Raw genomic sequence first — 68662 nt, 5'->3', positions numbered from 1 at the left:
TGTCTTAATGCTATTTCAATCCTATCAATTGCCCGACTGTAATTTGTTCACCCAACACTTGTTATTGGAGAGTTACCACTAGTGTAGATAGTCGGGAACCCCGGTCCATCTTTCATCATCATATACTCGTTCTACATGTCATTGGAAGTAGTATCAACTATCTTCTCGGTGCCATTACTCCTGTGTTACTATTCACTCGCTGCGTGTTACTCGTTACTACTGTCTCTCATATCATCTAGCTACTTTCACATCACCCCCGTTGCTAGTGCTTTTCCAGTGTGCACTGAATTGACAACTCAGTTGTTAAGGCTTATAAGTATTCTTTACCTCCCCTTGTGTCGAATCAATAAATTTGGGTTTTACTTCCCTCGAAGACTGTTGCGATCCCCTATACTTGTGGGTCATCATGTTGTCACATTGCAAGCTTTCAACATTGATCTTAATTATATTTAGTTGATATCATGTACTTTTGTCTGTGGATGCCTAACATTGAGTGAAATAATTGTGGAAACTTGGTAAGTTTGAGGAGTGAGCATAAATGGTTAGAGATACGCCTGGGAGGCTAACCCAAGCCATGTGAGATGCGTGGTGGAAATTTACTTACACGCAATAGTGGACCCTCAGTGATGTACTTTACAATAAAAAGCTATACACTTGGTAAATAAAAGGAGTGTTGAGATTGTTCATTTTGTTTGTTTGTCTTGTTATGTTGACATGGGCTTTTTCCATGTCCTGGGACAAGAGGTACCCCAGTTGACGCTCTTGATGACACTATTATTACTTGCAATGACTTGAACTTGCTTTGTGGTCCGAGTTGAGTAGCCAGTTGGAGAGGTATTTGTTTTCACGGGGCATGAGGCATTCAACCTGTACTTTTTGTCAAGCACATTACTTTTCAACTTAACCATTCAATATGCTATGATAGGGGTAATGAGAGATCCACACCAATGAATACCACATTGCAAACATTAACTTAAGTTGAAGCATTTGGAAACTAGATGAAACTTATTCATGTTTTACCTCTACTTATTTATCTTTCCAAAGTGTCCACCTTTTATATTCAGATTTCTATAAGAATACTCTATGCCCATTATAGGATGTCTTTTACTTTTAATTATGCATTCATTTGGTCCGTATTACTTTTCTTCTATGTCACACTTTGTGAATTATCATTGAACATCCTTAGATTGAATATTTGATATCACTTCATAAACTATCTTGTATATTGCTACTCCTTTGAGATTGAATCATTTGACTTTATGTAGCGATAGTACTCATATTTTATATCCATTTATTGTATTAAAATGCAAAGTTCATGTTAGTTTTATCACCTTCATACTCGAGAACAAGTATAGGTTAAGCTTGGGGATATTGATGCATGTAAAATGCATACATGAACTTTGCATTACATTACTTATATTTCAATCATATTTGCAACATATAAGGGTTATATCATTGTTTTATATTGATTTTGGGGATATTTCACAATTTCCCTATTTTTGGAATTAACCCTGCACTGTCAGAAAACCCCTTTTTCTATATTTTGATGTTTTAGGGACTCAAACGACGTCCAAATCACCTGAGATTTTACGAGGATCAGTTTTTGGAAGGAAAAGGGAGTACGAGCCAAGGAAGCGCAAGAAAGGAAGTCTGAGGACCAAAAGGGGTAGGCCCACGTGGCCAGATTCCTTGGTCGCGTGGGGTGCCCCATCCTGGCCTTCGAGCCTCCGATGCCGTCCGTTGTCATCTCCGTGCCTCCGTCTTGACTAAAAGACGTTTATAAAAATACTCCCCCGATGCCTTTCGGAAGGGAGCGCCACAAAAACACAGAAAACACAAAAACAGAGACCTGGAGCTGCAGACTGGAGTGGGAAAACTCCGGCGGGGTGCTGCCGGTGTGGTCTCCACCTCCTCCAATGACTCCACAATCGTCACCATGATGAAGAGGGAGTAGTTCACCCCTGGACTATGTGTTTGTGGAAGTAACTTATGTATCTCTCCTCTCTTTGAGCTTCACTAATTAGCACCGTATGAGCTGTTGAACATGATTACGGTCATCTATGCAATACATTTGTGGTGGATCTTTTTATGAGTTAATATATGTTTGAGATTGAAATAGTTCTGTTTCAGTTATGAAAATAGATGCATATTATGGACCCCGTTCTTGTTTACTTGTTCTGATCAAACTTGTGTATGAGGGCGTGTGATGGGGAACGTATGCATTAAATGGAGTAACGGGGGGTGGCTAGTGCGGTGAAAGTGACAGAAATTCCGCGATCCACTCGATTGTTTACCTTACTTTGTTACCTCACTAGGGATAAAGAGAATTAATACCATGCTACCGGGATGTGGGGTGACCTTGCCACTTCTCCATGACTAGATCTAGCATGTTCTTATTTTAACTTCATGTCATAGAACTTAATGCTATACTCTGATTTATCTTAATTACTAGGGTGTTATGATTTAGTTTGCATCTTGGTGGAGTATAAGAGAGATTAATACACAAAAGATCTCTATGTTAGGACGTGATACCCATATAACTAGTAACTTGTCATGAAACCTTTATGTTGCAATCATATATGTCATTCTAGTGTTTCATTGTCTACCACTTTATAAAAGAGAGAGTGCATTTGTGAAACTATGAATCCATGTCCATTTTTAATCATAAGAAACACCTTTCCAACACTTTATACACACTTTTTGTTTTCAGCCATTTAAAAATCCGAAAATACAAAAACACTTTTATTTCTTGCATTCAGAATATAAACCCAAAAATATCAGTCATTATTGTATCCACCATCCTTGCATATTTATTTACCATCATTTGCATATCAAGTTGTTTTCTGGAGCTGTGCAAGTAGAGAGATCCATCCCACTAGTTCCACACACCACACTGTTTTCTAGCACCGTTGCATTACCATATATATCATTGCATATTTATTTCTTGTTTGCATTTATTATATTTTCACATCTTTGCTCACACCTTGTGCTTGACAACCACTTGGTGAGGTTGAGGGCACAAAACATTTTGCTTTGTTTTGCAGGTCTCATAAGAGAAGGATAAGGAGATAAACCCTTAACACACAGTTTCCCGAGAGTTCGATATTACCCTCGAGTCACCCTCGTGGGGAAAACACGTCTTCCACATATACAAACTCTGCACTTGGAGCTCAACCTAAGTGTATACACTCTACGCCCATCAGTGCCGCATACAGATAGGTGGTGACCGACATAACCAGCCAACATCACCCCTGCAGTGCAACCAGCGCCATACACCGGAGCCGAGCTGCCACAACGCTCCCTGACCATCGCATGCATGGGCCGCATGTCCCAAGGCTGGCCCAGATCATGCCCACAAGAGTTTGGATTTAGCATGTGCACATGGGCGCCGCCAACACGATGCACCACTTACCCTTCTATTGTTGCTACACAACATTGCAAGCCCGCCTCACCGCGACATCTCTCTCTTTGGGAGCTTGTGTCCACATTACCCTGGTCCATCATCACCGTGTGATCCTCCACCATGCTGCCTCTCCGCACGAAGAGGAGACGAGGGAGTTTGCCTTCCATGCCATGTGCCCTTGCCGGCTGGGTGCCTCCACCACCGTTAGCAGCAAAGCCCAAGGGAGCTCTAGATCTAACCCTTTTTTTCTAGGGTTGGGGTTCCCTTCAGAGCCTCCCGCGTAAGCGACCGGAGAGGGAGAGGGGTAGTCTATTCTCCATGTTTTTAGGTGTGTGAGACTAGCTAGCCTAGCTGCTAGATTATGCCTCTGCCTCACACGAGTGTTGCTAGTTGGTCGGTCCATTAACTGCACAAAAAATATTATTGCTATTGTTCCACTCATAAACTACACATGATATCTGATGGGAGAAAATAAATTAAAATCACCAACTGAATGAAAGAACCCTACAGCAAGAGAAAAGAACATTGTAACATAAATACAATATGTTTTTTAACACAATTACAACAGGTTATACATGCTCCTTGCCAAAGTTCTGCAACAAAAGGCATCGCTGCAAGTTGTAGCATTACATCAAAAGGTCACAACCGAGAGAGTAAAAGCAAAATAGCCATATGTTTCTACCAAAATTTATGCACTTTTACAAAAAGGAAGTTGCACTTATGCAACATTGCAACAAAAACATCACAAAAAATTATAAAAATGATCGAAACAAAATAGTTTTACGTATGTAGCATAATTTCTCTACTTTTCCAATAAAATGCATGTAACATTTCAACAAAAATCTCACAACAAATACCGAAAACGATGAAAGCAGAATTCATTTATGTTTGTACCATAATGTTTTGTGTTTTTACAACACATAAAAATCACGCATGTAGAATTGCAGTAGAAGCTCACAACAAAACTACGAAAAACTACCAAAGCAAAAAATGATGTATATTTGTAGCATTTATTTTGTACTTCTACAATAAATAAAAAACATGATTGTAGGTTTGCAGGAAAAGCTCAGAAGAGAAGTACCAAAAACTATTGAAGAAAAATCATGATATGTTTGTAGGATATATATTTTGTATCCTTACAACAAAAAAGAGCATGTATGCAACTACCAAAGTAAAATCATTGTATGCATAAGACTTGTAGTATCGTCGCGGACCCCTTGAAGCGTCAGTGCAGATTTCCACCATCTGGTTTTGACAGGCGACGCCAACTTGCGGGAAGCAGCGCACCACCTTGCGGCGAACGATGACCATGGGAGGACAATGGAAAATAAATAAAAATGCATAATAACATAAAGAGTAGCTATGTGTGGACATATCAAAGATCAACCCTACATGCACATTGCCACGACATGGAGAAACTGTAGCAACATGTGACCATGACAGAGATTTATAGTAGCCCTTTGCCTCACACGTCACCTCCTAGGTAGAAATTTCAACATTTTGTAATCCACTATCACGAGGAAATGGATCAGACAGAATACTACAAATACATACCGCTAGACCTCAAATCAGCTACAACCGTAGCTGTAAGCGGTTATTTGTGCTACTGCATCGATCAACTATGAAGTGACGGTCTTCTTGTCCATCAACAATCATCTGCTTTGGTGGAAACCAGAGCTGCAAGCTGGCTCCAATACTATAATGGCATGGTTGCAATCAGTAGGGGTATTCAGTGAGCCGACGACGTTGCTAGCCAGGTTTCAAAGAATGAGGCGAATGTAGATGCAACGTCAGCATGTTGTGCTAGTGGAGAACATTCGCGGCGCGCTGTGACGGGGGCATACGGGTTGCGTTGGGTTGGTGGGGATATGCAAGAGGAGAGAAACCAGCTCGGGGATGCATAAGAAGGAGTGTAGTCTATTTCTGCGGGGAAGTAACCGCAACGATGTAATTGAGCGGTCCACAAAAACTTAATGAGACTGCTACCAAGATGGGGCGCGCGTTCTCATCCCTCGGAGGACGTTCACCGTAGCAAAAAAGAATTGAATATCGTAACATGAATACACCATGTTATACGAGCCTTGCGGAAGCTTTGCAACAAAATGCACCATTGCAAGTTGTAGCATTGCAATAGATGGTCACAACGAAGAACATGAGATTAGAAGAAAAATATTTGTATGTTTGTACCAAATATTATGTACTTTTACAATAATGAAAGCATTACAGCAAAATCTGACAACAAATTCCGAAAATGACCAAAACAAAATATTTGCATGTTTAGCATAATTTATGTACTTCCCTAATAGAAAACATGTACGTAGAATTACATCAAAAAGTTCACGACAAATACCAAAAACGATCTATTTTTGCAATTTTACAACAAATAAAAAGCATGTATGTAGCAACCTAGTAAAATCTCACTACAAAAATACGGAAAACAATTCGAGCAAATTTATTGTTCTTCTACAATAAATAAAAAGCAATGCTCACAAAAATACTCATAACTACCGAAGCAAAATTGTTTTTTAATCATATATTCTTATTTTTACAACAATAAAAGGCACGCGACATTGCAGTAAAATGCTCATAGAAAAAAATGCCAAAAAACCAAACATTTAAAAATCAAATTAATGGCAGACTAACCCTCCCTCGGTGTCGCACCCAGGAGACACCACCTACCTCCCCCCTCACCTTGCCCCTGTCGCCGCCGCTGCCGCCGGCCCTTGCCACGATGGCGGACCTTTCTGCCCTTTGCTCTGGTGGCACAAGCGGATGCTTGAGGCGGCTGGATCATCGTCGGCCGGCCCATCAGCGCAAGGATGTTGGTGTGGCAGCCCGGATGACGGTGGAGCACCCCCTGCTCTACGGCTGCATCGGAGGAGGACCGACGTGCGTCGGTTGCCCGTGGGCTTCCACCCAGATCTGACTGGCCCGCCGATGGCGCGAACATGCGGCTACGCGCGGCCAGCCTGTGGCCGCGAGAGGTTTCCTCTCCTCCGGATCTGGTCACCTCTAGCGTGGATCCGTCGTGTTGGCCTCCGTCTGGTGGAGGTGGGGGTTCGGTGATGGCGAGGTGTGGTACTCGTGCGTGCATGGAGGCCAGGGTGGCGGTCCTAGGTGTTGTTGCATTGTTGTAGTCGGGCGGTGCCCTGACCAGTGTGTGGCCAGCATGTGATGGTTGTGCTACATCTCCGGCTGTGTGGATTCCGGCAGTCGGAGAAGAAAGTTGCCAGTACGGAGGTCCCAAGGCGACGATCATGACAGAGCACCACAACTTGAGGCGTTCTGGTGGGAAGCGGATGGACGCCAGGGCAGCGGCCCCGGGATGGTGGGGCTAGGTTGGAAGCACCACGGTGTGAGGTGCCATGGTGGGTTCCTACGGCGGCGGCAAGCTGCTGGGCAAGTTTGGCTGCTACGACTTGGCGGCCAAGCTTCATCGACTCCGGTATGGTGAAGTCTACGTGAAAGCACTGCACAAACCTCAGCCGATGCCGTTGATGTCGGCGTCCTTGGACATCGCTCACCTCGTTGGAGGCATCGTCGAGGAGCTCCTTCACCTCCCATGTTGCTTCGAGCCTCGTACTCTCCGGAAGAAATCATAAGCTTTGACTCTTGCTGAAGCGGGCGTCGGTGGCGTCATCATCGCTTCCTCCTTAGGGGCGTCGCCTTTGGAGGTCCGATACTCCGCTAGTATGTGTTGGCCTCCTTTGTTTCGCAGCTTCGTTCGTTGGCAAGGCGTGTGCGCGGTCTCGAGACCGGTGTGGACGTCGGAGCAGCGACTCCGAATATCTCGTGTTTTGAGTGTCGCGCCTTCTTGCTTGGGCTGAAGTGGCGTTGGCTCGTGTGGTGCACGGCCTCGTGAACGGTGTGTGGCGTTTGGGTTGTATTGGTTTTCGCCAGTTTCCTCAAAACTGGACGTGTGAGTTCTAGGCATTCCCTTAACATGTCCCTCCTTGGTTTTCGACCAATTTCCCTCTTCTTAATGAAAATGAAAAGCTCCTGCGAGTTGCTTCAAAAAAAAACCCAAAAACTATTGAAGCAAAATCATCGTACGCATCTGCCTAGTAGCATCCTGGTGAACCCTTGAAGCTTCAACGCATACTTCCACCATCCATCCTTGAGAGGCGACGCCAACATGCGGCAGGCCAGGCACCGAGGTAGCCGTGGGAAGACAATGTAAAACACATCAAAGAAAACATAACAACATGAGTAGCAATGAGTGGACATAGCAAAGATGAACCCTAAATCACATTGTCACGACATGGAGCAACCGTAGCAACATGTGACCATGAGGCACTAGAGAGATACTTTATTAGGCCTTTGCCTGACACGTCACCTCATAGGCAGAAAAGCTGGGAATAATAAAGCAACAAAAACTCCACTACGTGAGGAAATGGAGCAGGCGGGCCAGATGCTGTCTAGTGAGCGCGCGGGGGGTAGAGCCGTAGAGCTGCGCGCGCGAGTCGACTGGAAGCGTTTTCCTATAAATATAGCATCCCTGCACTTGCAAGTTGCACATGTTCTGCAGTAGCAGCGAGGAGGCCGGTGAGTGCGTGCGCGAGTGCATCAATCTTCGCCGACCATGGTCTCGTCTTCAGATGTTCTTCCCAAGGTCTGGGAGTACTTATTCACTTGGTGATTCGGACACTGCTGTTGCTTTGCTTGTACTTGCAGTATCAGAACTGATCAAACCATATCATTTCGCTCTTTTCTGATCATCAGGTGGTCGAGGGCGAGAACGAGGCCGCGCCCCGCCGCGCCAAGTGGTGGTACGTGACGTTCCACAATGTCACCGCCATGGTCGGCGCCGGCGTGCTCAGCTTGCCGTACGCCATGGCTCACCTCGGATGGTAATCAGCCCGCCCTACGCCATGACTGTCGATCAGAGTAGTATGTGTATGCTCAGCAGCGTTTCTTGTGCTGCATGTGTCCAGGGGTCCGGGGATCGTGGCGCTGCTGCTGGCGTGGGTGATCACGCTGTACACGCTGCGGCTCCTGATCGAGATGCACGAGTGCGTCCCCGGCGTGCGGTTTGACCGGTACCGCGACCTGGGCGTGCACGCCCTTGGCCCGCGGCTGGGCATCTGGGTGGTCGTCCCGCAGCAGCTCATCGTGCAGGTGGGCTGCGACGTGGTGTACATGGTCACCGGCGGCAACTGCCTGCAGAAGTTCGCGCAGATCGTGAGCCCGAACTCCACGCCGCTGCACCAGTCCTACTGGATCTGCATCTTCGGGTCCTCCCAGTTCCTGCTCTCCCAGCTCCGGGACCTCAACTCCATCACCGCCATCTCCCTCGCTGCCGCCGTCATGTCGCTCAGCTACTCCACCATCTCCTGGGCGGCGTGCCTCGCCAAGGGCCCCGTAGCCGGGGTGAGCTACGCGTACAGCACGGCCGGCACGACGGCGGACGCGGCGTTCCGGGTGTGCGGCGCGCTCGGGCAGGTGGCGTTCGCGTTCGCGGGCCACGGCGTGGTGCTGGAGATCCAGGCCACCATCCCGTCCACGCCCACCAAGCCGTCCAAGATGCCCATGTGGAAGGGCACCGTCGCCGCGTACATGGTCACCGCCGCGTGTTACTTCCCCGTGGCGTTCATCGGGTACTGGGCGTTCGGGCAGGGCGTCAGCGACAACGTGCTCGTGGCGCTGGAGCGACCGCCCTGGCTCGTCGCGGCGGCCAACATGATGGTTGTCGTCCATGTCCTCGGGAGCTATCAGGTAGGACTTTTCTTTCGATAAAGACAACATAGTGGCACGCGCATCTATTCATGCATGGATAAAATGGCTACACATGGCCATATAAAAACAAAATAGAAGTGATCACCACAGAACCATCACGATAATCATCATCGTAAAGAAGCCATCCATTTCTGAGAAAGAAAGGCCTCTATAGTGGCCACCGAATCTTTCGGCCCCAACAATGTACTTTAGCAGGTTGTTAAGATGCACTAAGCCCCGGCATCATGGTACGCTGACTGAAGCACCGAGCCACCGCTGAACACTCGGAACTGACCGACGTACCTCTTGGCAGGTGTACGCCATGCCGATATTCGAGAGCATGGAAACGATTCTGACCACCAAGTTCAGGGTTCCTCGAGGGGTGCTCCTTCGCCTGGTGGCTCGATCCACCTACGTCGGTAAGAATCAACCGCACACCTCCTTCACATAATCGATCATATGAATCTGTTCATGGATCAATCGAGATCATGCCTTTGCAGCGCTCACCCTGTTCGTCGCCGTGACCTTCCCGTTCTTCGGCGACCTCCTCGGCTTCTTCGGCGGCTTCGGCTTCACCCCCACCTCCTTCTTCGTAAGCCCACATCGATTTCACCTTTCCATGTGACGTAAGCATGCCACCGTTCCAAAAGCTCATCGATTCTTACCCCTGCAGCTCCCCTGCATCCTGTGGCTCAAGATCAAGAAGCCTCGGAGGTTCAGCGCCTCGTGGTTCGCCAACTGGGTACACACAAACTCACAAAGTTCAGCTTCCGATCAGATAAATTTTGTTGCCAATCGTATAGGTTCTATTTTGCTGCAGGGGTGCATCGTCGTTGGCGTGCTGCTCATGCTTGTGTCCACCATCGGCGGGCTAAGGAGCATCATCCAGGACGCCTCCACGTTCAAGTTCTACTCTTGAACGCCTAATCTTATCTTACGGCTGTAGCTTCATGTAAGATCGTTCGGTGTCAACTAATGGTGTGGTAGCCTCTTACCTGGCTTTGGTTTAGAGGGTGACCTGCTTCTGCAGAGTGTCAAAACTAGTGTCGTCACACGCTGACATGATCAGTGTGTGTGTGTATGTACCAGTAGCATTGCCTAGTGACAGGGCCATAGTAAAGTTTCTCCATACGGTGTTGTAACTTGCAACACAGAAGAATAACGAGTATGCTATGATTCAAGTCTGTTGAACTTGTCTAAACAATGCAGCTAGGCAGAAGCTGTGGCCGGCATTTGGAGTATTAAAACCATCTTACCTGTTTGTGACAGATCTGTGCATATAGAGAATGATTGTGCTGCAGTTATCGGTGCTCTAAAAGCTCAGATGCATGACAAGTCTGCTATATCCGGCTTGATTCGTGAAATGAAGGAGCTGCTTAGTTTTTCACAAGGTTTTGTAGTCGCAAAGGTAGATCGTGCAAACAATTCAGTTGCACACGAGTTAGCTAAGCTAGGGCGCTCTGAAAATGAGCATGTGTTCTCTGTTTCAGCTCCACCGTGTGTGGTTGGTCTGATCAATAGAGATTGTAACTCTGTGCGTGATTCTATTCGATATAAGCTGAAGTTTCAAAAAAAATCATTACTAGGAAGAATGGCGCGGCGTGTATTGCAGAATTACTTCAATATTTGGATTGCTGCTGAACTGACGGTGTTGAAGCATGGTTGAATGAAGGTAAAAATTGGTATTGTGACGACATGGTTCAAAATTATTTTATGTCCATGTTCTTGAAGGTGACAAGGAGATGATAAAAAAGAGGGTAGTATGAAATAAAAAGAATCACTAGGTGGTCATGAGACGATGGAAAAGGGATGGTAGTATGAAAGTAGAGTAACTAAATTTTGCCGGTGCCCCGAGTAAAAGAGGCAGTGGTCGGTGAAGAAAGCATATTTTTCTGAGGGTACCGTAGAAGAATATAGTACTATTTTCCCAGGGTAAAAGAGGCGACATGTGGTCCATAAGTAAATATTATTTTCCTCAAGTAAAAGAGGGGACGAATAGCGGAGTGTAGGGCGATCGTGAACAATTGCGAAAAAATAATTGTTAAAGAATTGATGGTGACAAATTACCGTAGAAGAAATTTCATCGAATAAAAGGGGCGAGAAATAGTGTAGCATTTTGTTTCTCAAAGTCACCATAGAAGAACTGTCGAGATACTGCGAAAAAGGCGGTTACCGCTAAAGAGATGCCGTCGATAAATTACTGCAAGTGAATATCCGTCCAAGGAATACTCCTAGGAAATAACCATCGAAAAAATGCGTGCCGGAGAAGACTTAATGACGGATATTTACCGCCAAAGAATTACTATGAAAGTTTAAGATTTGTGTCGACAAATTACTAATAATGGGTAAGTATCGCAAGAGAATTCAAAGTCAAAAATTCATATAAAATTACAACAATTTACCGGTGAAAAGAAAAACTATTACAAAGAAATTAAGTAATTTTTTTTTATAATGGGCGCTTTATTACTCATAAAAAACAATTACACCCGACCTCTGCATAGCTAAGATGCACACAGCCGTTCAAAAAGTCTCAAAAGTCTGGAGCGCTAAAAAAGGTGAATTACATATCAGATATGAGCAAATGTAAAACGCCTAAGGTGAAGGCGGAGGTCCAATCCGTAGATTATGCTGCCACCCATGTAGGGAAAAAATATCCCCCGCCGTGTCCTTCAACCGTGTACAGACCTCCGTAAACAGGTCGTGGTTCTCAACCTTCTGCAAGAGAGAATAATTCTTGTCATTGAAAACTTTATCATTTCTACACGGCCATAGCAACCATATAATGACAAGCGCCCCCAACCTAATAAACGTTCTAAATCTGTGATTGACCCCATGAAGCCAATTACCGAAGATGTTGGCCACACTAGTAGGGGAATATAGATCAGAAGCTATTTGGATGCATGACCATATAGATCTGGCAAAGCGATATTGGAAGAACAAGTGTTTAATTGTCTCATTGTGTTGACAAAAAAACACACTGCGTACTCTCATGCCAATTGTGTTTCACAAGATTATCTTTGGTTAGGATTACTCCTCGACGCAAATACCAGCCAAAAATCTAAATTTTGAGCGGTATCTTCATCTTCCAAATCTTCTTGTTTTTATCAACTGGTATTTCCGATTGGATAATGGCATTGTACAATGAACTTACAGAGAATTTTTCATTGGATTGTAAGTTCCAACGAAATTCATCCTGCCCTTCAGACAACTGGATGGATTCCAAACGCAACAGTAAGACATTCCATGCAAGAAGTCTCGGACCGATTAAATCTCGTCTAAACGTCACTGTCGGAGGTGAGGTTGCCATTACTAATGCAATGGTATCACTTTTGCGACGAACAATGCTGTATAACACTGGATATTGTTCAGAGAGAGGCCTATTCCCTAGCCATGTATCCTCCCAGAACCGTATCTGCGATCCATCCTTAATAATGAAAGTACCATATCTGAAGAAAAATTTCTTCGTTGCCATTAGGCCAGCCCAAAAATGCGAGTATCCCGGTCTCCATAGGATCTGGGATAACGCTTTGTCATTGATGTACTTTTTTCTAACCATGGTCTGCCATACGCTTTCTTCGGTTAGTAGCTTAAAAAGTCAGTTACATAATAAGGCTGAGTTCTTGACCTCAAGGTCGTGAACTCCTAGCCCACCCTTATTTAAAAATCTCGATCTATAAAAATCGAGCTTGTGTAATACACCTTTTGGCAAAATGAAGAAGGATATCATATACAGCACCATGTTGGTGAGTAATGAATTAATGAGAACCAATCTTCCTCTAAGGGATAGCATTTTACCTTTCCAACTACTAAGGCTCTTCTGAAGTCTTTCCTCGACTAGTTTCCACTCAGCCATCGTTAATCTCCGATAATAAATCGGGATGCCTAGATAGTTGATAGGAAACTGGCCTTGCTCACAGCCAAACAGTTCCGAATATTTGGCGACTGAGCCCTGAGCATTGCCGAAACAAAACAATTCACTTTTATGGAAGTTTATTTTGAGTCCCGATAAATGCTCAAAAGCAGCCAAAATCAGCTTCAAATTTTAACCTTTATCGAGATCATGTTCCATAAATAAAATTGTATCGTCGGCGTATTGAAGGATTGATAAACCACCATCTACAAGATGTGGGATCACTCCTTCAATTTGACAGTCAGATTTAGCTCATTCGATCAATATAGCAAGCATATCCGCCACAATGTTAAATAAAAATGGTGATAGAGGGCCGCATTGGCGTAAACCTTTTCGTGTCTGGAAGAAGCGTCCCGTATCAACATTGACACGAATCGCTACACTTCCTCCATACAAAAAATTATCGATCAACGCTCTCCACTCCGGTGAAAAACCTTTCATCATGTCTGATGAAGAAAATACCAGCTGACTTTACCATAAGCTTTCTCGAAATCAAGTTTTAAGATTACCCCATTCATCTTTTTGGATGCAGTTCATGAACCGCCTCATGCAGAACCACAACCCCATCTAGGATATTGTGTCTTTGCATGAAAGCGGTTTGCCACGGCCTTACCACATGATCAGCAACTATATTCAGTCTAATGGTGACCACATGATCAACCACTGTATTTTATGGAAAAGAAAAATCACAGTGAAGAAACTACCGGTGGGAAAGTAACTATAACCCATTGGAAAAATTATAGTCAAGAAAATACCGATGATAAAGAAAAAATACTATGAAGAAATTACTGATGGAAAAATTACTGTAAACATGTGAAAAATTACAGTAAAAAAGTATCATATATATTTATACTGCAACACAGTTTACTATTCATGGCACATGAACAGTAACGATAGCGCTGTGGTTGACGCAAATGTGTTCAACTTTTACATACACCAGGGGGATTTGAGCATAGTGGCGGGGAATATCAGCTTGCAAAATAGAAAACCCTAGCCGCCACTACCCCTATAACATAGTGGCGGGGCAAGGATTTGAGCAACCTCTGCAACTTTTCCGGAAACAACCCCAAGCCAAAGAATCAAAATATATGGCTCGGTTACACAATTACTATAGAATTTGAACTCAGGGTTAAGTAATCCTGAAAATTTTAATAAAACGTCACAAGAACTTTTGTATAATCTCTTCATCTTATACTTCTATGGCACCAAATTGATAAGAAAACGATCAAGTTAAGCTTCCAAGGAAGGAGGATTAATTGGAGAAGACAATTCATGGACATGCTCGAGGGGATATGGGTATGGATATGCGGAAGTGTCGCGGTATCGATGACAAGTACACCATAGAGGATACCTCACGGCAACTGGGAGAGGGGGGAGGGGGGAGGGGCTTGAGACATGGTGCTGAACTAATTAGCAGGTCCCTAGCTGAAATAATATCATCGAACCAATAACAACAAGCTTCTCTCATAAATAGTGGCACATGCTAATTAGTTCTGACGGGCCACTCTATACGAGAGAAGCTTGCTTTGCCAGCATCCTGCGCCTAATGGATAGGGACACCATGGTATCTAAAAGAAAGGAATCCAACTTCACAACCCAAAAACTGCTAATACTAGTTCTCTATTTCCATAGCTTTTCTAGATTCACTCTCTTGTGAAATAAAAATTTCAGCTCAGATAGTTGGTCAAAGATACAAATAATCAATTTCGTTTTTCACAGCTTTCTCTAGGTCATTTTCATGAAAATAATAGTATCATCCGTGTATTAAAGTAGCGATACCCCTACCTCAACAATATGAGGAAGTTTTGGCTTCGAAAATTTTGGCGCAACACATCGCCAAACTATGAGAGGGGCATGGAAATTGCAGCAACCTTCAATGTTCCTTTTTGGATAAAGATGATACTCAGTGTATCCAGCCTTTTGAACTTAATATCAAGATATAGTCAAAACGCCTCTGGGTCGCTCGTGGGGCGACTCCGGGGCGATCGACACCCAAAAAACCCTAATGTCGGGCATCCCTGGTCGCTACCGTGGGCGTCGGTGGTGGTACAGGTTCCCTGGCCATCGAAGACGGTGGGGAAAGAATGACGCACCCCTATTCCCACTCTACACGTGAAGAAGTGGAATCAGCCTCGTTAGAAAGTCTAAGGAGGCTGACATGAAGAAGATAGACTACTTTGGTGCTTGAAGCTCCGTAGCCGGACCACCTTTATCCGAAGCCCGACCAGCAACTAGACGCTACTAGCTCACTCCGGGCATAAATCCCGATACCCGAATCCCGAACCCGAAATTCCCGATCCCGAACCCGTATATCCCGAACCCGAAAATCCCGAACACATATTCGGGAATGTGTTTCGAAAACCCGAATTTGTTTCAGGAAATTCGGGCCTATACTCTCGGCACCCGAATAGCCCGAGTATCCCGAAACAACAAAGCCCAGCCCATCAAAAAAAGCCCAAACATCATGCACTAGCGTTGCGAGACGGAGGACTAGAGGCTGGAGGTAACCCTAAACTACGCACGCGCGCCAGTCTCCAGTCTCCACTCACTCTGCGTGTTTCATAGCTCAGCCCACCTAGCTAGTACTCCTGTATGTTTCGTCTCTGTACGTACATCTAGCTAGATCAGATTGAAACCATCCGGGACCTGTACAAATGATGATGTATTATTGTTGCTGTTAAAATGCAGAAATTCTTCCAATTATTGTATGTCGGGCTATTCAGGAATTTCCCGATCCCGAACCCGAATTGTCGGGTACCCGAATTGTCGGGAGGCAAATATTATGCTCCATTTTCGGGTGTCACTTTGTACATCCCGAAATAATTTTTTCCCGAATTTCCCGTCCCGATCCCGAACGCCCAGAGTGACTACTAGCCATCACCTGCCGCCAAACCCACTGGAAGCACTTGAGCTAGGCCAACATATCGAGGGCGACAATGACCACCACGCCCGCGAGCACTACAATAAGCAGCGCTGCGGCGGAGATACGGGCAATGGACGAGTCGGCCGATGCTGTCGACGCATCAGCCATGGCAGCTGCAAACTAGGCGCAACAGTCGTGGCCTTTCGGCCTAGATCAGACCCAGATGGACACCGCCAACCGCACTGTCCAGGCGCCACGCCCCCATGCTGCACTGCTGCCACGGCTCACCGCTCCTCCAGAGCCTGCCACGCCGGATCGAACGGCATGCCAACCCCTACGCGACCCGTTGATTCCACGTCTTCACGTGTAGAGTGGGAATAGGGGTGCGTCATTCTTCCCCCACCGTCTTTGATGGCCAGGGCACCTCTACCACCACCGACACCCACGGCAGCGGCCAGGGATGCCCGACATTAGGGTTTTTTGGGGGTAGGTGTCGATCGCCCCGGAGTCGCCCCACGAGCGGACCAGAGGCATTTTGACTATTTCTTGATATTAAGTTGGAAAGGCTGGATACACTCAGTATCATCTTTATCTAAAAAAAGAACGTTGAAGGTTGCTGCAATTTCCATGCCCCTCTCATAGTTTGGCGATGTGTTGCGCCATAATTAATTTTCAAAGCCAAAATTTCCTCATATTGTTGAAGGAGGGGTATCGCTATTTTAATATGCGGATGTACTATTATTTTCATGGAAATGACCTAGAGAAAGCTGTGAAAAACGAAATTGATTATTTGTATCTTTGATCAACTATGTGAGCTGAAATTTTATTTCACACGAGTGAAATTTTCTACTCTGGAAAGGCTATGGAAATAGAGAACTAGTATTAGCAGTTTTTGGGTTGTGAAGTTGGATTCCTTTCTTTTAAATACCATGGTGTCCCTATCCATCGGGAAAGAATGAATCTAGTATCGACAGAATGGTATCTATCTTCTTAATATTCGTTTTCCGGGGGGAATGAGCCAACCCAAACAACAGTGCCTACTAGCTTGTCATGAACGCAGGATGCTGGCAAAGCAAGCTTCTCTTGTACAGAGTGGAACGTCAGAACTAATTAGCACGTGGAAATAGAGAACTAGTATTATCAGTTTTTGGGTTGTGAAGTTGGATTCCTTTCTTTTAGATACCATGGTGTCCCTATCCATTAGACGCAGGATACTGGCAAAGCAAAGCTTCTCTCGTACAGAGTAGCACGTCAGGACTAATTAGCATGTGCCAGAGAAGCTTGCTGTTATTGGTTCGATGATGTTATTTTAGCTAGGGACCTGCTAATTACTTCAGCACTAAACATGTTTTGGTTCAATGATGTTAATTCAGCTGCATCTTAAACATTGAATTTGGAAGGGTGTTGTCCGGAAATAAGTGAGATACTTGGTTATATTTAGTGTAACAACTTATGATGATCAATTTAATATAGAACTTAGATGTTTTTGTTTAGAAACTAAACAATTTGAGATCTTCCACAGAGAAGTCTATCTATGTGGATTTCATAAATGGGTTAATCATGTTTTTCCTCGAAAGAAGATTTTACCCTTGTTTATAAACAAAGCCACAACGACCAAACATATGCAAGGTGAACATGGGACCTTCTACAAAGCAGATCAAAGATAAACATAAAAACATGTACAAAGAGAACCAAAACTTGCCACCGAAGACACCGGAACGAGACTAAGGGGTATTAGAACTCCATGACAACGTCCCAAAGAGGGTAATGACGTAGCACGTCGTCATCATTAAGACTGAGACGGGTTTTCATCCGGAGCCCTAACACAGAGAAGGTACCTAGAACACCCCCAAAGAGGGTCATGGCACCCGCAGACATCGCCACCTTTGGCATCAAAACGTTGAGATTTCGCCCAAAAAAACCTTGGCACCACGCCCGGTATTTTGGTCGCCCACCATCCCTCAGCCTGGCCTCCAAAACATGATCTAGGAGATGACCATGCCGAAGCCCCGTAAAAACCAGGACCCCCCACCGCCCAGTCCTCGCCATCCACATGCCCAAAGAGACAATCACCACCGACACATCGCTTGTTCTAGATATGCTTGCGCAGTCTACCACCCGTGGCCGTTGCTCGACATACACGAGCTCGAGAGAAGGGAGGAAAGCGAAAGACATCTCACGACGAGACCGGCGGATCAGACGAGGTAAGATAGAAAGAGACTCGCGTGAATACCATAAGTGCAGTAGGCAAGCGATATTGCGGCGCCCGCATGACGCACTCGGCATCAACTAACAACTAGATCTAGGCTCGTAGGCCTGGATCCGGCCTCCGGCCACATCGCAACCAATAGGAGGAGATCTACCATCCTTCACTACGAGGGTGTTTGCAGAACGGATGTGGCAACAAAGCCTGATAGGCTCAGCTCGGGTTGGACTAGGCCGCCGTCGCCATTCAGATGCAAGATCATGCCGCCCTACCATGCCATCCCAGCCCAACACCGGCGTCATGGCCATGCCACACCTCGGATAGGGGGTGTGAGATGGCTCCCATAGGATTCCAGGAGGGCCAAGACCATACCTAGCGGCTGAAGCCCACCAAGCCTAGATCGAGCCTGAATGGGTCCAGATATGGGTCACACCTTCTAGACAAAGCAAGCCATGCCGCCTTCCCTGGACCGCCTTCGCAACCCTGCCTCGCCGCCTGGTCTCCGTTGATGTGCCTTACCTCTACCTCCAGTATGAGGTCGCACATGTGAGCACTATCGCCGTCCAAAGCTCCTCCTGAGCAGGGTTGGCAGCGCGCGGGCAGAGGAGAGTCCGTCGGCACTATGCATGCTTTGCTCGGCGGCGCACAAAGGCGTCGGAGGGGAGAAGTGGAGGTGCTAGGCTAGGGGGGGTAGCTAGAGGTGCCGCCTCGGCCGCCCGTATGGGGACGAGACGGAGTTGGTTATTTTTATAGTGGAGTTTTTTTACAAATACATTTGGAATCTGTAAGTTCACTAAAGATTAAGATCTTTATGTGAATTTTTATAAATAAAGTGATTCTCATAGAAGATGACCTCCCTAAGTGAAATTGAAATGGTTGTAAGAATGTCCATTATGTGATTCTGATGTACCTATCAACCATCTCTTTTTCGACTATCCCTTTGCTCATCTTATTTGGACAATTGTATAATGTACTTTTAACATAGTGCCTCCCACCAATGTCACAAATATGTTTATAAATCAGTTAAATAGGGTAGACAAACAATATAAAGCACAAACTTAGGTAGACATTTGTGCTTTAACTTATGATATATTGAATTTTCAGAACGACATTGCTTTTAACAAGAGCACTGATGCTGTGTCTTTTATAGGTTATCCATATAGCTACACATTAAATACATGATTTGTTCTATTTTCTACCGAAGGCGCATCGAACACAGTGGCCGAGCTGCATGTATCCAAGGGGTGCAGTAGAAGAAAATTTAACCTTACAATCTTCTCCAAAAATAGTGTGTGCACGCCTGTAATACATGATTTGTGCATACCGGTGAGTCAAATCAGCCCATATTACTAGGGTGTTCACTCTAAGTTCTTATTTGGTACTAGAATGTTGTAGGGATTCGTTAGGATAATACTCTATATTATTGGGTGAAATCTATGTTGTTACCCAATTTCCACAAAATTTTATCCCAATTCACTAGGTAAATGTAGAGTATTGGAGATTGAGAAAAATACACTAAAATTGAGAAAAAAAGGGGGATTAACGGGGATTAAATTTTCTCATACTCTAGCACCAAAGATGTATTCAAAAATAAGTGGAGATTTAAATTTTGGTAAGGATTAACCCATTAATCCCTACTAAAACTCTAGTGCCAAACACAACTTAATTGAGCTTGGTTTAGCTCCGCTACTGATCGAACACATATGACCTGTAAATGCAGCTGAGTGTCTGACGTCTTTCTAAGAGATTAGATGATGGTTGATCTTTAACCCTTGTAAAGTTTGAATTTGAAACTCTGAGGCTTGGCCTTTTCGAAAAAAGAACTTTCTATTGTCGCTGCAGTATGGCGCGCCAGAAATGCCACGTATACACGGGCTCGTTGCAGACAACTCCCTCCGTGCGCCACCGCGTCGCGCCCGTCCGAAAGCCCTTATCTCCGCCCCGCCCTGACCCCACCTCAGTTCGCCGGCGGCCATGGCGGCTCTCCCTCTCTTCCTCTGCAGTGCCGCCTCCTCCCACCGCGTCCGGCTTCTCGCCCCTCCCGTTCTCCCCTATCGCGCGGCGGCGCGGCCGACGTTCTCGCCCGTCAGGTTCTCCCCGTTCGCCGTCCACTCGCTGCGGCGAGCAGGGGCCAGGGCGGCCCCTCCGCCGTGCGCGGCCAAGCGTGGCGGCGGGGGAGGCGTATCATCGAGTGACGGGGAGGGCACGCGCGTGCTGCTTCAGGCGGCGCTCTGGGGCGCCGAGGCCGCCTACATTATCTGGCTCTTCCTCCTCCCGTACGCGCCGGTCCGTACCGAACACAAATCTTTTCTCTTCTTTGCATGCCGCTAGCTCAATGCAAGGGGATTTTTGTTACACTTTGTTCTATGAAAGACTAGTTATCGTTAGTGCATCATCCCGATCTGCTTAGCCTGTAGCGTAAGTGTTTACCAGTCATGCCATTAGCCAATCGTCGATTCATTACCATCGTGATGCAGGGCGACCCGGTATGGGCTATCTCGCAAGCCACGATCACTGACCTTGTCGGCCTGTCGCTCAACTTCTTCTTCATCCTGCCATTGATCAACTCTGGTACGCCTGGATTTCAAAATTTTGGAATGTGCATCAATTTGAAACTCACAACATTACGGTCATGATTATGTTGGTGAGTTTGCTGGGCAGTGCAGCTGGAGTTCACCTGCTCGAATCCCCCGTCCTTCATCCAGTAAGAAGCCGTCCATACTTCTATCACGATGCTATCAGTGTGTGTACTGTTTCCCTAATTCGGCCGTGCTTGCTTTAGATGGCTGAAGGATTGTTCAATTTTGTGATTGCCTGGACACTGCTATTTGCGCCACTTCTCTTCACGGATGCTAGAAGGGACCGGTACAAGGGATCGCTTGACGTCTTGTGGGGCTGTCAGATGTTCCTCACAAATAGTATGATCTACCTTGACCCAAATGTAAAAACGGCAGAACTGTTCGTTCTATCTAACATCTGTTTTCCTTGCACATGTAGCTTTCCTGATTCCCTACATGGCCATCCGGCTCAACGATCCTGAGAAGGACCGGCCTCCGCCGCAGGCATCAAAATTGGCCTCAGTTATGGTGAGAGGTGCATCAGTTGTAGGCATAACCGGCGGCCTGGTCTGCATTTTGTCCATTGTTTGGGCTTTCTTCGGCCGTGCAGATGCTGACTTTGGAGGCATTTCGGACCGGTGGCGGTATGCGCAGGAGTATGTCTTGACGGAGCGGCTTGCTTATGCGTTTCTCTGGGACATATTGCTGTACTCGATATTCCAGCCATGGTTGATTGGAGGCAATCTTCAGAACGTGAAACCAAAAGCTACAGAGTTTGTGAATGTTGCCAGGTTTATCCCAGTTGTTGGTATTGTTGCCTACCTCTTGTGCTTAGAAGATAAAAAGGATTAGGTGATTCGCTGGTGTGCTGTCTTTTGTTTTTGTAGGGATCATATGGATTATGTAATTACTGACTGGTATACATTTGAAAGAATGGTGCGCTTGTGGTATCCTGCATTTGTTGCCCAGAATTTCGTTTTGTCAATAAGTTCTTGTTGGAACGAGAATTCAGTTATCAGATTGCAATGGAAAAGAACTTATTCAGACAGACATCCTGATGGACATGTTACCCTTTCAATGCTATATTCTTTTGCTGTTACAGATGCTAAGGAAAACATTCCTGATAGAACAGCTAAATTTCTCTTGTGCTTAGATGAGGAAAAAGGGTTAGGCGATTAGCTGGCTGCGCTATATTGTTTTTTCCTTCTGTTTTTTTTATTATATGGATGCTGTTACTACTGACTGGTATACATTTGAAAGAAATGTGCGCATGGCCGTATCCTGCAGTTGTAGCCCAGATATTTCTTTTGTAAAGAGTTCTTGTTGGAACGAGAATTCAGTTGCCAAAATGCAGTGGAAAAGAACTTATTCAGACGGACATCCTGATGGACATGTTACTCCTTCAACCGCTACATTCTTTTTCTGTTACAGATGCCAGGAAAAACATGATAGAACACCTAAATTTCTCTACGACATAACTCTAATCTGCAGCAGTCCAGAAGAGCTCTTCAGAAAGCTAGAGCTGACGCCAGGGCGATGAAACCAAGTGCGACAGAAAGGGCACCAGCTATCAGCTTGGATCCGCTGCTGTATCCCGATGCCAGGTTGGTAGTACTCGGTGAGACAGTCGTCAGTGGTGGCGTCGGTGGCACCGGCCTCGGCGTCGATGGAACAGTGGAGTTCACGCTCGGGTGTGGCGTGCTCACCGGCGGCGTCGATGCTGGTCCAGTTGGAAGAAGCCCTTCAGGATAGTTAATTCAGAGAGGGAGTTTAGTGAGTAGCAGATTCCCGACAGAAGAAAAGAATTTTGCTACAAAGAGAATGGTTACCTGCGCAGGCGGCGGCGGTGGTCGGGAGGTCGAGGCGGCAGAGGAGAGGCAGCTCCACGACGCGGGACATGTTCACGTTGACGGGGGGCCTCTCGGGGCCGGACTGGTTGAGTGCCTGGCAGAGGCAGAGCGGCTCGTCGTGCACCATGCTCCCTAGGTTGGCGCAGCACGTGTCGGCCGGCGCGGCGGAAGCGCCGTCGAGGAAGGAGAGGCAGGGGAGGAGGCGGAAGAGCTCCGTGGTGCAGCTGGACGTCGACGGCCCGGTCGTCTGTGGCACCGGCGCGGGGTGAGCGCCGGGGATGGAAGCCAGCAGCAGCAGCGCGACACAGAAAGCTGTAACGGAAGCCGCCATTGTTGCCATCCTAGTATACTAAACTTCTTTCTGCAAATTTGCTTGTTGATCTGATCGAGCTATTGGCTACTATGGGTTTTATAGCATCGGAGGAATTAATGGGGATGCATGGCAATGGCGTGCTTCATGAGGAAGTGGTTTCTGTGATTGAAGAGGAACGTTGCATGTCTTATGGTTCGCTGCTTGCTAGATAATGCGTGAAGAGCCGCGTGAGGATGGGTAGTTTTGTGTGAATTCGAGCGTTGGGATTGCGTTGGGGAAGTGGTTGCATGAGAATGGTGCTTTGTACTACCTTGTTGTAGGTAGGGGTTTAATGTGAAGTGGGATTGACTCTTACCGGCCACATGAAACTGCGGACCAGAATGTCCTAGTCAAATATAACCCATCAGGAATTTAACCAAGTTTTAATCTCATACCAAAAAATAGTGAATAAATGTCCTGTTCAGGTTTTCTTATTAATAGAACTATGTTATTACCATTAAATGATGTCCAACCATGGAGAAAAAGGGAACATATCATCATCACAATTTTGGCAACATAAAAAAAATGATGAAATGTGGCATAAAATAAAACTACACAGAGTTTGAACTTTGGATCTTATGGCATTATGTGCATGAAACGTAAAAATAGTAATAAACATTGTTCTCATGGCATCCATCAGCAGAAAAATTATGGGCCACTCGTTTTACTTGAAGGGGATAAAAACAATGCCTGTTTTTAGTTTGTTGGGCTAGAGAGCACATCTTTCGTTCATATGTTTTGCAAGCATGGATAGACATTGTATATTGGAGGTAACAACAACTTTTTGTTTGACAATGTGCTCTTATTTGTTTTATTGGGAGTTATTCATTGTTTACCTTGTTGAAGTTACGATTGCGATTCGCAAAAAAAGAAGTTAAGATTGCAGACTAACACAATCAAGTTGCTATTGTGATCATGATTTGACAAGTAACTATCAAAGCTATTTTGTAAAACTCTATTTTGGCCGAACTCTTATTTAAAGCCTTTTTATTTAGCAAAAGACCCGAAATCCTAATTTTCATATAAAAGACAAATGCTTTTAAACTAAGTATTAACAAAACTATGTGGACCTGTAAGATGTTATCTCCACTCAATTTCTCAAAATAATTTTTTTTGCAAGTATTCCAAAATAAAAACCTTGTTTCAAACATCTTTTGAAAACAACAAGAAGGAATATTATCCAAGGTTTAAAATAGCGTGCTAAATGAAATAGCGTCGATCTCCTTTAAACGCTATGGACGCTATATCGTGCTAATTGCGTGCTATATTTCAAATAGCGTTTTGAAAAAATATTAAATATAGTCAAAAAAATAAAGGATTTCGCTAAAAAGGTTGGATATTTAGTCAAAAAATGACTGAATCATACATACATAGCCACATACAACAAATAGATCTTGGATTTTTCATAAGGCTAACATCATTATTCCACAAGGCAACAACATAGTATAAATTATTTATTAAAAATCATCAGCATTATCGATATTAAGTTCTAATCTAGAAGAGGAACCAACATATTGCACTTTATCACCATGAAAAAGTGAAAGTAACTTTGCTTGAAAAAATAGCGCGCTAACGCTATGAAGTTTTAGCATGATATATCATGCTATTTCACAAATAGCGCCATAGCGAGAAAATTTACTAAAATTTAGCGTAGACCCTCAAAATATGCTATTGCGTGGTATTAGCGGAGAAATAGCGCGCTATTTTAAACCTTGATATTATCCCTTATTGTGAACAAATTCCTGGAAAACTACCAAGTATTATTTTGGAAACACTTTTCAACCATCTTGTCATGTTCACACATAATGAAAAAGTTCAATATTGCCTCTTGAAATGGTTGGATTTGAACGATATCTTCATTGACTTGTAGATTGATTGAATTGCGTGTGTGTGTGTGGTTGTGATCTAAACATTCTTAAAAATCGTCTAAGTTAGCGATTAATAGGCTGATTAAGCGTTATTTGGGACCTCATCGTATCGAATACATCTAATCATCTTGGTTAATCGTTCAATCCGACAAATCGCTCTGACATATCGATTACTAGGTATGCTCCCAATTAACTATTACACTTCGGTCAAAAAATAATTGCAAAAATTTCAAAATAGATCATCATCCAAACGCCACCCCACCCAAATCAAATAGAGGTTTGCAAAGCTCACGCTCAATTCCCACCTCTAGGAGCTCGATTCCCGTCGCCGCTGAGCAATTCCTTTCCATCGCCGACCAGACCTCAGATATAGGAGCTCGACCGCCTTGAGGAGCTCGTCCAAGATCTCGAGGACGTGTTGAATAGGATAGGTGATTGAGGTGCAAGAGGATTCATTCGTGGGATAGGTGGTGGGTGAAGAGAAAGTTCATAATTCAGAGAGGAGAAGCGGAAGGAACGAATGCGGTGGTGGCTGGTGGCGAAAGAGCAATACGTGCAAATACATTGCTTTTTTCGCTGATTGATCTTTGTATCGATCCTAGCTGATCGTTGAACTGTAATAAGGATGATGTTTATACTTTAAATAAAGTAATAAAGCGGCCATATGCATCATTTTGATGCAGAGGCTGGGGTATCCCCATTTCGAAAAAAAAACATTACCATGGTAGCTGTATATGTTGTTTGGCACATTTCGAATGAGAGGAACGGAATTTTTTTTGAGAATGTCAAACCCAAATCAGAGGATCTGATTTTTTAGATTACAAATGGGTTGGCCAATCTGAAAGCCGCTCACAGAGAGTAGCCTCAATTTTCTATATTGCTAGTTTTCTTCTTCGTTTCTTTTTGCCTTGTCTGGCTTTGGCCATTGTAAAGTTTGTCCTCTTCTTTAATGAAAAATTATAGCTCCTCCTGTTTACATAAAAAAAAGCACACTTTCTGTCTTGATCGAAGTGCCGGATAAGAAAGGGGTTTTGAATCTCCCTCCTCAATATTTATTCAATGTCTCGTTCATAATCACCAAGATATCCATGGGTAAGAGAGTGCTATGAAAGAATTCCAAGGTGTCAAAATCCATGGTTCTTTCTTTTTTTGCTAGGAGAAATTTATAGTTCTTGAACGGATACAGCTGGACAGTTTGAAACTACCACTGGGTGATCTGCCCTTTGATGGAGCATGAACATGTAGATTCGGACACCGATGAGGATTTGTCAATTTCTACAGAGTTAAATGAATATAGAGAAGATGGACTAATTAACCTGAGTTCATCTCCTTGATTAGCCCTTCCATGCCCTTTGCCCTGTGTGACTGCGTCCAAAAGTCCAGAGGAAGACCAGATAAAAAAGAAGTCCAGAGGAAGACCTGATAAAAAAGAAGTCCAGAGGAAGACGAAGATGCATTCAATAACTCTTGTATACAAGTAATTAAACGGGGTAAATTATGTAGTACCGTATTTGTACTGTATTAGTCTGAAAAAATCGTAGACGGATCGACCGCTTACGTCCCTGTTGGTGGCACCGATCCAAAAGCTAGGTTTTCCTATTGTTCTTCCCAACATTACCGGCCGCGGCCGCCGTTCCCCTTCCCCAGTCTCCACCCGCACCCACACGCAAGAATAGACCGCCGGTGTCGAAAGAGAACAACTCAGCAATGCATGGCAAGCGTGATCGCCGCATCGGCGACGGTTATCCTCCTGGCTTCACATCTGAGAGCCTGAAGCAGGATATATGCGTTCTGCTTGATCACATCCATGGTTTCTACGAGGCCGCGCTCGATCAGCTCCCGACGCCCTCGCTCGCGCCGCGCCTCCTCGAGGCCGGCATGTGCATCGGCTTCCTAGACCCAGTGTCCAACATCATCGCCAACACCATCGCCTACACCCATTCACGTCCACCGTCGCCTACACCCCTCCTTAGCCGCTCCGACGAGGAGGGGACGCAGGAGTCGTCGATCCTCTCCAAGATCATCACCGACACGAACGACAAATTCGTCTTCCAAGTACCGCTTTCCCGGCACAAAGCAGATGGTATGACCATCGCGCGGCGATCGCTGGACGGTCTTGTGACCTTCCTCACCTCCCACTACCGCTATCTCGCCGGTTCGGAAGCCCTGCGCTACCTGTGCCTTGCTAGGGCCGACCTTCTCGCCGCCGTGCGCCTCATCGAGCGAGATCGTAATAAGAGGCGCAACGGCGAGCTCGCCTTCAGTGTTACCTCTCTTACCACCAAGGTCGCCTTAGAATGTGCCGCCGTGTCCGCAAGGCATCCTGAACCAGACATCCTGGTCAAAGCGTCGCTGACAATGGCCTCTCCCCTGATCGATGCCACCACGTTTCTTGCTGGGCAGGACCCTCTATCTCCTGCAACCCTCGAGAGCCTCGCCGAGTTGCTCAGGCAAGGGCGTACGAGCATGGATCACATAAACGGGCCACTGGATCATCTTCGAGGTAAGGAGAAGAACAAGAGGAAGAGAAAGAGAAACGGGCATACATCAGAACTCGTAGAGGAAGGGAGTAAGAACAGGCTGGGGTCTCAGTCGACATTTAGATACACGCAGTCTCTGGAGCTGTTGCTCCTCGGCAAGATCCACGGGCTCTACTTACAGGCGCTTGCGAAGCTGCCTCGCGATGGCCTGCGCAAGCGTCACCACTGCAGCCTCCTCAAGGGCGGATATTGCTACGGCCCCAGCAACGATCCTGTCTCCAACATCATCCTCAACACCATCTGGTACGGCTCTATGTTCCCCACTCCTCATGAGTTCGAGCTACAATTTAAAGTGGACATGATATTGACAGACATGCTTGCACGCATCGAGTGTTGCTCCCTTTACGGCCTTGTGGCCTTCCTCCGCACCTGCTTACCCTCTCTCACGGAGCACGATGCCGTCTGGTATCTGTTCAGCAGCGATGCTGATGTCCACAAGGCCATCCGCAAGGCGAAAAAGCATGGCCATGCTCAAGAGGTGTGTCAGGACAGTTACCTCCAGGATGCCTACAGGCAAGCTGCGGTCGCTTCATGGCACCCTGACCCCGACGCGCTGGTGACATTTGCCACGTCTTCCTTGAACATGGAGTCCGCCGAGTTGCTAGCTATATTAAAGCAGGGCACATTCACGGACGGCGAGGTTGAATGCATTTCCATGGTTCTGCCGCCTACAAAGTTCCAGAAGGTGGTGACCTCAAGCTCATGGGTTTTGAGCAAAAAACAGACCAGGTTCATTTCAGAGTTTCGGAGAAAATTTAAGCACGACCAGAACTTCTTTGTCAAAAAGGTCAATGCGGTGTTGAGCAACTACTCTCAGCAACATGGGGTTGGTGCATTTGCATCTGTTGTTTTCTTGCTTTTAAGTTCCAACTTCCACCAATTTACTTCCATTTGCTTGAATCATTTTTCACTTATCGGCTTGCTGCCGTCTTCTGCCTTGTTAAATATAGGTGCACTATGAACTTCACATCATTTGCGGCGTGAATCCGAAAGTACCTGAAGGGCCGAGTGTTGGCCCCCCTAAGAGGAATTTCAAATTTGATTACTCCCATATCAACTTTTTGGCAACCGCCAAGGCACCAAACTCTGCCGTGACAGCTCCACAATTGTTCTTCGCTCAATGTAGCAATAGTGTTAAGGAGACGCGGGAGAGACCATCCTGGTGCACCCCTGTATCCTATTCGTGCATAGATCATGGTATGCTCTCAGCTCTCTATTCTCATGTACATATTGGGCAATATCGTTCTTCCATTTAACAAGCAGTAATAGGTGTTATCATTATGGATCACTTTTACACACATATGACCAACCAGTGTGTTTCCGATTCAAATGGAACTACATTTCCTTTCATTTATCTCTCTGTAAAGTAGTAATTGAAATTGTTTATCTACATCTCATGTGAGTATTTTTCTTAAGATATCTATGGTGATAATAAGTAACTTCGAGATGATCTGAACACTGATATCATGTATGGTTGCAAGAAATGTCATAGAAGTATTGAAACTCTAGCTGAGTTGTTCATTTGTTAGTTTGCCACTTTGCTTTTTTTTTGTACAACTACAAGAATTGGGATCGTTGTTATGTTAGTATATAAGAACTGGCAAATATGTATATCCAGAAGTAGTGTGTTTAAAGTTGACATTCCAAGAATCTATGATACGGAAAGGATAGCAAATATATATGCGATGTCGTGGCAGTGTAGCACTGTGTTGGATACTTGGATCATGTATTGCTTTCAGTAGTGTAGGCGTAAATATTGAAAAATTTGTACTCCCTCCGACCCGGATTAATGGGTGCGGTAGTGTTTTAATTCGATTTTACAAAAAAACCCCTTAATAGTTTAAATTCATTTCAACAAAGGTCCAAGCCAAAGGATCTTCTTCTTCCTTGCGTCGGGGCAGACAACGCGCTGCTGCCGTCGGCAGCTCCCCGGTGAGACGGAGTCTGCGCGGATCCGCTCGCAGTTGGGAGGCTCCCGCGGAGGAGTCGCGCTGGCCGGCCGCTTCCCGTTTCCCTGCCCCCTTTCCCTTCCCCCAACGGCAACTCCGCCATCGAGCACGGCCGCCGTCGGCCGTCGAGCTCCGGCCTCCTCTTTCTTGACACCCACTACGCCGCCGCTCCGCCTCCGTCGGACGCACTCGCCGCCGCCCCGTCCGTGCCCGTCGGCGCTGCCCCTTCCGCGTCTCTCTGCGCCGTGGTCCAAGACGTCGCCCTCCTTGGACACACCTTTGCCTCGGTGAGAAAGTGGTGGCGCGGGGGAGCGGCGGGGGAGCGTGGCGCGGGGGAGACGACGCCGAACTCGGCTGTTTGTCGGAAAAAATATAAGGGGCATTTTGTAAAAGTAACGACGCGCCCAATAATCCGGGTCGGAGGGAGTATTATCAATCACTTGAAAATGTTAATTCAGGGTCAGGACATAGACATACACTAAGATTTACAAGTGTGCTCTACTGTATGTTTTGTTAATCATCTAATTCTGTGTGTTTATTTTGATGCAAGTTCGGTGCTTCTCTTGTGAGTTCAACGGAGCAAAGATTGTGCATCCACATGATCAGGAGTATTGTGGGTACTACAAGGATTTCATTCTAATGGCTCATAGCAAACATGGCTTTAAGAATGACAATATTATCAATTGCTGCCATTTCAATGGCGATAAGATGGCCACCCTGACAGAAGATTTTATCTATTTTGATCCCAATATGGACTCCAAGATTGCAGAGATGAATCCAATTTCTAGTGTGGCTAAGGAGTTGAGAGAATGGGAGGGTAGAATCTTCTGAAATGCTTCTGCTTTTTATTATGTGACATAATGTGTTTTGTTGATATGATGTTTCTTGGTTAACAATTGCTCTATTCATATGATCTATTCGAAACTGTATGGAGAAGTAACCCTTGTAATAGTTGTGGATTTTAGTGTGTAAGCATATGGAGTGGCTGGCATGCTTCTCTAATGAATGTAGTTTGCTTTCCCTTTCCCCGTCTGTTGTGTCCAAGGGGGTATGAATGTACTGCACAATGTATTGCAAACAACTACAAAAAACTGTTTGAAAATCATCCGTGCTGGCAAACAGAATGTCTTGTAAGCAGATACTAAGTCACAAAACTGGACTAAAGTTTTGATTCCAATCATGCGTCATTTCGCCCGTTCCGATCCTGCTGTAGAACCTCTTTTCCTTCCACAATGGACCACCAAATCTGTGAAGGTTGCAGGGGCGAAGCTAGGGAAAATTTACCCAGGTGCACAAGTCTTACATTGACATAAAGAAATATGAAAAAAAATCAAAAGTTCACTTATAACGTTGCATTTAAAGAGTCTTAGCATAAAGAATCCAACAAAACGAAGGACACGTTGTATGCTCACAAATAGGTACGGTCAAGTGTTTGCCGAAATGGACAAAACTAATAATAAATTGATAATGAGACTCACAGAAGAAAGTCGATACCAGAGAAAGACAACTTCCAGCCTTGAATCCTCCGAAACCTGTAAATTAGCATTGCAAATTCAAGTTATCAACCAAAATAAAATAATCAACTATAATTATTTTAAGGTAGAGAATATTACCTTTTAATATTTAAGATTTCTTATTTTCATGAATCGATCAACGACTTGATCGTTGGTGACTTTCTTCATTTCTTCTTTCTCCACATAGCAGATGACATTATCACTCAAACTATCATCATTGAGGAGATTACGTAAATAAGTTTTCACGAGCTTCATCGCTGAGAAGCACCTCTCAACCGTAGCAGTGGCAACAGGCAACACAAGTACTGGATTCAAAAGCCGATAAACCAAAGGATAGCAAATATGCTTCCTCGTATCCACCATTGTTTTAGAAAGATCACCAATACCTTGTATGTTGGAGAATCTATCGTCTGCACGCACATCAGCAATGTAGAGGCAAAGATGATGTCTTAAATCCCTTAGTTCTCCATAGTCAAAATCACTAGGATAAAGATACCTATCCATGTATCTGCATTTGATTTAAAAAGTGCTAATCAAATTATTTGAATTCTCCACTTCACACCAATCTGGCCAAAAGAATTAAAAATTCGGATTGCTAAATTAGGGCATGTTAACGAAATACCTTGACAACGACGGAGCAGGCGTTGATCGGACGGCTCCACAGACCACAGCAGCCTCGGATGCTCGATTTTGGAGGCGCGTAAGGAGCCAAGGAATACCGTCAGCAGTTGGCACGTCTCGTCGTCCGGTAGGTCGCGCAGTCACGCAGGGGCTCCTTTGATTTGAAGGATAGGAAAAACATAGGAATAGGAAAGGTATAGGATTGGAATGGCATGTCTACTTGAATCCTATAGGAAGATGAAGTTTGTTTGATTGTAGCAAAGGAATTTTTCCATGAGGTATGAGCTAATGCTTTTTTCCTATAGGAATTATACTACAAGATTCCTATAGGAATTTTTCTATAGGCTATGTTCCTATGAAGCAAACAACATGTATAGGAAATTTTTCCATAGAAACCAAATCCTACACAATTCCTATGCAAATCCTTTGAATCAAAGGAACCCTCAGAGAGCAAAAAGATAACTATATGGAAAGCTGAACCAACTCATGGTGCGTGATGTACCGATGTGGTCGATCGATCGATTAGTATGATAGTATCTGGCCCATTAGCACTAGGCCTCCTGTACGTCTTGTAGTTGGTAGTTAGTAATTACTAATTAGATGAGCTATCAGGCCTTGATGCATGCCCTCACGCCCAAAAGACCAAATAGCCCGCACGTGAAAACTCGAAGTGGAAACATTTGCTGGCCCTGGTGCACCACCGCTCGTATACCCTGGTGCACAGCTACATATATACTACTAATCGCTAACTAGCAAGATTTTTTTTTTTTAAACGAGGCAAAAGCTTTGCCTTTCATTGATATAGGAGAAAAGAGTTGGCCCGTTTATGAGGAAAACTGGCCGAAAAACCGTACAACACGACACCACACGCCAGCCCCGAGGCTGCGCTCCACACGGGTCGACGACCAACTAGGTCGACACCACACCTCAACGCAACAGGCGGAGGCGAAAGACCGGAGCCACCGCTCCAACTACCACACCGGCCCCGAGGCCGCGCCCCGCCTGGCCGAAGACGAACCCGCCTCCGCCGAAAAACCACCAAAACACTCCACAAAACCCCTTGTCCGGTTGACATCCAATGCGAGGCCCCAAGAGGCATAGCGACGTAAGAGCGCCGCCCACGCCCAATCCCGCGAGGGATCTAGGGTTTCCCCCGGAGAACCCGAGCGGAGAACAAGAAACACCCGCTTCGACGACGCCTTCAAGAAGGTAGCGGCGCCCACGGGCGTCGCCGTCGTCGGTCCCGGCCGGCCGCCAAGACGAGCTTTCGCCCAGCGAAGAGTTCCAAGACCTCGCGCCCGCCAACAAGGACCGGCACAAAACCACCATCAGCATCCGCTAACCCGTAGCCGCCGACGCGCAGAGGGCAACACATCCCGAAGCCAACGAGAACCGCCGAAGATCACCGTGGGCGCCGCCGGAACGCCACATAGCGGGGACGCCGACAACACCAACACGGGGCTCGAGGACGACCGCCGAAGCCCGCAGACGAGAACACCTTGCACCATCCGAAGCCGCCACCGCACAGCCAACTGGCCCAACCGGCCCGACAGGCCCATATCGGGGCCCGCCCATCGCCGCGGACACCGGATGCGGCAACGCCGCCATGGCCAACGGCGGGCCCCTCCGCCCACGTCTGCTCCCGCTGCGGCTCCACCGCCGCTGCTGCCCGAGGCGGACCCGCCGCCGCAGCCTCCCAAAGCGAGACCCGCCGCCGCGGTCGTCCGGCGGCGCCGCCGCCGCCACGACGAGGCCAGCCACGGCCGAGATCCGGATCGGCCGCGTGCCGGCCGCCTCGCCACAAGCCTCCAAACGCGCCACCACGCGGCGCCCAACCGCCGCGACCCGGCAGCCTTGCGAGCAGCCTCCCGCGCCGCCGCACACCACCGCCGGTCCGTCGCCGTCGCGCACGACCGGAAGAACTCCGCCCTCCACCAGGAGAGGAAGAGGAACCGCCCCGCCGCCACCTTCCCTGGGTGGCGCAAGGCTTTGCCTGCCCCCCTCCGGCGGCGGCGAAGCGAGGGAGGCGGAGGGTGGGGGTCAGAAGTGGTGGCGGCTAGGGTTTCCCCCGGAGTCGCCCAAGGAGGGCGACGCGGGGGAACTAGCAAGATTTTCGACCCTGGTGCACGTGCACCAGGCTGGCTATATGTAGCTCCGCCCATGGAAGGGTGCATGCCCACCTCTGCCTCAAGAAAATCACCATCAGGGTAATACAGTTCCTTCAAGATCAAAGAACTCAGGGTGTCAGGGTTTTGTAGGATCCTCCAGGCTTGCCTTTCTAGAAGAGCAAGATTGAAGAGCTGGTTATCCTGAAAACCCAGCCCTCCTGCATATATTTTGGGGAAGAAGGGGAAGGGAAGAGGTGGGCTGGCCACTGGGCTCACTGGGCCGAGTGGAGGAGCGCTGGCCTGGTGCAGCTCGACCGAGGCCCGAGGGGGACACAACCAGTTCGGTTCGTTTGTTCGTTCGACCGAGCCAGGAAGCAGAGAACAGGGACGAATCGAATCGAGACGGGGCGGCTGCGGCGGCGCCGGCAGCAAGGTCGAGCGGGGCCGAAAGGGAGGCACCGGACGGAAGGTGTGACAGGAATCGGCCGCCCGAGCTAGGCCTCTTACAGGCTATCCCATCCCTCGTCACCTCGTTCAAGTCGTCACCGCCGCCGCTGGGTTAGAGTCAGTTACCACCGCCGCCAACACCGAGCTCTCTTCGCCTCCCTATCAAGTACTCTTTTCATCTCTCCTGGATATTCTGTTATCAAATTACTAAACTTTTACATCTATAAATTATTTCCTTGTCTTTTAGTTCGTGTAGAACCCCAAACTGCCACAATTAGTGTAATTTCTTGTCTTGCCGTGGCGCCTACTGTCACCGTCCCTGTCTTTTTGACTGAAAATTTGTAAATACATGATCTGTTTAGGTTTTATTTTTCATCTCTACCACTGAAAAATCTCAGTTAACTAAGCCACTAAAACTGATAGGTTCAGATGCTTTGTATCAACTATGTAGTAGGTTACAAATAACAGCAAACCTTACAAAGAAAAACCATGCTAGAACTATACAGTAGTTGAAATGTTACTTGATGAAGAAACTTGCAAGTTATCCTGCCACCTTAGAGTTCGCCCTATTAACTTTTTTCGTCCTATGCCACTTAGAGACCGAACCAATATACCGCCGGCACCACACGCAACGTACTCGACATGCATGGCAAGCGCGGTCACCGCATCGGAGACGGTTGCCCTCCCGGCTTCACAGATGAGAGCTTGAAGCAGGATATATGCTTTCTGCTTGATCACATCCATGGTTTCTACAAAGCAGCGCTTGATCGGCTTCCTATGCCCTCTCTAGCCCCGCGCCTCCTGAAAGCTGGCATGTGCATCGGCTTCCTCGACCCAGTCTCCAACATCATCGTTAACACCATTGCCTACACCGCTTCATCGTCCGACGAGGAGACACGGGAGTCGATCCTGTCCAAGATCATTACCGACACCACTGACCAATTTGTCTTTCAAGTACCACTTTCCCTGCACAAGGCCGAAGGTATGACCATCGCGCGGCGGTCGCTGGACGGTCTTGTCACCTTCCTGACCTCCCACTACCGCTACCTCGCGGATCGGGTAGCGCTGCGCTACCTCTGCCTGGCCAAGGCTGACCTTCTCGCCGCCGTGCGCCTCATCGAGCGAGATCGTAACCAGAAGCGCAATGGCAAGCTCGCGTGCGGTATTGCATCACGTACAACCAAGGTTGCCCTGGAATGTGCCGCTATATCTGCAAGGCATCCTAAACCATACATCCTGGTGAAAGCGTCGCTGATTATGGCCTCTCCCCAGATAGATGTCACTACACTTGTTGCTGGACAAGACCCTAGCGTCTCTGAGTTTCTGAGGCAAGCTCGTCTGAGCATGAACCGATCACTGGATCTTTGTAGTAAGGAGAACAAGAAGAGAAAGAGAAGCGAGCAGAAATCTACTGCCACAGAGTCCATAGAGGGAAGCAGGGCACATAGTAGTCTTGTGTCTCAGTCGACATTCACATACACGCGGTCGTTGAAGCTGTTGCTCCTTGGCAAGATTCATGGGCTCTACTTACAGGCACTTGCCAAGCTGCCCCGGGATGGCCTGCGCAAGCGTCACCACTACAGCCTCCTCAAGTGTGGATATTGCTATGGACCCAGGGATCCTGTCTCCAACATTATTCTCAACTCCATCTGGTACGGCTCTATGTTCCCCACGCCTCAAGAGTTTGAGCTACAATTTAAGGTGGGCATGATATGCACAGACATGCTTGCACGCGTCGAATACTGCTCCCTTTATGGCCTTGTTGCGCTCCTTCGGACCTGCTTGCCCTCTCTCACGGAGCAGGACACCCTCTGGTATCTGTTCTGCAGCGATGCTGATGTCCACAAGGCCATCCGCAAGGCAAAAAAGCATGGCCATGCTCATGGTGTCTGTGAAGGTGACAATCACCTCCACAATGCTTATAGGCAAGCGGCGGTTGCTTCATGGCATCCTGACCCTGAAGCTCTGGTGAAATTTTCCATGTCTTCCTTGAACATGGAGTCTGCAGAGTTGCTAACTATATTGCAGCAGGGCACACTCACAAACGGCGCAGTTGAATGCCTCACCATGGCTTTGCCTCCTACCAAGGCCGAGGATCAACAGAACCAGGTGGTGACATCAAGCTCAAAGGTCTTGAGCAAAAAACAGAATAGGTTTATTTCAGAGTTCCGAAAGAAATTTAGGCGCGACCAAAACTTCTTTGCCAGAAAGGCCAATGGGGCTTTGAGGAAATACTCTCAGCAAAAAGGGGTAACGGCACCAGTTTACTTTCATTTGCTTAAAACCTTTGTTCTCTTTACTTAGCGGCCGGCTGCCCTTTTCTGCCTTGATACATGTAGGTGGACTATAAACTTCATACAATTTGCGGCGTGAATCCCAAGGTACCTGAAGGGCCAAGCATTGGGACCGCTATGCGGAAGTTCAAATTTGAGTACTTCCATATCAACTTTTTGGCAACAGCCAAGGGACTAAATTCTGCTCCACAACTATTCTTCGCTCAATGTAGCAATAGTGTTAAAGAAATGCGGAATAGGGCATCCTGGTGCACCCCCGTATCGTATTCTTGCATAGATAATGGTATGCTTTCGATTCTCTATTCTCATGTAACACACTGGTATCTCGTGGTGATTAATTTTTTAGTTACTATTAAGATTTAAGAGAAATGGTGTCAGGTCATCCCTTTGTTTATGAATTTTTTTTTATTTTTTTACGAACTGCATTTTCCATTTGCTTCTCTCTCTATATAAATATTAATTTTCATGGTTTATCTCCACGTCATCTAAACATCAGAGTACATACATCACCTTTTTGTTTATTATTATGCATGAAAAGAATTTTTCTTACGTATTTGATGATAAGAAACATTGATAAGGTTCAATAATGTTCTAATATTGTTGTAAGAGATGCCATAGAAGCATTTAAACTCTAGCTGAGTTTGCTGATTTGTTAGTTTGCCAATTTGCCTTTGTGCATTTTTTCATGTTACTATCGAAGTATCAGTATCCTGAAATCATGCATTTAATAGTATTTCTATTTGAAAATCTATGATATCAGAAGGATACCAAGGATATATGTTACGACATGGCAGTGTTACACTGTCTAGGCTGACATATCGCATTAAGTTTTAGTACAGAAGTACATATCGTGACATGGTTATGATGAATGCTTAAGAAATGCTAAGTTGGTACATACTGTAGGATTTAGGTGTGTGCTCTGTTATGTGTTTTCTTAATAATCTAATACATTCTGTTTATTTTGATGCAAGTTCGATGCTTCCCATGTGAGTTTAGAGGGTCAAAGATTGTGCATCCATATGATGAGACATATTGTGGGTTCTACAAGGATTTCAAGCTAATGGCTAAGGGAAAACACGACACTCCCAATGGACTTGCTATCAGTGCCTGCTATTCTAATTCTGATAAAATGTGCTCACTGACAGAGGATTGGATCTATTTTGATCCCAATATGGACTCCAAGTTTGCAGAGATGAATCCGATTCCTAATGTGGCTAGAAAGTTGAGGAGGTGGAAAGCTAGAAGAATACTTTAATATGTTTCTTTTTTGTATGATGGGATATAATGTATTAGCTTGGTATGATGTCTCTGGGTAGTAATTACTATATTCATACGATCTATTGGAACTCGGCATGGAAAATGACTGCTTATAGTATTTCTAGATTGTTGATACCTGTGCTACCCGTGAGATCTCGAGTTCGAGTGCTAGCGCCCGCTCTCTCATTATACACACCAAAATATCATCTATTGAATTGCTTGGAGGGCTTCTTACCCCCCAAGTCGCATTTTTTTTTAGTATTTCTAGATTGTAGCGTGGCCTTTATGATACATCCGTCTGCGGCACTTAACTTCTGGAAGTAGGATATTTGTATTTAGCAAATGAGTTTGACAAATCTTTTCGGAAGGCAATGCATTATCAGGGCACTTGAGCTGCTTGTCGTCTTGGCTGATTAACTCAGCTAAACTGCTCTGGATCTCCCACGTCGCCGCGGTGGAGGGCACCCGATCCGACTGCGATGCTGCACAGGTCCGCGTTGAGACGCTTGTGATGGCCCCCAGCCGGCCATGGTGTGAGCACCCAACGCTGTCACTGACGGCATCTTCACGGAGCGTGGTGGCGCCACGGCGGCGACCATGAGTAGCCTACTCTGCAAGCAGTGAGACCAACTAATCATGGTTCAGTACTCTGTCTGAACACGTATAGAGAACAGCGAAAGAGTTTGCCAGCAGCCACCGACGGTGACTTTGAGGCCTTACCTTCATTTGGTGATGTTATTGACAAATTTCTCAACTCAGTTGTTTATTCTACAGATATGCTCTTCTTGTATTCAATTCTGATTTCTTCAGCCTGTCATCAACATGATGACGGCAGTTAAGATCATGCTACCTCCAGAACCGGACACTACCAATGGCATCGAGAAGATGTTCAATATTGCAATTGGCCTCTGGAAGGAATTCAAGATACAGGTATGAGCTAACCAAGTTGGCAAATGATCCCACTGCCTGACTTGATACAGTGCTCACAATTTTATGTGCCTTTGCCTTAGGCCAAAGCTTCTTGTAGTGTTGAATTTTTGTGTGATGAATGTCTATTTTACACTAACGTGTCAAGTACCTTGCCTTAGGCCAAAGCTCCTGGTGGGTACTTTACCAACGGACAATCTAAGACGACTGAACAATTGGGTAAATAGCCAATTTTTGTCATTAGTAGTCTCCATCATACCAAACTAGGCACCGGGGTACAAGGGGTTGGGCCTTGCTTGCACTCTCCTTAAAGCGCCGTTGGGCCAACCCATTGAGGAACGCTAAATTAGCCCGTTTCTACGGGGCTAGGCCACAAGGATGACCTAGTGATACATGTTCAAGACAACGTGTTTGCTCGGGAACTAGTTGCACTTTTTCGATACTCTTCCTACATCACTTACCACTCCCCATCAAGCGACTGTTGGTCTCATCTCCGGCATTATCAGCGGGAACTGTTCGGCTTCAGCGACGACTTCTCACTCTTCATCAAGATTTCATTGGAGGATGCCCACTCTTTACAGGCTGATCACCATACACCGGTGGCAGCTCAATATGCTTTGATGGTTGTTAACCTCATCCATGCCATTTTAAGTCTTCATACACTCATTATTATGAATGTTTTTAAGAAAGGGGTATACACCTGACCTATGCATCAATTGATGCTTCCGTAAGTTATTAGGAATGTGATTTGGTGTTTGTTAACGATTCAAATTGGGGTTAGGGTTTCATCAAAATCGATCTTCCATTCATGTTCAGCTTGGAGATTTTAGTTAAGTTCGTGGTGGAAATTTTTGTCTGATGATGCTAAATTGGCTTGGGTGGGAATTTTGATTATGTGCCAACGATGTTTAATTGTTTATATAGGAGGATCATGCGGACTTTATAAAAAAAAGGAGGATCATGCGGACGGTAACAGGGGTCGCCACCCACATGATACAACGATGGGTACAAGGCAAGCTTAACCACGAGTGGACGGTGTGCTAGCTCCCTTCCATTTTGGTCCATGTTGATATATCCGTCAAGCTTTGTCGTTGTTCACTGGATCATCGACCCAATAGCTCCCTATCATCAGCTACTCCGCTATTTGGAAGATATGGACGCGAGCCTGCGAATGGAGGAAGTATGGTCTCAGGGCTCCTTTGATTAATAGGATAGGAAAAACATAGGAATAGAAAAATTATAGGATTGGAATGGCATGCCTACTTGAATCATTTGTAAAGATGAAGTGTGTTTGATTGTAGCAAAGTAATTTTCCATGAGGTATGACCTAATGTTTTTTCCTATAGAATTTTTACACTACAAGATTCCTATATGATTAGTTCCTATATGATAGATTTCTATAAATCAAACAGATTGTGTAGGAAGTTTTCTCATAGAATCTAAATCCTATACAATTCCTATATAAATCCTATTAATTAAGGGAGGCCTCAACCTTTATCAATCTTGTGAATTCCTTCACATAGATTAGATAGATCATAGGACTAGCCATGATCATATACCGGTGATCATGGACCAAGCATGCAAGATATTTTGAAAGACATGAACCACTCTTTTAAAATTGAAGGTGAAAATATCCCTTTGTTGAGTGGCTAATTTATTTTCTTCCCTTACATTGAGAATGTAATGAGTGTTTATTTATGGTGTAGTTATTATCAAATCAACAAAACTTTGAGTCATGCGCTTGATGTGCTTGTTGCACTTCTTTTTTTATCCTATTTTCATTAGAAAGGTATTGTATTGTATGAATAAGAATAACCAATAAGTGAGATAGTATTTCCCATTTGAACTACTCCTTTCGTCCAAAAATAAGTGTCTTAACTTTTCTAGGGACAAATATATCTACAACTAAGATGTGCCTAGATACGTTCGTATTTTAGACAAAACTAAGATGCTTATTTTTGGACAGAGGTAGTATATTTCTTCTTGTTATCCAATATGATGAAGCCACACTATGTAAATCCGATATCTTTAAACCGTGATCTATTATGTAGAAAAGTTCAGCAGATGTCATGCCATCTCAACCAGCAAGGATCTCCACTTCCTCCACATGGCAACAATTACGTTGAAGTGAACATTTATACACGCATGAATTAGAATTTCAATTTAGCCGCGTACCATTGGAGTTTTTTACGATTCATGGATTATGTTGGCATCTCTCCATTCTACACGTGATTAACAAAGCAAGTTCACGTGTGTGCACAGTTAAGACGTTGGCTGTTCATTCGGTCCAAGTAGTCGCTGGCTGGCTATGTCCGTTAAATGCACGGTCATGTAGGTGCCCAACTTAACGAGCATAGTAGTACTCCGTATGTTGAAAGCTACAGGACCACGTCCATGAGGCTTGACTGACCAACAAGAATCCATACGCAACTACGTTAATCAAGGGCATGAAGGAGTAAATGGTTGTTGTGTTGTGGATCACGTACGCAATGTAAACCTCCCTACTCTCTAGGCCTTAAGTACCATGAATGCCAACTATAGAGATTCCAAGCAGGCGAGGTTTGGTAAACCGCCATACATTAATCATGCAACTACTTTTCGATGCTTCTATAGCAGAAGAAAATCAGTTCAAACACTGATATGAGCACACTCTAGAAAAAAATTTGATGGTAGCCCGCGCACTTAGCTGAACAGAGCAAGACATGTGTGAGGCCTTCGCGTCTCGGTCGGCTTTCGATTGGGTTTGCTAATTCTCTCTCGTTGGATTTGCATCACAATTCATGTTGGTCTATAAGTTGTATATAAAAATTGCAACCAAGATTTTTCTAACTGCACATGAATTGTAACCAAGACTTTTCAGTTTGTGTTGGGTACAGCTGAGAAAAATCTCCCGAACTGTTAGGTTGCATTATGATTCGTGTTGGGATGAGAGTTGTACATGGAGATGCAGTTGATATTGGGTGACAATCATTCTCAGCCAACCGAGCCCTACTCACTCCATTTTAAATTTACTCGGTGCAAATGGTGTCCCGTCTGGAGACTCAGCATCGACTAAAAAACACACAAAATAGATCCAACACTTTCACATTCCTACCTTGAGGTCCCAACGGGAGCAAAGCATAAGTAAAACAAACATGTGCAATTTCAATGAAAGGTAATAATTATCCTTGAAAAAACATGGGTTATCCTACACAAATATGTGGCCATTGGTCAGGATCAATAGATCATTTAAAGCTTTTTGGAAGGCTAAAATTTTAACGACAATCAAGATATATGATCGTGGTTGATTTGGAACAATACTATCAGCACGAAAGACAATATGAAAAGAAAATAAGGATGGAAGACCTTTTGGTGCAGAGTTTGTCCATGGGAAGACCATGTGTCTTTGTCGCGCATCTCCCTTTGAGTGGAGGGCAGCAACATGTAGAGAGGGACGATTTCCGTTCACGAAAATTATCGATGGCACCTCACTGGCTTATCGATGGCACCTCACTGGCTTATCGATGATTGTCATGAGGCTCCTAATGATAATAGGTTCATCTACCCTAGTTGCGACTCCATGGGGTTGGTGTACCGAGGCAATGCTAGACCTCGAGGATCCGGCGATGGTGGCGCCTATGTGTGCCACTCGCTTTCTTGGATGCGCCATCTTGAGGTCTCATGTTGTCTTCACATAGTCCTTTCACCGGTTGAAAACCCATGAATTGCATCTTTCAACTTTAGCCGATGGTTTTGGCGGGCTTCATTTCAGAGTTTTGGACCTTTGCATCTCCGCTTGCAGCAAATGATAGTTTTTTTTTGCGAAAGCAAATGATAGTTTGGGATGAAAGTATCTGCCTCAAGACGATGGACGCTCCTTCTCCATCCTGGTTGTAGAATGAGTGGTTTAATTAACCAGAAAATGGTTGTGGTCATTGCTCTTTAGGTCTTCTCTATTGTTTTTTGAACAACTGTAATCGTTGTGTGCAATCGCGATGCTTTGTCACGTGTTGTTGCAGAGACTGAAATTTATGCTGCCATCTTAGATTTATCCCAACTCAACTTTTTTAAGGTTTGACTAAGATCATAGAAAAAAATACAAGCATGTAGAATACCAAATAAACTATGATATGAAAATACATTTCATGATGAATTTAATGGTATTGATTTTGTATCGTAAATGTTCATACAAAAATTACAAACTTGGCCAAAGTTTGACTTATGAGAAAAAAATTGCACTATATTTTGAAGAAGGTGGCCTTCCTTCCGTTCTGAAAAATATGCACTATATTTATAAAGTTTAACTTATGATAAGTAATATTGCATCAGCACCGAAAAGGCATCAATGAATTAGCACATTATCAGAAAAAATTGCTTCAGGTGAATCTGAAGCAATAGCATGTCACTCCCATGTTCACCCCCTTTTGAGCACTCAATTTGCAACCACATTCAGGGCCCAGCACATCTGGTAGATGCTACCAATCCAACAACACGCACGCTACGGTACAGTTTGTTTTAAAACACACACCTGACATGTACTAAGGCGAATTCAAATGCCTGAGGCCAGCGGCACTGAATCGTTTTACAGTGGGGATCACTGTCCCAGACTCACAGATCAGTAGTAGTGCTACTAGTAAAAGAAGTGCCCTCAGTGAGTAGATACTATAAATTGTCTGAAATCTGATGGCCAAACAGCCTTGCGGTAAAAAACAAGTCTGCGGAGCACGTGTACAGGTACAGCGAACTCGCACAAGGACAGATGAACAAGAGCAAAATGAACGACAAGATGAAGCAATAAAGAACGATTTGAATTTCTGTGCCTAACTGTTTTTACTGCAAGTTTGAATCTGACTGCACATGCTATCCGGTTCAAACTCGATTGCCATTGACGCCTATCTTAGCCGATTCTTCCACCGAAAGAGTAGACACTGGTGCAGGGATTTACACAAAAATAACCCAAAAGTGGAAGAAAAGCACAGACTAACCCTCCGGCGAAACTATTTCACCAATCTAACCCTTTTGTGTGGCGCCCCTCCCAGGGGCGCCACACATGCCCATGTGGCTCCCCTCCTGCCGGCGCCACCGACCCAGGCCGACGTGGCGCCATCGACGCCGAGCCGGTGCGCCCATCCGACGTGGCGGCATGTGTGGCGCCCCTCCCAACGGCGCCACACATGCACTTGTAATCCCCCAAAACATACTGTAAGACAAATCCTCTGGGACTTAGCCGTTTTCGAGGCTCGATGTGTGGCGCCGATGCCACGGGCGCCACATAGCATGTGTGGCGCCGATGCCACGGGCGCCACACATAGAGGCTCGCGAAAACGGCTAAGGACTTATCGTCCGAAGCCCCTGGATGTTTTCGACCCAATAGTTGATATAGGTTGGCATGTGTGGCGCCGATGCCGTGGGCGCCACACGGTGCGATGTGGCGCCACCGTGAAGGGCGCCACACACCGACTTGTGTTAAAAACCTGAAAAATCCTACCAAACTCCTACAGTTACGAGTACAACATTGGACACAACAAGTAGCAATTTCATGACATACACATATAACACTTCATAGGTCACATTGTAGCACGTAGATTCAAACAAGTAGCATTACAGATGGCTCCCATTCCAATTTCATGACATACACATATAACACTTCATAGGTCACATTGTAGCACGTAGATTCAAACAAGTAGCCCGTGGCATCGGCGCCACACATCGAGCCTCGCAAAACGGCTAAGTCCCAGAGGATTTGTCTTACAGTATGTTTTGGGGGAATTACAAGTGCATGTGTGGCGCCGTTGGGAGGGGCGCCACACATGCTGCCACGTCGGATGGGCGCACCAGCTCAGCGTCGATGGCGCCACGTCGGCTGGGTCAGTGGCGCCGGCAGGAGGGGAGCCACATGGGCATGTGTGGCGCCCCTGGGAGGGGCGCCACACAAAAGGGTTAGATTGGTGAAATAGTTTCGCCGGAGGGTCAGTCTGTGCTTTTCTTCCACTTTTGGGTTATTTTTGTGTAAATCGCCACTGGTGCATGACCATGGCAGCAACACCTACACCCCACTGCTGCAGGCACCTGCCATTGCTCGAAGTAGTATCAACACCTACCTTGCCTTGGCTGCCGGCGTACCTACGTTCGTGCCTGTGCTTTGCCAGCCGGTACCACTACCATTCCGTAGATCTCAGAGCCTTTCCAGGTTTTCTCCCATAGCTCCGAGTCAGAGAAACCTTTCCTCCTTCCTCCGAGCTCTTGATATTGCTTGATGCCTGCAAGGCTGCGACCATGTCAGGTCTCTCCAGACGCCGCCTGCTCTGCCTCATCTTGATCGTGCCATTCACCTTGCTTCTCTTCTCCGTTTGTGGCAACGGCGAGACGAGTGCAGAGGCTGAAGATGGCGTTGCCAACGTCAGATTGCTGCTTGGCCTCAACACTCTTGGTCCGAGGCCATTGCCGAAGCAGCGTCACGGCCATGGCGTCGCTCCGGCTCCGGCACCTGCACCTGCACCGGCCAGGGGTCGTGCTCACTTGCCGCTGCTCCACAAGGACGCGCGGCTCCCGGACCCGGTTCCCGGCGAAGCCACCCACAACCACAAGAGAGGAAATGGCACGGCGCAGAGCCCGCGCCACGGGGGAGCTATTGCACACGGAGGCAAGAAAAGCATGCAGCTAGTCGTCGTCGCCGCCGCCGCGGCGCTGTCCGGCGCGGTGGTGGTGCTCCTTGTCGGCCTCGTGGTGTTCCTGACGTGCAGGAAGGTCCAGAGGAGACGCGACGGGGCTGACCAGAACGGCGCCACTAACAAGGTGAGCTTCGACCCTGGCCCGAACCTGTTCTACCTGGACGCCGTCAAGCCGTACGTCGAGCCCGGGCACGATGACGGGAAGGCGCCGGAGACTGCCGCACCGAAAGACGACGAGCCGAAGCGTGAAGAAAATGAAAAGGACGCCGGAGCCTGCTCCGACGACGACGACGACGGCGCCGGGTCTGTCCACTCGTCCTGCTGCTTCCAGTCATCGCACTTCGCTTACTCAGAGCTCCGGGACGCGAAGGCCGACGGAGTGTCGCCGTCGCCCTCTGCCCGGTCAAGACGGCGGAGCTCTGCCCCTGTGACGCCCGCGGACAAGAATAAGGTCGCAAATGCTTACTCGCCGCAGTGCCCCCGCACGCCGGGCACGCCGAGCAATCGGGACCGAGTGCGCCGTGCCCACTCCCCCAGCTCGTCGGAGTCGACGGCACGGCTATTCGTTGGCGGTTCCCTGAAGTTTCCAGAAGTGCAGAGCAGCATCACGCACCAATCAAAGGAGGCAAAACCAGAGCCAGGAACCCTGCTCGCGTACGCGGCAAGCGGTAAGACATTGCCACCACCACCACCTCCTCCACCGCCGCCACCTCCGTTGCTGCAATCAGCTTGTGGTCCGGGCATTGTACCACCACCTCCGCCACCACCGCCACCCCCTTTGCTGCAGCCATCTTGTGGTCCGGGCGTTGTACCACCACCTCCGCCACCACCGCCACCCCCTTTGCTGCAGCCATCTTGTGGTCCGGGCGTTGTACCACCACCTCCGCCGCCGCCGCCCCTGCTGATACTGAAAGAACAGAATTTTCGGAGAAATGGTGGCCCGCCGCCGCCCGCGCCGCCAGGTATGTCCAGGCTGAGCGCGCCTGTCGGGAAGAATGGCACCGCGCTGCCCAAGCTGAAGCCGCTGCACTGGGACAAGGTGCGCGCCGCGCCCAACCGCCGGATGGTGTGGGACAGAATCCGATCGAGCTCCTTCGAGTAAGCCACATCAGTTTCACGCACTACTCCCCTGTGGCCCTGTGAATTTCAGTTGCAATGTGTGACATCCATTTTCTTTGGCAGATTGGACGAGCAGATGATCGAGTCACTGTTCCTGTACAACTCGAGGCTCTCGGCGAAGCACGAGGAGGCACAGAGCCGGAGCCCCTCGCTGGGGCACCATGTCCTGGACCCCAAGAGGCTGCAGAACATCACCATCCTGATGAAGGCCCTGAACGCCACCGCCGAGCAAATCTACGCCGCGCTGCTGCACGGTAACTGAACTAAACAGAGCACGAACCAACACGTTTGTACGAATGTTTGCTGAAATTTTCTTGGACTGTTGATGCAGGGAGCGGCCTGTCGGTGCAGCAGTTGGAGGCCCTCATCAAGATGGCGCCCACGAAGGAGGAGGTGGAAAAGCTCGCCGCCTACGACGGCGACGTCGAGGGCCTGGTCCCGGCAGAGAGGCTCGTTAAACTGGTGCTCACCATACCGTGCGCGTTCGTGCGAGTGGAAGCGATGCTGTACCGGGAGACCTTCGCCGACGAGGTTGGACACATCAGGAAATCGTTCGCGATGCTCGAGGTGAGCAGGGCGATTGGGCACGATCTACTCGTAATTAGTGCGGTTCAATTCCAAGATTGCACATGACATTTTGCGTTTTCTGTCTAAAAGGACGGGTGCAGGGAGCTGATGTCGAGCAAGCTGTTCATGAAGCTTCTAGAGGCCGTGCTCAAGACAGGGAACCGGATGAACGTTGGGACGGCGCGGGGCGGCGCCATGGCGTTCAAGCTCGACACGCTGCTCAAGCTCGCCGACGTCAAGGGCACGGACGGGAAGACCACGCTGCTGCACTTCGTGGTCCAGGAGATGACCCGGTCACAGAAGTCGCCCACGCGCGCGGCCGAGGGTACGGACATCGCCACCGGCCTCGCCGCCGAGCTCGCCAACGTCAAGAAGACGGCCACCGTGGACCTGGACGTGCTCACCACCTCAGTATCCAACCTATCTCAGGGCCTGTCCCGGATCAAGGAGCTACTAGTTGGGTGTGATTTGTCCGGCAACGAACGGAACGGCGGGTGCTTCGTCGCCTACATGGCGCCTTTCGTAAGCCACGCCGACGAGGTCATCCGGGAGCTGGAGGACGGCGAGCGGCGTGTGCTGGGCCATGTCAGGGACATCACCGAGTACTACCACGGCGACGTCGGCAAGGTCGACGAGGCCTGCCCGCTCAGGATCTTCGTCATTGTCAGGGACTTCCTGGGGATGCTGGAGAGGGTGTGCAAGGAGGTGAGGGGAGTCAAGAGCTTCCATGCTTGGAATCCTGTTCCAAGTAACGCATGATGCTGCAGATTGTTGGCCTTGATCTTCTTGCCAGATTAAACGGAATTCATTATACTACGTAGTTCTGTAGTTTTTGTTCGTTAGACTAGATTACTGAATGATGACGAGATGTACAGCTGATGAGTTCATCATATCTAGGATGAAACAGCCGCCACGTGATGTCTGTTTGAAACAAACAAGTTGGTGTTCTGTTTGTTACCTTGTTTATTCCTCTTCTGTCTCCTTACTCTTATCTTTTTCCTGTTGAATTTGAAATTTTGAATCCGTTTGTGCCACCTGCAGAGTTTCAGAGCCCCACGCCCCAATGCTCAGAATCCTGTTTTGTTTTCCTCTGCTACTATGTCTGCCTCGTGCTCTTTCACCCCACAAGGAATAATTTGCTACTAAGCAACGAGGTTGCGAAATCAGGTCTAGTGGTGGGATCGAATCTCTCGGTAAAACCAGAATAAGCAGCATAGTAAAGCCAGAATAAGCAGCCACATCGATCTTAAGCACGGTGATCTTCAGTCTTCACTTCTGGTTTTTATTTTCATAAGACAGAAATACTGGATTGCTATTTTGAACTTGTCTGAAAGTTTCGTATATCTAAGTCAACCAAGTTGCACATCATCGAGTCTAGAGTTGTACAAAATAGCAATTCCAACATAAAATCTTGGAAATGTACCAGTTGCAAGTTTTTACACCTAAACTATTATGTGCTTTGGCATTTACTTTTACATAGGAATTTATTGACGCTTATTTCGAAAAGAAGAATCTGTTGACATATATTGAAAATTCAAGAGTCTTAGCAACATCCTATGTTGTTGTGTCGTGTCCATATGCACATGTCCTCGCACGCATCCCCTTCCAAAGTGAACGTCGGTATAAAAACAACCTCGACCGCATCGTCTCCCACTGATCCCCATTTATCCCAAATCATGAAAAAAACCACATCGCTCCCAACTCTTGCAAGCGCCTCTATCTTCACGGAGAAATCATGGGGAAGAAGCCAGCTAGCGCAGATTGGATGGAGAAGAAGGTGGTGGCAGGAGATCTTGGCGATGCTTTGGTGGGTGTAGATGTGGGGATGTTGGCGATGTCGTTGGTCTTGCGGCAGCCATGGCCATGGTGGTTGCCCTGAGGCAGTGGAGACGGAGGGAGGCGTAGATCTGGAGGCTAAGGGACGCGACATCATTGTTGAGGGCGCACCAATTCTTCACGGTGACGGGGCCGTCGACTGGTATCAACAAGGTCACATATCAAGGGTAGCTAATTTTCGAAAGTAAGAGTGTCGAATCCACGGTGGAGTTGATTGGTAATTGTTTATTGCTTCACACTATCTTCACCAAATTATATTTTAGAGCTATTCTTAATTCTAGGTAAGGTAAATACAATTGTTTGTAAAAAGGCAATGAAGTAGTACTAAATAACTATAAAGAGAAACGAGATAGTCGTGTATGATATGAAGTGATTGAAGCTCAATGGGGGTAAAAGGTTCTCAAGGAGTTCCGGATTTCCCACTAGTATGATTACTATATTGATTATGACTTAATGTGTTAGTTACAATATGTTGGTAAAGTGAGGAGATGCCGGAATAAAGGTCATCTCATAAGCATTGTTCCACACGCCTCATAAACACTAACTTATCCATTCGCATGCCGCATGGGTCCAGTAACTAATGGTCTCCCCGTGGCTATGGTCATAACCTCTTGTAACTCTTACTCCTTGTTAAGACATGGGTGAAAGAGACGGAGGATTGTTGTCACCTTTACGACCATGTATCTCCAAACACGCTTAACGATGATTGCCTTCAATTTCTCTAATGAAACATATTGCATGGTGCATAACATAAAAAATCACCAAAGACAACCACCACTTTCACATATTGCAACTAAATAACATAAATCTTTATTTTGATTCATAGAAATGCTAGGGTTCCTACATCTCCCTAAGAACAAATGAAACTACCCACACATGGGGCAAATTGAAAGGACACAGATGCCGCCTGAGGGGGGGGGGGGATAGGCGGTTTAAATATTTTTACGAGATGGACTTAACAAATGCGGAATAAAACTAGTGTTTACTTTGTCAAGTCCAAAACCTATATACTGTGGTTCACCTATGTGCACCAACAACTTATGCTAAGTAAGATAAGTAACTATGTGATAGCAATATATATAACTTCAACCACGAAGGCTATCACAAAGTAAAGTGCATAAGTAAGGAGCTCAGGTATAGAGATAAACGAGTCACGCGAAGACGAAGATTTATCCCGAATTTCACACTCTTGCGAGTGCTAATCTCTGTTGGAGAGGTGTGATGGCTTAGTGCTTCCCGAGTGCCACCAGAGGCACCTTGAGGTGTGGTGCACGATGCACACCAACACCACAAAGGCCTCACCCCAAGATCCGGTAGCACACCACACACCGAACGGCACAAAGGCCTCACCTTATTTTCCGGTGATCCTCGCCACAAAAGCCTAGGTCACGGTTCCACTAAGGGATTTCCTTCGAGACGGAAACCGGACCTTACAAAAAGCTTGGGGAACACATCCACAAATTAATTGGAGGCTCCCAAGAAATCGCCACAAAAGCTTCAAAGTCGTCTAGGGCTACAAGAACCCAAGAATAACAAGCTCCTCACTTTCACTTCCACGAATCACCATGGAAAGCTCAAACCGATGCACCAAATGCAATGGCAAATCATTCACTCCCAAATTAAACCAAAGCTACAAAAGCTTACGGAGGAATAAGAGGGGAAGAACAAAGGAAATCCACAAAGAACTCCAAGTTTCTCCAAGATCTAGATCTAGGTGTTTCCCCTCACAAAGAGAGGGATTTGATTGGTGAAGATGTAGATGTGGATCTCTTCTATCTTTTCTATCAAATAGATGCAAGATTCATTGGAGGGAGAGGGAGAGGAAGATAGCAAGCTCAAAGAAGGTGAACAATGGGGGCAAAAACGAGCTAAAACGGTTAGAGCACTTTGGGGAAGAAGACCCCCTTAAATAGGCCAAGAGAAATCTGCTCTTTATGCACATGACACATAAATACCGGTACTTATGGCCATTTTGGGTGGTACTACCACCTCACGGAAGTACCGGGAAACTACCGGGCGGCTACCGGGTGACCGGAATTGCTCCAGTACATAAGAAATGATGTTTCCGGAATTTGGGTGGAACTTGACCGGTACTACCGCCCAACCGGCAGTACCGGCCCCCAAAACCGGAACTTCCACCCCGGTGAAACGACCAAACATACCGGTACGAAAACTTTAAGAACTTTTGCATCCGGACTCCGATTTTGATGATCTTAGGCTTGTTGAAATCACAACAACGAGCTCTAGATATGCATAGAAACATAATAGTCCAAAAAGGGAGGATATAAACAAATGAAGAAAGGTTTTACCTATCTATAAAAGACAAACTAGTAAAATCGATAATATTGAAAACAAAATAGAGAATGCATATGAAATCCGTTTTCGATGAACTAGAGCTTATCATGGAGATTAACACAAGCTCTAAATACTCTAATGGATAAGAACCAATAAAGATGATGCCAATGATGCAAGGGATTCAGCTCTCTCCAAATGATACGATGAAGTTACTCACTTGAGAGCCCCTCTTGATAGTACGACTATCTATCCTATAAACTGGTCTCGCAACTACACCACGTGACCGCCAGACTGGTAAGAAACAAACCTATCAAGAACAAACCTTAACCTTGCGCGTTTCAATTGATGATGGTCTTGACCGCAAAAATATGGAACGTCTTTCTTGATTACACTTGCTTGTTGAAGACTTGCAAATTGATCCCCTATAATCATATGGGAGAGCCCCTTCTTTAGGCATGTCTTCACATATACATGAACACCTTAAGAATGAAAAGTTTCAAGCATATGATCTCTTCTAGATGCCCATCTTGAACTTGCACTTCATTTCTTCATTATTCATCACGTTGATGTCTTGAAGGTATACATGAGCTACCACTCCATCTTATTTTTCAAGACACACTTGCCATAGGATCAACCCTCGCATAACCATACTTCGGATTACACCTTTAGTAACACCTTGGTCATCCTTATATATTCTTCTCATTCTTCTTATTGCAACCTTGAAACCAACATATGGTACAAGCATTGCTTATGAAAAAATCCTATAAGTAACACTTTTAATGCAAACATTAGTCCATAGGCCGGGACTATCATTAATTACCAAAACCTCACATGGGGGCTCCATGCACTTTCACAAATAAATCATCATGAATGGGAATGTAGTACAATGAATCAAATGGATACATGTGCAAACCAATCAAAGAGTAAAACAAGATGAATGGCAAGGATTAAGTCGATGATTGTTGCAGTGGTGTTGATGAAGATGATGAAAACGATGCCCAAAGTCTCCAAGATCCGAGCAACAACATGGTGGATCTCCTTTGGTGGTGGATCCGAGCAGCAGCGTGGTGGATCCCCTTTGGAGGTGAGTTTCATGGTTTTTTGGTGCCTCTATAACCCTAGTTTGAGATCCTTCTTCGCACTTGTTAAAGTACTTAGCGAGACAGTTCCACCGAGTATGGTACGTTCACACTGTATAGGCGGGTTTGACCGTACCACTGGCCATTAAATCTCATGTCTTCGCAGTTTCACAAATTTTTCATCTTGTGCGACTTCTATCTAGGTGGTAGGTGTATGGAAGGTGCTATAATGCCTTCAATCATCATTATTGCGCTCAAATATGATCTCCTTTATTGATTTGTCAATCTTCCTCCTTAATTATTGGATTCTAGTGAAAAAAACGAAATATGGGAAGTAAATCACGACACTTCTTGCACTAGTCAACATCCCCAAACTTAGACTCTTACTTATCCCTAAGCAAGATAGAAACTTGAGTGAACAAGGTCAACTTGTTCATGAAAGGCGAGTAGATAAAATGAATGAGGGCAATATAGCGAGTGAAATTTTTAAAAGGAATTGAACTTTTCTCCAACAATATATGTCTTATATAAGTCAAATGGACTAGGAGGCTTCCACACCTCAGAACAATGTTTCCTATTCGAAAACTTCATTAAGAGCATAAGGTAGCTCGTATGTGTTCTTAACCAGACAAGTATGACAGGGTGTTCTCAAATCTTTTCAGAGATATTTCATACATCCACCTTTGGTTAAAACCCTTGAACGTTTGCTTTTAGTCGCTCTCACGGTTGTTAACATGTCTACTTGTCCATGGCACCTTTTCTATATTTTGTCTTTCAATTTTGTCTTCTCTTTCTCTTTCTTTTCCATTTTATTTTACTTTACTTTACTTTTATTTTTCTATCTTTCTCTCGTTGTAGAGCCGTGCTAAGGATTAGACATGTTTGACCAACATATGACATGATAGAAAATAGATCAAGGACTAATGCTTTAGATTTAAAGGAAGAATTCAATTTATGATTTAAGTAACTACCTCAACTAATACTTATTCTGGATATTTTAATATAAACAGGTTTGGTGTTCTTCTCATCTCGTTTTGATAGTGAAGCTGATCCTGAAACCATCATCTATATACAAGTAAAATATAACTTAATTCAAATTTTATACCTAAAAAAATATTCACAAACTAATTTCCTCATGCACAATATCTTTCTCTCAATTCAAACGGTAAGCATTGTTCCCTATTCACAGATATGATGGTAATGAAAATTGCTACCGTAAGAGACTTAAGCTAGATTTATTATAAAGATAAATGTATGATACGTCCCAAACGTATCTATAATTTATTATGTTCCATGCTACTTTTATGATGATACTCACATGTTTTATACACATTATATGTCATATTTATGCATTTTCCGGCACTAACCTATTGACGAGATGCCGAAGAGCCGATTCTTCGTTTCTAGCTGTTTTTGGTTTCAGAAATCCTAGTAAGGAAATATTCTCGGAATTGGACGAAATCAACGCCCAGGGTCCTATTTTTGCACGAAGCTTCTAGAAGACCGAAGGAGTCACGAAGTGGGGCCACGAGGCGTCGCCACAACAGGGCGGCGCGGCCAGCAAGGGGCCCGCGCGGCCCTGTTGTGTGGGTCCCCCCGTGGCGCCTCTTGACCTGCCCTTCCGCCTACTTAAAGCCTCCGTCGCGAAACCCCCAGTACCGAGAGTCACGATACGGAAAACCTTCTAGAGACGCCGCCGCCGCCAATCCCATCTCGGGGGATTCAGGAGATCGCCTCCGGCACCCTGCCGGAGAGGGGAATCATCTCCCGGAGGTCTCTTCATCGCCATGATCGCCTCCGGATCAATGTGTGAGTAGTTCACCCCTGGACTATGGGTCCATAGCAGTAGCTAGATGGTTGTCTTCTCCAAATTGTGCTATCATGTTAGATCTTGTGAGCTGCCTATCATGATCAAGATCATCTATTTGTAATCCTTCATGTTGTGTTTGTTGGGATCCGATGAATATTGAATACTATGTCAAGTTGATTATCAATCTATCATATATGTTATTTATGTTCTTGCATGCTCTCCGTTGCTAGTAGAGGCTCTGGCCAAGTTGATACTTGTGAGTCCAAGAGGGAGTATTTATGCTCGATAGTGGGTTCATGCCTCCATTAAATCCGGGACGAAGTGATGAAAGTTCTAAGGTTGTGGATGTGTCTGTTGCCACTAGGGATAAAACATCGATGCTTTGTCTAAGGATATTTGTGTTGATTACATTACGCACCATACTTAATGCAATTGTCCGTTGTTTACAACTTAATACCGGAAGGGGTTCGGATGATAACCTCGAAAGTGGACTTTTTAGGCATAGATGCATGCTGGATAGCGGTCTATGTACTTTGTCGTAATGCCCTGATTGAGTCTCATAGTACTCATCATGATATATGTATGTGCATTGTTATGCCTTCTTTATTTGTCAATTACCCAACTGTAATTTGTTCACCCAACATCTGCTATCTTATGGGAGAGACACCGCTAGTGATCTGTGGACCCCGGTCCTATTCTTTACATCTGAAATACAATCTACTGCAATTGTTCTTTACTTTTCTTCGCAAACAACCATCATCATCCACACTATACATCTAATTCTTTGTTTACAGCAAGCCGGTGAGATTGACAACCTCGCTGTTACGTTGGGGCAAAGTTCTGTGATTGTGTTGTGCAGGTTCCACGTTGGCGCCGGAATCCCCGGTGTTGCGCCGCACTACACTCCGCCACCAACAACCTTCAACGTGCTTCTTGGCTCCTACCGGTTCGATAACCTTGGTTTCTTACCGAGGGAAAACTTGCTACCGTGCGCATCACACCTTCCTCTTGGGGTTCCCAACGGACGTGTCAACTACACGCATCAAGCATTTTTTCTGGCGCCGTTGCCGGGGAGATCAAGACACGCTGCAAGGGGAGTCTCCCACTTCCAATCTCTTTACTTTGTTTTTGTCTTGCTTTGCTTTACTTTATTTACTGCTTTGTTTGTTGCATTATATCAAAACACAAAAAAATTAGTTGCTAGTTTTACTTTATTTACTGTCTTGTTCTCTATATCAAAAACACACAAAAAAATAGTTACTTGCATTTTTACTTCTGTTATCATGTCTAGCTCTGCACCTGTTACTTCTTCACCTGAGGAATTAGTCTTCACTTTTAAACAAGGGGATGAGGAGAGTTTTAAAGATGCTTGGTCCAGAATTTTTGATTCTTATCGTAAAGCTGAACCTCAAATGACTCTAAGTTTGCTCCTTAGTAATTTTTATTTTGGGCTTATGATTCGCTATAGATATGCCTTGGATGCTGTAGTGGGAGGAGATTTCCTTCATTGCGATGGTGATCAAGCTTTTAATGCCATAAAAAAATTGGCTGCATCACATAGTTCAGCTAATAACTTTGATTCAGCTCTTATTAGCATCTATAATAGATTAAATACTCTTGAGACAAGTGCATCTTGCTTGGAAAAAAATTATAGTTATGTTCGTAACCGTCTTGATCAAGTTTTGGTGAACTCTGAACCTTCAATATGGGACCCTACTATTAAAGTTGTTATAGGTGGTGAAACTTTTCATGCCAATTGTGATATTATGTCTGAATTTTGCCTTATGCCTAAGAGTATCTATGAATCTTTGACACTTTGGGGACTCGTTGAAGGGGGAGAAGGAATAACTCTTATTGATAACTCTGTTATAACTCCTAAGGGAATAGCTGAGGGTGTGCATACAACCATTCTTGGAAGAACAATATCCACTGATTATCTTGTTATTGATTGTGTAGGAACAGGACAAATCACACTCGGAAGATCCCTGCTGAAACTATTGGGAGCAGTCATAGATGTGGGAGAAGGCACCCTAAAATTCACCTCTACACCAGGAGGTAGACATGTATTCCCTAAATCTGAGGGTAAGAAAAATAATAAGAAAGGTAGGCATAATGCCCAAGGTAATGCTTCATCTCTCGACAATACTTGATTCACACTTTCTGTGCCTAGCTGAAAGGCGTTAAAGAAAAGCGCTTATGGGAGACAACCCATTATTTTACTTCTGCATTTTATTTTATATTTGAGTCTTGAAAGTTGTTTACTACTGTAGAAACCTCTCCTTATCTTTATTTTAATGCATTGTTGTGCCAAGTAAAGTCTTTGATAGTGAAGCCAATACTAGATTTGGATTACTGCGCAGGAACAGATTTCTTGCTGTCACGAATTTGAGCAGTAGTCTCTGTAGAAAAATTAAAAAAATCTGCCAATTTACGTGCGTGATCCTCAGATATGTACGCGACTTTCATTCAATTTGGGAATTTTCATCTGAGCAAGTCTCGGTGCCACTTTAAAATTCGTCTTTACGAACTGTTCTGTTTTGACAGATTCTGCCTTTTATTTCGCATTGCCTGTTTTGCTATGTTTGATGGATTTCTTTGTTCCATTAACTTTCGGTAGCTTTGTGCAATGTCCGGAAGTGTTAAGAATGATTATGTCACCTCTGAATATATGAATTATGCACTCGACCCTCTAATGAGTTTGTTTCGAGTTTGGTGTGGAGGAAGTTTTCAAGGGTCAAGAGAGGAGGATGATACAATATGATCAAGAAGAGTGAAAACTCAAAGCTTGGGGCTGCCCCCGTGGTTCATCCCCGCATATTTTAAGAAGACTCAAGCGTCTAAGCTTGGGGATTCCCAAGGCATCCCTTCTTCATCGACAACTTATCGGGTTCCTCTAGTGAAACTATATTTTTATTCCGTCACATCTTATGTGCTTTACTTGGAGCGTCTGTTTGTTTTTATTTTTGTTTTGTTTGAATAAATCGGATCCTAGCATTCTTTGTTTGGGAGAGAGACACGCTCCGTTGTTTCGTATGAACACATATGTTCTTAGCTTTATCTTTAATGTTCATTGCGAAAGTTGGACTATTTCATTCATTGTTATATGGTTGGAAACGGAAAATGCCGCATGTGGTAAATGGTTTAATGTCTTGAATAATGTGATACTTGGCAATTGTTGTGCTTATATAGATCTTGTTTAAGCTCTTGCATCATGTACCTTGTACTCATTAATGAATAACTACATAGAGCTTGTTAAAATTTGGTTTGCATGATTGATCTCTAGAGTCTAGATATTTTCTGGTTGAGGTGTTTGAACAACAAGGAGACAATATAAAGTCTTATAATAGTTACAATATGTTCATATGTGAGCTTTGCTGCACCTTTTATACTTGATTTTGCTTCCAACAACCTTGCTAGCCTAGCCTTGTATTGAGAGGAATTCTTCTCGTGCATCCAAATCCTTGAGCCAATAACCATGCCATTTGTGTCCACCATACCTACCTACCACATGGTATTTCTCCGCCATTCCAAAGTACATTACTTGAGTGCTACCTTTAAAACTTCTATTCTTTGCCTTTGCAATATATAGCTCATGGGACAAGTAGCCTTAAAAACTATCGTGGAGAAGAATATGTACTTATGTGTCTTATTTCTTAATAAGTTGCTTGTTGAGCGGTAACCATGTTTTCTGGGGACGCCATCAACTCTTTTACCTTTGTTGAATATCATGTGAGTTGCTATGCATGTTCGTCTTGTCTGAAGTAAGGGCGGTTCTCACAATCAAATGGTTTGAGTATGCATACTGTTAGAGAAGAACATTGGGCCGCTAACTAAAGCCATGATTCATGGTGGAAGTTTCAGTGTGGACAACTAATAATGCTTATGCATTAAAGAGGAGTCCATTATCTGTTGTCTATGTTGTCCCAGTATGGATGTCTAAGTTGAGAATAATCAAAAGCGAGAAATCCAATGCGAGCTTTCTCCTTAGACCTTTGTACATGCGGCATAGAGGTACCCCTTTGTGACACTTGGTTGAAACATATGCTATGCAATGATAATCAGTGTTAACCCAAGCTAATTAGGACAAGGTGCGAGCACTATTAGTATACTATGCATGGGGCTTGCAACTTATAAGATGTCTTATACATAACTCATATGCTTTATTACTACCGTTGACAAAATTGTTTCTTGTTTTCAAAATGAAAAGCTCTAGCACAAATATAGTAATCAATGCTTCCCTCTGCGAAGGGCTTATCTTCTACTTTATTATTGAGTCAGTTTGCCTATTCTTTCTATCTTAGAAGTAAACACTTGTATCAACTGTGTGCATTGATTCTTACATGTTTACTTATTGCACTTGTTATATTGCTTTGTGTTGACAATTATCCATGAGATAAACATGTTGAAGTTGAAAGCAACCGCTGAAACTTTATCTTCCTTCATGTTGCTTCAATGCTTTTACTTCGAATCTATTGCTTTATGAGTAACTCTTATGCAAGTCTTATTGATGCTTGTCTTTAAAGTATTATTCATGAAAAGTCTTTGCTATATGATTCATTAGTTTACTCATTATCTTCATCATTGCTTCGAATCGCTGCATTCATCTCATATGCTTTACAATAGTATGATCAAGATTATGATAGCATGTCACTTCAGAAATTATCTTTGTTATCGTTTACCTACTCGAGGGCGAGTAGGAACTAAGCTTGGGGGTGCTTGATACGTCCCAAACGTATCTATAATTTCTTATGTTCCATGCTACTTTTATGATGATACTCACATGTTTTATACACATTATATGTCATATTTATGCATTTTCCGGCACTAACCTATTGACGAGATGCCGAAGAGCCGATTCTTGTTTTACTCGCTGTTTTTGGTTTCAAAAATCCTAGTAAGGAAATATTCTCGGAATTGGACGAAATCAACGCCCGGGGTCCTATTTTTGCACGAAGCTTCCGGAAGACCGAAGGAGTCACGAAGTGGGGCCACGAGGCGCCACCACAACAGGGCGGCGCGGCTAGCAAGGGCCCGCGCGGCCCTGTTGTGTGGGGCCCCCGTGGCGCCTCTTGACCTGCCCTTCCGCCTACTTAAAGCCTCTGTCGCGAAACCCCCAGTACCGAGAGCCACGATACGGAAAACCTTCCAGAGACGCTGCCGCCGCCAATCCCATCTCGGGGTATTCAGGAGATCGCCTCCGGCACCCTGCCGGAGAGGGGAATCATCTCCCGGAGGTCTCTTCATCGCCATGATCGCCTCCGGATCAATGTGTGAGTAGTTCACCCCTGGACTATGGGTCCATAGCAGTAGCTAGATGGTTGTCTTCTCCTCATTGTGCTATCATGTTAGATCTTGTGAGCTGCCTATCATGATCAAGATCATCTATTTGTAATCCTTCATGTTGTGTTTGTTGGGATCCGATGAATATTGAATACTATGTCAAGTTGATTATCAATCTATCATATATGTTATTTATGTTCTTGCATGCTCTCCGTTGCTAGTAGAGGCTCGGCTAAGTTGATACTTGTGACTCCAAGAGGGAGTATTTATGCTCGATAGTGGGTTCATGCCTCCATTAAATCCGGGACGAAGTGACGTAAAGTTCTAAGGTTGTTGATGTGCTTGTTGCCACTAGGGATAAAACATCGATGCTTTGTCTAAGGATATTTGTGTTGATTACATTACGCACCATACTTAATGCAATTGTCTCGTTGTTTACAACTTAATACCGGAAGGGGTTCGGATGATAACCTGAAAGTGGACTTTTTAGGCATAGATGCATGCTTGGATAGCGGTCTATGTACTTTGTCGTAATGCCCCGATTGAATCTCATAGTACTCATCATGATATATGTATGTGCATTGTTATGCCTTCTTTATTTGTCAATTGCCCAACTGTAATTTGTTCACCCAACATCTGCTATCTTATGGGAGAGACACCGCTAGTGATCTGTGGACCCCGGTCCTATTCTTTACATCTGAAATACAATCTACTGCAATTGTTCTTAGCTGTTCTTCGCAAACAACCATCAGCATCCACACTATACATCTAATCCTTTGTTTACAGCAAGCCGGTGAGATTGACAACCTCGCTGTTGTAGGATAACGTTGCATAGAAAACAAAAAATTTCCTACCGCGAACACGCAATCCAAGCCAAGATGCAATCTAGAAGACGGTAGCAACGAGGGGGTATCGAGTCTCACCCTTGAAGAGATTCCAAAGCCTACAAGATGAGGCTCTTGTTGCTGCGGTAGACGTTCACTTGCCGCTTGCAAAGCGCGTAGAAGATCTTGATCACGATCGGTTCCGGCGCCACGAACGGGCAGCACCTCCGTGCTCGGTCACACGTTCGGTTGTTGATGAAGACGACGTCCTTCTCCCCGTTCCGGCGGGCAGCGGAAGTAGTAGCTCCTCCTTGAATCCGGCAGCACGACGGCATGGTGGCGGTGGCGGTGGAGATCTCCCGGCGGAGCTTCGCTAAGCGTGCGGGAGAAGAGGAGGAGAGAGGGGCGGCTAGGGTTTGGGAGAGGGGGTGGCCGGCCACCTAGGGGTGCGGCCAAGCTATGGGCTTGTGGTGGTCAGCCCCCTCTCCTATGCCCCTCATTATATAGGTGGAATCCCCAAGAGTTGTAGTCCAAGTCTTCGAATAAGACCCCAACACCAAAACTTCCCAAAGGTGGGAAACCTACTCAAGGAGGGAGTCCTACCCAAGGTGGGACTCCCACCTTTTCCTTAGGTGGGGTGGCCGGCCACCTCTAGGTGGAGCCCACCCGGGACTCCTCCTTTAGGGTTTGGCTGGCCAAGCTTGTGGAGTCCTTCGGGACTCTACCTTCCATAGTGCGTTTCTTCCGGACTTTTCTAGAACCTTCTAGAACCTGCCATAAATGCACCGGATCATTTCCAAACTTGGAATATGACTTCCTATATATGAATCTTATTCTCCGGACCATTCGGAACTCCTCGTGATGTCCGGGATCTCATCCGGGACTCCGAACAAATATTCGAACTCCATTCCATATTCAAGTTCTACCATTTCAACATCCAACTTTAAGTGTGTCACCCTACGGTTCGTGAACTATGTGGACATGGTTGAGTACTCACTCCGACCAATAACCAATAGCGGGATCCGGAGATCCATAATGGCTCCCACATATTCAACGATGACTTTAGTGATCGAATGAACCATTCACATACGATACCAATTCCCTTTGTCACGCGATATTTTACTTGTCCGAGGTTTGATCTTCGGTATCACTCTATACCTTGTTCAACCTCGTCTCTGACAAGTACTCTTTACTCGTACCGTGGTATGTGGTCTCTTATGAACTTATTCATATGCTTGCAAGACATTAGACGACATTCCACCGAGAGGGCCCGGAGTATATCTATCCGTCATCGGGATGGACAAATCCCACTGTTGATCCATATGCCTCAACTCATACTTTCCGGATACTTAATCCCACCTTTATAACCACCCATTTACGCGGTGGCGTTTGATGTAATCAAAGTACCTTTCCGGTATAAGTGATTTACATGATCTCATGGTCATAAGGACTAGGTAACTATGTATCGAAAGCTAATAGCAAATAACTTAATGACGAGATCTTATGCTACGCTTAATTGGGTGTGTCCATTACATCATTCATATAATGATATAACCTTGTTATTAATAACATCCAATGTTCATGATTATGAAACTAATCATCCATTAATCAACAAGCTAGTTTAAGAGGCATACTAGGGACTTCTTGTTGTCTACATATCACACATGTACTAATGTTTCGGTTAATACAATTATAGCATGATATATAAACATTTATCATAAACATAAAGATATAAATAATAACCACTTTATTATTGCCTCTAGGGCATATCTCCTTCGAGTCTCCCACTTGCACTAGAGTCAATAATCTAGTTTACATTTGTAAAGATATAACACCTTGGCCTTCTGGTGCTTTATCATGTATTGCTCACGGGAGAGGTTTTTAGTCATCGGATCGACACGCTCGGAAACGTATGTATTTTGTAATTCATTTGCGTCTCAACGCATCACTCATTTCCAAATGAGTTGGCATTAAATATGTTTGATCTTCCGGTGGAACCTTAATTCCATCTGTCCGAAATATGTCACTAATATTGTCACACACAATATAGCTTCAAAGTTCCGACTGCGTCGGAACTACACCAAGTTCTCAAAGAACCTCTTGACTTAACATCCTTTGTCATTGTCAAAATAATGACATACTCTGCCTTCTTTTGTAGAATCCGTCATAATATTTAGAACTCTTCTAAATCTAGCATAGACAACTTCTAGCTCATTGTGCTACCTTTTAAACAACACTTAGTCTAATTTGAGATTGAAATTATATTTTATATGTGACAAAACCAATATCGGTGTAACATCTTACAGCGATTTGTTTGTCATTTCTACATACAAAAATATATATATATATATATCCTTAGTTCTTCTAAAGTACTCAAGGATATTCTTCACTGTCGTCCAATGATCATCATATGAATCATTCGATATATGCTCATAACACTTTATAGCACATGATATCTGATTGTGTACATATTATTCGTGATCTATAATCACTCATGTGTTTTTACTCATTGAGTGTCGGATACACTCAAGTCTTGTTAAACCTTCACATGACAAGAACATTTTCTTAATATTTCTATATTGAACTACTTCAATATCCATCATATGTACTTTGACTTAAACTTATTTATGTGTTTCAATCTATCTTCATAGATCTTGACACTAAATTTGTTTCGATCCATATCCTTTCATTGAAGTTAATTCTCAATAAAACCTTTTTAATCAAGTATATAATTACATCATTTATAACCAACTATATGTCACCTACATAAAGTATTATAAATGTGTCTTAGCGCTCCCACTTAATTTCTTGCAAATGCAAGCCTCTTCATCGTCTCTGATGAAATCAAAAACTCTTTGACTATTTCATCTGGTGAAGATTCCAACTCCGTGATACTTACTTCATCCAATTGAAGCTTGTATACCTATCTAGTATTTCACGGACCAGCAAAACTCTTGGTTGTATCTTGTATACATACTTCTGTTAAGTAGTGTATTTTGCCATCCTACTAGCATATCTCATAAAAGAAATATGTAGTGATTACTAGAATAATCCATATAGACTATAAGCATTGCTACGGAAGATCTAATCTTTTCGTAGTCAACTCTTTGAACTTTGTCGTAAACAACTTTTCGACAAGTCAAGCTTCTTCAAAGATATTTCATCCAAGTCCATCAATTTTATAGATCCATTTACTTTCAAAAAGTATTCATCTATCTTGGATTTCATGGCGTATAGCCATTTTAACGGAGTCAGGGCCCATCATAACTTCTTTGTTTGTAGTTGGTTTATCATTTGTTCAAAATAAATCCTTTGTTCACAAATCATTTATTTGATCACAAAGTAAACCATACCTACAAGATTCAATATGTACTTCGATCTCCATGGCTAAAACATTTTGTAGTCATGGGAGCCATGATCGTTATGGCCGCTTCCGAAACCAATTCCGATGTTGCGCTACTCTGATCATTTTGCTCAGGTTCATAAACCTTATCAAATTATATTGTCCTCCCACTCAAATACTTCACTAGAAACAATTTCTCGGAAATAAGAAACATTGACAAACACTTTTGTCATTGTCTTGTGGGAAGAATTCCCAATTAAATCTCTGGGATAACCAACAAAGACATTTATCCGATTTTGGTTGTAAACTCTTAGACCAAAATTTAAAGAAAAGACTATTAGGGTTTATACCCATACCATAACTTGTATGGTGTCATTTCAACGGATCATGATGATGCTCTATTTAGTGTAAAAGCGGTAGTCACTAAAGCATAATCCACAAAAATATAATGGCGTCATAATATTTTATCTCATCATTAATCCAACAAGGTTTGGATACATATCTCGGATACTATATCATCATTATGATACTCCAAGAAATGTGAGTTGTAGAACAATTTCATAACTCTCTTAGATGTTCGCTAAAACTCGTAATTCAAATATTTCCACCATGATCCAATCATAGATATTTGATTTTTCTATTACGATGATTTCCACTTCATGCTGAAATTTATTTGAATCCTATTCAAATGTTTCAAACTTTTCCTTATTGAATATATCCACATATATACTCAATTCATTGTTTGAAAGTTTTCATGAAGTAGAAGAATCTTCCGCACACAACTATGCCCGATGAACCACATATATCATTATGTATGTTTTCACTAAGTTAGTTGCCCGTTCAACTCTTCGGCCTATGAACGGTATTTCAGTCATTACCTTTTAGAAAAGATTTTGCAAGTGCCAAACGATTCAACAAATCGAATGACTCCAAAAATCCATTTGCATGGAGTTCCTTCATGCGATCCTTTCTAACATGACCTAAATTGCGGTTCCACAAATAAGTGGAATTCAAATCATTTGCCTTATGGCATTTTTAGCGTCGGTGTTATGTATGTGTGTTTCACCATTAAGATTTATAATAACTTATCCATCGTACATGGAGTAATGTCATAATTTGAACAACTCATTGTTTTCATTTGACCAGAGCAAAATAACAATTATTAAGTTCTTTATTATAAATTCTAAGGGCTAGATAGAATGCCAACGACGAACATAATAACATTTTATTTTTGTTCCAGACGTGCATTCCTATCATATTCCTTGTCGATCACTTAGGCCATTGTATTCTTGTATTGCGTTGTTTTGTATGACACTTCATACCAACCAATATGGTACTAATACCCAAGAATTTCATTGTGTGACTTAACTAGGAATACAACCATAACATGTATATCATTTATATACACCTAAGCTAGACTTTCTAGTCTTTTCTTTTCTTTTGCCAAAATATCTTTTGCAGTTTCTCTTTTAGCTTTCCTCATTATTCAGAAAAACATTTCAACATCAATAACTTCTAGGTTTGTTGGTCAAATACCAATAACCTTGAGGTTCTTACTTTGAAGTTGATCATCATATGACAAGTGTTTCAGATTTCACTATTAGTAAATTTGTAATACGATGAACAATTTCACTCATAATTTTATCCATCAATTCATGATAACTTTCTGAGACCATGTCTGTACATGCTAGGCTCATAAAGTTTAAACCTTAGTATTCGCATATGCAAAACTGGCTTGCACCCGTTGGAAGCACACGTAGAATCTATAACACCCGATCATCACGTGATGCTTCGAAACGACGAGTCTTAGCAACGGTGCATACTAAGGACAATCACTTCATGGATATACGAATATCGTTAGTGCCCCAATAGTTGGAGGATTGGGACGCCTTGCGTCTTCAACCTTCGTACATTCCCATAAAACTTATGAGTTTATGTAGTCTCACCAAATTTATATTCTATCATCTTGCAATAAGGTCTTAGATATCACATATATCTCGTACCTTGATTATTTCTGAAAACTAAATTTTCAGCTCCTTACTTTTCAAACAGATTTGAACTTCAAGTTTCACGGAGACAAGATAACTTTAGATACTAATTGAAACCATAGCTCTCTGAATCAACAAAGTGAGTTTTACTAAAAGTTTGCAATAGGACTTAATCATTTCTTGATTCATTAACAATACGGTACCAATCCGTAAAGTTTCTAGTCAGATTTTAACAGTATTTCTATCTCAATTATAAGACTAGCGCATAGTAGTAAACGGATGCCAATACTACAAAATTAATTCAAAATACTACTCAGACTATGTTTATGATAATTAGTTCATGTTTTAATCTAATTACTAATGAACTCCCACTTAATACAACATCCCTCATAGTTGTAAAGTGGTACACGATCCAAATCTACTACACCAAAACCGATCATCACGTGAGATGATGTAGTTTCAATGGTGAACATCAACATGTTGATCATATCATCCATATGACTCGTGTTCAACCTTTCGGTTTCCATTGTCCCGAGGCCATGTCTATACATGCTAGGCTCGTCAAGCAAACCCAAGTATTCCGCGTGTGCAACATGGCTTACACCCGTTGTATGTTGAGTTTATCACACCCGATCATCACGAGATGCTTCAAAACGTCAAACAATGCAACGGTGCATACGAGGGGAGAACACTTTATTATCTTGATATTAATGTGAGGGATCATCTTATAATGCTACCGTCGCGTTCTAAGCAAAATAAGATGCATAAAGGATTAACATCACATGCAATTCATATGTGATATGATATGGCCCTTTTGTCTTTGCGCCTTCGATCTTCATCTCTAAAGCACGAACATGATCTCCATCATCAATGGGCATGATCTCCATCATCGTCGGCGTAGCGTCAAGGTTCATGGCGCCGTCTTCATGGTTGTTCACCTCATGTAGCAACTATTACAACTACTTTGAAATACTACTCAACATGAAAATTAAAGACAACCATAAGGCTCCTGCCGGTTGCCACAATACAATAATGATCATCTCATACATATTCATCATCATATCATGGCCATATCACATCACCAAACCCTGCAAAAACAAGTTAGACGTATCTAATTTGGTTTGCATATTTTACGTGGTTTAGGGTTTTCGAGTAAGATCTAATCTACCTACGAACATGAACCACAACGGTGATACTAGTGTTGTCAATAGAAGAGTAAATTGAATCTTCACTATAGTAGGAGAGACGAGACACCCGCAAAGCCTCTTATGCAATACAAGTTGCATGTCGAACGAGGAACAAGTCTCATGAACGCGGTCATGTAAAGTTAGTCCGAGCCGCTTCATCCCACTATGCCACAAAGATGCAAAGTACTCAAACTAAAGATAACAAGAGCATCAACGCCCACAAAACCATTGTGTTCTACTCGTGCAACCATCTATGCATAGACACGGCTCGATACCACTTGTAGGATAACGTTGCATAGAAAACAAAAAATTTCCTACCGCGAACACGCAATCCAAGCCAAGATGCAATCTAGAAGACGGTAGCAACGAGGGGGTATCGAGTCTCACCCTTGAAGAGATTCCAAAGCCTACAAGATGAGGCTCTTGTTGCTGCGGTAGACGTTCACTTGCCGCTTGCAAAGCGCGTAGAAGATCTTGATCACGATCGGTTCCGGCGCCACGAACGGGCAGCACCTCCGTACTCGGTCACACGTTCGGTTGTTGATGAAGACGACGTCCTTCTCCCCGTTCCAGCGGGCAGCGGAAGTAGTAGCTCCTCCTTGAATCCGGCAGCACGACGGCGTGGTGGCGGTGGCGGTGGAGATCTCCGGCGGAGCTTCGCTAAGCGTGCGGGAGAAGAGGAGGAGAGAGGGGGCGGCTAGGGTTTGGGAGAGGGGGTGGCCGGCCACCTAGGGGTGCGGCCAAGGTATGGGCTTGTGGTGGTCAGCCCCCTCTCCTATGCCCCTCATTATATAGGTGGAATCCCCAAGAGTTGTAGTCCAAGTCTTCGAATAAGACCCCAACACCAAAACTTCCCAAAGGTGGGAAACCTACTCAAGGAGGGAGTCCTACCCAAGGTGGGACTCCCACCTTTTCCTTAGGTGGGGTGGCCGGCCACCTCTAGGTGGAGCCCACCTGGGACTCCTCCTTTAGGGTTTGGCTGGCCAAGCTTGTGGAGTCCTTCGGGACTCTACCTTCCATAGTGCGTTTCTTCCGGACTTTTCTAGAACCTTCTAGAACCTGCCATAAATGCACCTGGATCATTTCCAAACTTGGAATATGACTTCCTATATATGAATCTTATTCTCCGGACCATTCGGAACTCCTCGTGATGTCCGGGATCTCATCCGGGACTCCGAACAAATATTCGAACTCCATTCCATATTCAAGTTCTACCATTTCAACATCCAACTTTAAGTGTGTCACCCTACGGTTCGTGAACTATGTGGACATGGTTGAGTACTCACTCCGACCAATAACCAATAGCGGGATCCGGAGATCCATAATGGCTCCCACATATTCAACGATGACTTTAGTGATCGAATGAACCATTCACATACGATACCAATTCCCTTTGTCACGCGATATTTTACTTGTCCGAGGTTTGATCTTCGGTATCACTCTATACCTTGTTCAACCTCGTCTCTGACAAGTACTCTTTACTCGTACCGTGGTATGTGGTCTCTTATGAACTTATTCATATGCTTGCAAGACATTAGACGACATTCCACCGAGAGGGCCCGGAGTATATCTATCCGTCATCGGGATGGACAAATCCCACTTGTTGATCCATATGCCTCAACTCATACTTTCCGGATACTTAATCCCACCTTTATAACCACCCATTTACGCAGTGGCGTTTGATGTAATCAAAGTACCTTTCCGGTATAAGTGATTTACATGATCTCATGGTCATAAGGACTAGGTAACTATGTATCGAAAGCTAATAGCAAATAACTTAATGACGAGATCTTATGCTACGCTTAATTGGGTGTGTCCATTACATCATTCATATAATGATATAACCTTGTTATTAATAACATCCAATGTTCATGATTATGAAACTAATCATCCATTAATCAACAAGCTAGTTTAAGAGGCATACTAGGGACTTCTTGTTGTCTACATATCACACATGTACTAATGTTTCGGTTAATACAATTATAGCATGATATATAAACATTTATCATAAACATAAAGATATAAATAATAACCACTTTATTATTGCCTCTAGGGCATATCTCCTTCAAGTCATTACGTTGGGGCAAAGTTCTGTGATTGTGTTGTGCAGGTTCCACGTTGGCGCCGGAATCCCTGGTGTTGCGCCGCACTACACTCCGCCACCAACAACCTTCAACGTGCTTCTTGGCTCCTACTAGTTTGATAACCTTGGTTTCTTACTGAGGGAAAACTTCCTACTGTGCGCATCACACCTTCCCCTTGGGGTTCTCAACGGACATGTCAACTACACGCATCAATGTAC

General features: G+C 44.8%; 6 protein-coding genes across 6 annotated transcripts; 5 read left to right on the top strand and 1 right to left on the bottom strand.

The window, feature by feature from the left end:
- The first annotated feature begins 7934 nt into the window (after positions 1-7934).
- On the top strand, positions 7935-10248 carry LOC124677613 (lysine histidine transporter-like 6). Its single transcript, XM_047213586.1, has 7 exons — positions 7935-8015; positions 8126-8253; positions 8338-9118; positions 9432-9537; positions 9619-9710; positions 9792-9860; positions 9939-10248. The coding sequence occupies exons 1-7, from the start codon at positions 7986-7988 to the stop codon at positions 10035-10037; spliced, it is 1305 nt and encodes a 434-aa protein (XP_047069542.1). The 5' UTR covers positions 7935-7985; the 3' UTR covers positions 10038-10248.
- A 9823-nt stretch (positions 10249-20071) lies between these two features.
- LOC124671896 lies at positions 20072-21605 on the top strand. The gene is made up of 5 exons (XM_047208216.1): positions 20072-20383; positions 20575-20668; positions 20764-20801; positions 20880-21015; positions 21095-21605. The coding sequence occupies exons 1-5, from the start codon at positions 20072-20074 to the stop codon at positions 21505-21507; spliced, it is 993 nt and encodes a 330-aa protein (XP_047064172.1). The 3' UTR covers positions 21508-21605.
- A 558-nt stretch (positions 21606-22163) lies between these two features.
- On the bottom strand, positions 22164-22845 carry LOC124674020 (non-specific lipid transfer protein GPI-anchored 15-like). Its single transcript, XM_047210059.1, has 2 exons — positions 22485-22845; positions 22164-22396 (listed from the first exon to the last, which is right to left on the bottom strand). Exons 1-2 carry the CDS (start codon positions 22843-22845, stop codon positions 22164-22166), a joined length of 594 nt encoding a protein of 197 aa, XP_047066015.1.
- Positions 22846-26432: 3587 nt separating this feature from the next.
- LOC124670291 lies at positions 26433-30162 on the top strand. The gene is made up of 4 exons (XM_047206792.1): positions 26433-27508; positions 27758-28091; positions 28216-28462; positions 29765-30162. Exons 1-4 carry the CDS (start codon positions 26433-26435, stop codon positions 30043-30045), a joined length of 1938 nt encoding a protein of 645 aa, XP_047062748.1. The 3' UTR covers positions 30046-30162.
- A 4384-nt stretch (positions 30163-34546) lies between these two features.
- LOC124678719 lies at positions 34547-37544 on the top strand. The gene is made up of 3 exons (XM_047214584.1): positions 34547-36154; positions 36244-36481; positions 37170-37544. The coding sequence occupies exons 1-3, from the start codon at positions 34547-34549 to the stop codon at positions 37451-37453; spliced, it is 2130 nt and encodes a 709-aa protein (XP_047070540.1). The 3' UTR covers positions 37454-37544.
- A 7072-nt stretch (positions 37545-44616) lies between these two features.
- LOC124671895 (formin-like protein 2) lies at positions 44617-47477 on the top strand. The gene is made up of 5 exons (XM_047208215.1): positions 44617-45740; positions 45876-46130; positions 46215-46405; positions 46483-46718; positions 46809-47477. Exons 1-5 carry the CDS (start codon positions 44638-44640, stop codon positions 47475-47477), a joined length of 2454 nt encoding a protein of 817 aa, XP_047064171.1. The 5' UTR covers positions 44617-44637.
- Positions 47478-68662: the final 21185 nt, after the last annotated feature.

This window comes from Lolium rigidum, chromosome 7 (assembly GCF_022539505.1).
Source record: "Lolium rigidum isolate FL_2022 chromosome 7, APGP_CSIRO_Lrig_0.1, whole genome shotgun sequence".
NCBI classification, from domain to species: Eukaryota; Viridiplantae; Streptophyta; class Magnoliopsida; order Poales; family Poaceae; genus Lolium; species Lolium rigidum.
This window is presented reverse-complemented; position numbering and strand designations above follow the sequence as displayed.

Bases quoted from the DNA above. Each gene is read 5' to 3' on its own strand.
- LOC124678719 (XM_047214584.1), top strand. From the start codon at position 34,547: ATGCATGGCAAGCGCGGTCACCGCATCGGAGACGGTTGCCCTCCCGGC. The intron at 36,155-36,243 runs GTAACGGCACCA...TGATACATGTAG, and splicing joins AATACTCTCAGCAAAAAGGG to GTGGACTATAAACTTCATAC. The intron at 36,482-37,169 runs GTATGCTTTCGA...TTTTGATGCAAG, and splicing joins GTATTCTTGCATAGATAATG to TTCGATGCTTCCCATGTGAG.
- LOC124671895 (XM_047208215.1), top strand. From the start codon at position 44,638: ATGTCAGGTCTCTCCAGACGCCGCCTGCTCTGCCTCATCTTGATCGTG. The intron at 46,406-46,482 runs GTAACTGAACTA...CTGTTGATGCAG, and splicing joins CTACGCCGCGCTGCTGCACG to GGAGCGGCCTGTCGGTGCAG. The intron at 46,719-46,808 runs GTGAGCAGGGCG...TCTGTCTAAAAG, and splicing joins AATCGTTCGCGATGCTCGAG to GACGGGTGCAGGGAGCTGAT.
- LOC124674020 (XM_047210059.1), bottom strand. From the start codon at position 22,845: ATGGCAACAATGGCGGCTTCCGTTACAGCTTTCTGTGTCGCGCTGCTG. The intron at 22,397-22,484 runs GTAACCATTCTC...ACTATCCTGAAG, and splicing joins CACCGCCGCCGCCTGCGCAG to GGCTTCTTCCAACTGGACCA.
- LOC124677613 (XM_047213586.1), top strand. From the start codon at position 7,986: ATGGTCTCGTCTTCAGATGTTCTTCCCAAG. The intron at 8,254-8,337 runs GTAATCAGCCCG...GCATGTGTCCAG, and splicing joins GCCATGGCTCACCTCGGATG to GGGTCCGGGGATCGTGGCGC. The intron at 9,861-9,938 runs GTACACACAAAC...ATTTTGCTGCAG, and splicing joins CCTCGTGGTTCGCCAACTGG to GGGTGCATCGTCGTTGGCGT.
- LOC124671896 (XM_047208216.1), top strand. From the start codon at position 20,072: ATGGCGGCTCTCCCTCTCTTCCTCTGCAGTGCCGCCTCCTCCCACCGC. The intron at 20,384-20,574 runs GTCCGTACCGAA...ATCGTGATGCAG, and splicing joins TCCTCCTCCCGTACGCGCCG to GGCGACCCGGTATGGGCTAT. The intron at 20,802-20,879 runs GTAAGAAGCCGT...TGCTTGCTTTAG, and splicing joins AATCCCCCGTCCTTCATCCA to ATGGCTGAAGGATTGTTCAA.
- LOC124670291 (XM_047206792.1), top strand. From the start codon at position 26,433: ATGCATGGCAAGCGTGATCGCCGCATCGGCGACGGTTATCCTCCTGGC. The intron at 28,092-28,215 runs GTTGGTGCATTT...TGTTAAATATAG, and splicing joins ACTACTCTCAGCAACATGGG to GTGCACTATGAACTTCACAT. The intron at 28,463-29,764 runs GTATGCTCTCAG...TTTTGATGCAAG, and splicing joins CTATTCGTGCATAGATCATG to TTCGGTGCTTCTCTTGTGAG.